At 41.8% G+C, this 71619-nt stretch overlaps 2 protein-coding genes and 1 long non-coding RNA gene across 6 annotated transcripts in view; 2 read left to right on the top strand and 1 right to left on the bottom strand.

The window, feature by feature from the left end:
- Window positions 1-22270: 22270 nt before the first annotated feature.
- On the top strand, window positions 22271-50798 carry ZNF217 (zinc finger protein 217). 2 transcript variants are annotated; one of them, XM_075438602.1, is made up of 6 exons: window positions 22271-22413; window positions 36939-38709; window positions 40944-41069; window positions 41944-43536; window positions 47255-47383; window positions 48674-50798. In XM_075438602.1, exons 2-5 carry the CDS (start codon window positions 37326-37328, stop codon window positions 47362-47364), a joined length of 3213 nt encoding a protein of 1070 aa, XP_075294717.1. In that variant the 5' UTR covers window positions 22271-22413; window positions 36939-37325; the 3' UTR covers window positions 47365-47383; window positions 48674-50798. The 2 variants fall into 2 exon arrangements, with proteins under 2 accessions (XP_075294717.1, XP_075294718.1); XM_075438603.1 differs by lacking the exon at window positions 22271-22413 and adding an exon at window positions 22979-23050.
- A 3133-nt stretch (window positions 50799-53931) lies between these two features.
- LOC142363536 (uncharacterized) lies at window positions 53932-55124 on the top strand. The gene is made up of 3 exons (XR_012765793.1): window positions 53932-54021; window positions 54857-54993; window positions 55083-55124. It is a non-coding gene; the product is annotated as an uncharacterized LOC142363536 (long non-coding RNA).
- Window positions 55125-68544: 13420 nt separating this feature from the next.
- TSHZ2 (teashirt zinc finger homeobox 2) overlaps window positions 68545-71619 on the bottom strand; it is a 223036-nt gene continuing 219961 nt past the window's right edge. For 2 of the 3 annotated variants that reach the window (XM_009933831.2, XM_075438578.1), the window contains exon 3: window positions 68545-69303. Coding sequence is in view for 1 of the 3 variants with exons in the window: in XM_075438578.1 (XP_075294693.1) it covers window positions 69302-69303 (2 nt within the window). In the remaining 2 variants the exon portion in view is untranslated. The remainder of the gene's footprint in view (window positions 69304-71619) is intronic. The other variant, XR_012765788.1, reaches the window with a different exon arrangement.

The raw sequence follows: 71619 nt of genomic DNA, 5'->3' as shown, positions 1-71619 counted from the left end.
TGTATGCAGAGAGGGGTTTTCTCCTACACAGCATAAAACTATTATAGCAGGCTGTCACAGTCTTCCCAGTATTGCTGCCTACATGGCAGGGCTCCTGCTAGTGCAGCGGATCCCCCCTCCATGCTCACTGATGCCACTGCAAACCCGGGCAAACCAGGCCGTTTGTGCTGGTGTCAGTCCCCGCTGTGCCTCTACCTTAGAGGTGTGTGTTTGCAGCAGTGTGCATAAACTTTGATACTAGTACAGATTTAATACAACTATGTTAATAAATTTCACTTCATGTAATAAAATAGGTAAAACCTTACTAGAAGTAAAAGATTGAGCTACAGGGTCATAAAGGAATTTAGTGCACGCATAGTTTCACAGGCAGTGAAGGTTCTCCTGTCCAGTCTGTATCAGGACTTTTGCTCACCCTCTGACCTGATCGACTCTCACCCATTGTTAAAATGTTTTTCATTTTATTTCTTTGTTGTCACTTCTCCACAATAATGTATATACATGTATATACATATACACTATATATGTTTAAATACAGCAGTACTTTTGCACTTCTAGGAGAAGAAAAGAGTGTGGTACTGCCCAGACAAGATCCATCTGTCTCAGGAGAGGTTCACCGCTAGAACTGCCGCAGCATAGTGACATGGCAGACGATTTCTCCGTACTACAGACTTGGTCTGAGGTGTGGCAGGAAGCATAAGTAGTTCAGAGGGTGGCTCCCTCCCCAACTGCATCGAGCCAGCATAAAGCACGCTCTTAGTGACAAAACGTTGTCATTGCCATGAAACATAAAGCTGATCCTACCCCACTCTGCTCATCAGAGTCACAGCAATAGTTTTTGCAACAGCAGAGTGTTCATATCAAAATCAAATTATTTTACTTTGACGACCTTTACCTCCAGTTGGATCTGCCCTGGTATAATCTCACTGGGACGAACATTGGTTAGACCAGAAGAGAAGCTGTCTTTTAATTCCATTTTGCTAAACACTTCAGAATCAGCCAGCATGAATGTTGGTGTATATATAAATGCTGCTATTATCATGTTGTTAAATTATGCCCTTCATCTGATGATCCCAAGCAGTTTATCAACAATGAATGATGCCCTCACAACATCACTGTGAATCTTGTAAATAACTGAGATAAGATAATGCAAAAGAATAGCAGCTTTATACCAGCCCTGTGCTTTTTAACATGCTGTAATAAATTGTACATCACAGGATGTAAAAACACTATATAAATGCCTTTTCTTGGCCAATGCTATATTTTATGCATATTGTTTTGATTTAACCATCTCACCTATTTCTGAAGTCTATTAGATCAATTGTCTTAATCTCACTTATTCTGCAGTGCATTTGCTCTGTGTAGCAACAGTATTAATAAAAATCCTTCTATAAACATACACCAGCTGAAGCAAGCACCACGAGAACTGAGAAGGGCGACCCACACGTGCAGCATTATCCATATTCTTTTTATTGGAGATAAACATTTTATCTGGTCCCTCTCAGGAATGCCTTCTTCTGGATGCTCTGCTCTCTCCTCCTGTCCTACAGAGAGCCAGCAGCTGCAGCAGATCAGGCAGTTTTCATCGTACCCCCCCACCCCATGGGGAAGTGGAAATTTCTCATCCCCTCCCCTTTTCTCTCTGTTCAGCCGGAGGTGATAATCCCCTCGGAATGCAGCATTTAGCACTTGTCAGGTATATGGTAATTGCTACATTCCCAGGGGATTAAATCCGCAGAATCTAATTACAGTGGACTGAAACCTCACTATAAGAGAGAAGTTCTGCTGTATAAGAGGACTGAAAGTCTGTGTCAGCATAACTGGGAACTGAGGGAAGGTGAGGGCTTTGCCTCTTTTGTACCCAATGTAAGCACTATGGTGGTCTTTCTGCCTGCCCTTTTTGGGATGAGTACGGGTGCTGCGATTGTCAGCTGTGCATGCGGACCGGTCCGTGGGAGAGGCTGTGGGTAGTGCAGTTCCTGTAAAGGTCTGGAAGTCCTTGGTCGGGGTAGACTCATATCGGAGTCTGAAAGACCCTATAAATCAGGGCTTCATCTTACAGCTATAGCAATGCTTGAAATACAAAGGAAAAGGGTCTTTTTGCCTTAGATGGGGAGTGCCGGGCCAAGCTGGTGCCAGGCAGCCAGAAGCGGGATGCAGTGGGGAGGCAGAAGCAGTCCTTCAGCAGCAGGACAGGCTTCATGTGAGTTAAACAGCAGCAGAGCCTCACCCCAAGAGCAGTGTGTTCATGTCTGGCACCCATGGGCACCAGGTCCCATGAAGTCACCTCACGTCTTCCTTTGGAAGGTTGCTCCAGGTGGCCCTAAAGGCTACAGACTTCTTTATTTCTCCTTCAGTAGGCCTATCATGATCATTTTTATCTCCACTTGTTCTCGTAACAACTCTAGATTGTGCTTCATTGTACATCCTCTTGCATGTGTTGACCCTTGCATTTAAGGTGAGCAATAGCTCTTAGGTTTGGCCTTGCTAGTGAGGTTTGTCATTCTTTGAATAACATGGATGCAGTCCAAACCCCACTGAAGTCAACTGGAATTTTACAATTGACTCAGAAGGCTTGATCAAGCATGATTTTACTAAATCAGACTGCAGTATACGTCCACAAATATACCCATATACGCTCACCTATGCATGTCCATAAAACTTGTATTATGGATAATCTAAAACAGCTTCAGCTCCTACTAGATTGTCACCTAAAAGCGTTTTAGTTGATTTCAATTTGAAGTCAGAAGAGCATATTGCAGAGGAGGAGAAGAATTCAAAAGTACGTAATACAAATACACTGCTCTATAGATGATACCAGAAAAAAATGAAGGAGACAGGAAGAGCTTTGTTTATAAGAGGAAAGATCTCACTACATATACAAAGCTGAAGTGTGTTATGTCAAGATACCAAGTAAGATTCTTGCTCTATTTAGATCCAAAGAGAACAGATGTGCTGCAAACTCATCTATATAAGCTATTCTTTTGCATTCAGTTTTTCAGTGGATAATTATATTCGGAGAGTGAAAAATATATATATAACACCTCAATATCTCAAATCAAAGCCTTTTAGTAATTGTATGTTCGCCTGCTCTAAGGAAAGGGCTCTTTGCTCAACTTCATATTCTGAAAACCCATGTTTCAAGGAGATAAGTTTCTCCTCTGTTAAAATCTACACCTGCCGACTCTGTAACTGACAAAACATAAGTGGGAAGATTTTAAAATGTTACTGCCTGTCTGCACTATTTGTATAATACCAGCAAGACTGTGTTGCCAAACAACAGTGTTAGAAATAAACCCGTAGAACTGACTTTCCAAAGCCTTAGGTTTTAAAAATATTGGCTCCATCTTATTTGTTTGTGATTTTTTGAGGCTTTATGTATTCTCAGTTCATATTTTCAAGCTTTTGTTTTCATTCAGAAAGACTAAAAGAAATAAAGAAATAACCTCAAGAAAGTACTTACGGTTCTCATGGAAACACATGAGAACATTTCTGCCTCTCAGAACTCAATCTCAAAAAACCCCCAATATTGTAAGTCTTAGTGACATTGCTAGAGTTACCATGCTACGCAAAACATCACTTCTGTTGTCTTTGAATTATTATTTATAAAAGAGAGATGTAAAAACACTTCTGCAATGAAAATATTAAAAAATATCTGTACAAAATATTTAAAACTTTATACAGGAAAACTTGCACTGAGAATTAGGAGACCTGGCTCCTTTACCAGGTCAGCCACGGGATTTCCATATGACTCGATTTCATCAGTTCTCTGAATCTTCAGTTTCTGCATATATGAAGTCGACTTGGAATGCTTAATAAACACATCCTTAAAAATATGCTCTGAAATTCTTGGGTGGAGGTCATATACATGTGTAGACTATTAATGCTATGACTAAGAAGCATGCGTAATTAGAATTTGGAAACATAACTGGACAGTATGTATATAGCCTATGATAGACACCTCCCCAGCAGGGAAATTATTTCTAACTATGCCATTGATTTATTTTCTCATTTGGGGTAAATTATATCTGATGCTTGATAGTTTGCTCAAAAAATAAACAGGGAATATTAATTCCTTCTACCTTTCTGGAAATACTATTCTTCTGATTTGGGAAATGTTGAGTGTCTAAGTCCCAGTAATATTAGCTAAACATTCGTACCCATAAAATATTCATATGAGAAATGAACTGATAAAATAATTACTTATTCACTTACTCATAAATCACAAAAAAACCCTGACTGATCCTGGCCTACCTATCAGCTCAGCAGCACAAACAATTTTATATCTATCTGCTCCATCCTCTTCTTGCAATTTTGTTCTATCTTTCTTCATTTTATCTGTGTATATTTGGAACAACATTTTGATATACAGTAGCGTCGTTTTGTGGTTTCTTTTTTGTATTTTCTCTTCTGTGTTTTCCTGTGGTCACTCCCTGTTACAGTGTACAACAATTTTAGACAAGAGCATGCACACAAAACAAAGATGTTCATTCAAACACAAGTGGAAAAGCTAGAGCACATTACAACCCAATCTCCGTTAGTCCACAAGTGACAAATTACATTGCAGTCACCTAAAATTTCCTCTGCTACTGCACTGAGTTTTTGCGCGTTATTTACAACCTGTTGCATTCAACTCCAGGAGTGGCTGCACTTCCCTCAATGAAAAATTCACCGTGCAGTTTTGAAAAACTCTTTGTTTAATTTAATCTTTGCTCAGAGTTTGACTGGGTGTTAAAAACAAGTGAGGAGTTGAAGAGCTAACCCAATATCTGCAAAGTGTAAAGTGTTGCTTTCTAAAGAAAAATACCTATATAAACAGAGAAAAGGCTCTTTGTGGTGATGCCTGTCAGTTGATACAAAATCATGCGTCCTAGAGAGTCGGCTGAGGGGTGAAAGTATTAAATGTTGCCAAGGCAGGGGGGAAAGGACCACAGGTGAGAAGGATGATCTGATGGGCTGAATAAAAAGAACGATCTGAGGGCTGAACAAAGAGTCCGGAGGTGGCTCTGTCTGATGATGGAGCATCTTGCTCGCAGGAGGCACCTCAGCTGCTGTTGCAAACCTGCAGAAGAAGCTGGGAGGGCAGGAGATGGCCGGTGCTGCAGGGTGGGAGCCGGGCAGTGGCCGGTGGCATCACTGGAGGTTTCTGAGGAAGGTGGCGATAGGAAAACACACGTGCCACTTTCTCTCCATCAGCCTGCTTCTGTTCTGCAGGCCAAATCTGCCCCCTCACCCAGCTCTAAAGTTTTAGTGCGTTATCAATATCCCCCTTGCTTGCTTGTAGACCAACGCAGCTCCAGCCTGGTCCTCTCCGCGGTGTCCAGCGTGATGCTGGGCGTGCTGGTCCCTGCCTTGCCCGTCCATGCTGGTCCCTGCCCGTCCATGCTGGTCCCTGCCTTGCCAGCCCCCAGCCCCGTTCCAGGAGGGTCGCGGCGCTTGCTGCGACTGCTCTGTTCAAGGTACCCTTGAATATTCCCTGATGTGACTCACTCTGCTTCCCAGGTCAGAGATCCGGTGTTCTCAGCTCCACAAACACCCCCCCCCCCCCCAAATTTCATCTTACTCTTGTGTCAGAAGCTACAGACTTTATATATGGATTTTGGGACTTTGAAAATATAGTAAGTCCATTAAAAATTCCCAACAAAACAGGCACTGAAACCCACTCTTGATACTGACACCATGTTTAACCTGAATCCTTATCCCCTGTAATCTCTGTAGAGGTCAAATCTCAGCAGGGAGTAGTTTTTTGTGCCTTTCTATGTACCTGCACTTTTTTTTCAGTACTTAGAAGTTGTTGTATGGAAGGTCAACACTTAGTAACTTTGTGAATATCTTCACTCACTTTTTTCGGTAGCTCCATAGCTATTAAAAACAGGTGGGGTTTTTTTCAGTCAAATAATAAGGGAAAATAACATTCTGAGAAATTATTATATGACCTTTTCCTAAAACTTTTTTCAAGTATCCTGTTTTCTTAGTTTTGTTAACTACTAAGCTATTGAATGTCATGTTTGTTTGATTTTTTTCTTTAAATCTGAGTCATAACATTTATGCAATAATAGCAGCAGAGCCTACTGCTGAAAAACAATTGCACATGAATCCAACCCAGATAAATTTTGATGGAAAATTGTCACCTATTGATGCAATTGGCCTGTTAATTTAGTGGCTGCAGCTGCACGAGACTCTACATCTGAACGCCATCAGTGTGGCTGACAGTGCCTGGTGAGTGAATCTCAGCGAGATGACCTGGGAGGATACGGTGATTTCATCTCTCTTACCTCCAGAGCTGTTGTCTTCAGGTCAGAGCTGAGCTTCTGGCTGTATTTGAGTGGTCAGGACACCTTAGGAGACATTTTCTCCTTGCTCTATTTTTAGAGGAAGAAGAACTTTCTTTCTTGGGGTTGTGACGTTTTAATAAGTACTCAATATTTTTTTTTCCCCCTTTTCTTCCCAGAGGATTAGAGTTAACTCAAGCAGTAATCTAATATCTGATTACAGATAACTGGAAAGCGTGACCCAACATTTTGAGCTGGATTGCCAGAGCAATTTGGAGAAGCCCCATCTCAGGTGTACCCTTGGTCTTTCTTGAGGAATCACTGTGAACAGGAAGTACATTTCTGATTCATATTGGGAACACGTATAGATGAAATTACCAACTGTCTACACACAGAAAATGAATTCGCTAAGTATGAAATTAGCAGTTTGCTACTGAGCGCAGGGTTGCTGCAAATTTAGAAGGCAAAATACACAGCAAACCTTGGTTTAGTCCTCAAACTCTCATTTACATTGAAAGTATGCATATGCATGCATATCGGGAAGCATCTTCAGAAGTCGGCAGTTTAGGGCAAATTTGCAATGCAATACGTAATTTCTCTTCAGGAGGCTTCGAGATGACTGGTCATCAGATGTTTAAATCTTGCAGCTGTGCATTGACTCATTCCGCACTCTTCCTGCCTGCCATTCTTCCTTACTTTTTAATGTGGAGACAAGAAAGGCGAGTGGAAAACTGAAGCCAAGGCCCTGCAGTTCTGTGAATGCTGCACCGACGATGGGCTCTACAGACACGATCGCTTCATAGGGCAGGTTAAAAACGAATTTTATCTATCTCTTCTCTCAGAGACATACTAACACAAGTGATCGGAGCTCTCTGTATACACAGAAATAGCAGGCTTTGAAAGGGAAAATAACATTTGATGAGCAAGAAATGTACCTGTTATTATCGGCGCTTATCGACCTTTGCTTATGGTGGGACCTGTAAATATAGCGGAGATTTGTGCATAGTTATTTTTAGAAGCATCAAACTGATGTCACCGTGACACTGCATTTACAGGTTTTTATGTTACATTCCTGAAGAGCTCACCAATTTCTTAATCGCATCAAGAAAAACTATCAGAATCATTTAGAAAACGAGAACAAGGGATAAATCATTATCTGCTATTGCCAAACCATTCTACACTTGTGCCAAACTGCAGGATTTCTTTATTTTCTTTATTGCTTGAAAGAGTATTCAAAAATATTTTTTAATTTACATTGAGTGGGGAAGACAGGAGAAGCAGGGAAAGGGAAGAAATAGTTTATTTGTCAAAACAACTGACATTATCCATGTAGAACAACACATTCCTGGACACCGGTTATAAAACCTACATTTTAGTAGATTAATTTAGAGACATATAACTATTGTCAGGCTAAAAAAATTATTTAATAGAATTTGTCTTTTTTCTTCCCTTAACACTCCCCAGCCAGCTATTCTTCCATTATTTCTAATCACTATGTGTAAGTGCTTTGCTAAGAATACATTATCTCCATTTGCAGACTGCAAACTTGTATTTCTGATGATAAATCTGCTGAGACATTGGCTTAGTTATGAGCACAATGCATGGGTAGCTGGATGATATTTCATGTACTGTTTTATATCCAAATTCAGACAATATGAACCTTATGTTCCTAATGTTGCCAATTCTGAAAATGTTTCACAAATGTTAATCTTATACCTGAAACAAAGTTCAGGGGAAAAGCAGGAAAACCCTGAAGCTGAAAACAATCTTCTCGTGAGACAAAAAAAATACATGTATACTTGTCTTTAGGTATATATCAAGGTCCTGCTACACTTATTTTTTTTAAACAATGTCTTAACAGAATGATATTTTAGTGCCTTCTTATTAAAAACATTATATTTTTAACTTCTGCATGCACTTCTGAATGCAGTGTACCTTCCCACCAATAACAATCCATCAGAGCAGTGGGTATTCACAGCTGGCATTATACTAGATGAGGTGACCTGTGTGCTACAGCGATCTCTGAGCAGGTACCGCAGTTAATTAGTCCCCCAGTGTGAAGTTTGCAATCAGGTGTTGAAGCAGTTTCAGTTACAGTGTTGTGGTGAATCATTTCCTTCTGATGCTTGTGGTGATCAATCATGTGGGGCCCTCCTCTAGATTTTCACACTAGCTTTAAGACAAAAGACATTCACAAAGAAAAACAAAATATTATCCATCTGGGTACCCAGCACATATCTCACATCACTTTGATTATTTTCAAATTAAAAGGTTATACAAACATTTTATTTTTAAAATTTGCATATTAGTCTGAAACAGGCTTCATAAGGAAATGTTCTAGAAAAAGTATCAGAATCTAAAATACAAAATCTATATATGTTTTTGAAATGCTCTTTGTTTTTTCTTTTTAATTGCTGACCTTTCTGAGCATTAAATACCTAATCAATATAACACTCAGGAAAATGTCCTGCATTTAAACGGCACAGCACATAAAGCTAAATACTAAATTTCTTTTTTTCTGAAATAAATGGCAATACAGGTCTGTACTTGTATGACCATACATATTTCACTGTGTACACAGAAAGCACATATGAAGAATTTTGACCTGCAGCTATTTTGATAGATTGATTTGGATTCAGGAATGCATCCCTATTCGAGCCACACTTACGCATGCGGTTAACAACACGCACAAGGTAATACTTAAAGTTGGTCACGCACTTCAGTGCGGCCTTGAGGAGGGCAGGAATTGAGCATGTGCGAAAGTGATTTCTTGACTTGTGGCCTTTGTCATTGCAACACAAAAATATGCACGGGGAACGCCAGCTGCACACGGCAATTATGACAGCCTAACCTCCTGTCCTCACTCATGTTTTAATATATAAAATAATTGTGTGATGATGAAGACCTTCAGCTCTCAGAGGTTTCAGTGGGAATTAAGGATCATTGGAGGTGCCGAAACTAACAATATTTGCATAAAAATGCATATGGGAAAAAGAGAACATCAACTCAATAATAATAATATTCAGGCCTATTTTCAAGCCTTTTGTATGTTTTTAGCTGACTGCTATGTTCAGGATGGATTTTGCTAGAAATGTAAATGAACATGCATTTCCAGAGATAAATTTTTTTCTTTACCTGGCAGTAATAAATTGTGGAAAACAATTTTTAACTTTTCCCCATTGTTTCCTCCATTTTCCAGATCTGTACCCTGGGGTCTGGGAATACTATTAACTGTGAAGATTGCTTGCTTTCCATTGCTGCTTATAATTATAAAATGGTTAAATGAATAAAGAATAAGGAACGTGACCTTGTCACCCTAACTCATGAGTGACTGTCAAGTGAGGTATCCCAATAGGTCAAATACTGAAGTCTTCATTTATTTTTTCATTTTATCATGAACTAAAAATGGAAATCCTGATCTCCCAAAGACTTCTGTGCCTTTGTACTTTTAAGCACCAGAAAGAAAAACCTGCACCTTAAGTACATATGTTGTAGAAGTGAGACCTAAGGAAATCAGAAGTCAACCCCATTGACTTCAATAGAGGTTTTCCCATGAAGGATTGCAGGATCGGATTCCTGGGTGATACAAAGGAGGTTTACAGAAAGTGCTGGGGGTGGGCGAGCTGTTACTTAAGATATAATTAAAGTTGCAACAGCAGTTACTAATGATCACTTCCGATGAAAGAAGCAAACTATACGCCAGGTAAATTTTAAGGTCCCCGCCCTCTTTGCAGTTTAATTTCTAACAATAAGGGTCCTTCCGGAGAGCAAGAGGAGGGCAGGTCTGGGGGATGGGTGCATTTGCATTTTCATAAGAGATGGGGGATATCACCCGGGTAGGGAGAGTACAGAATAGTGATCATATGGAGACATTGGCACTTGAATGTTATTGCCCCTGCTACGGTATTTTGGCTAGCTGGATCAATATAACATTGGCTGTGCTTGCAAAACACAACAGGTCAATAAATAAAATTGTCAGCATTTTTCTAGCTTGCCACACTGGGAAATAATACAGGTTACTAAAGAATTGTCACCTTTGATTTATAAAGCTAATTAAATGTAGGTGGTTTGGTTTCTCTCAAATCATTTAGCAAATTAAAAGATACAGGGGAAGAAAATTCTACAAGTGAACCAGAGAAATACAGTACATCTGAATACTTCTCAGCTTATGGAGACATCTGACCTCGATTACTACGACGGCTTTTAACACAGCACTTCAGTGTTGCTTACCTTTTGTCTATCGACAAGATACGATATTCAAAATAAATCTGCAATGAAGCAGTTTTAAATTAGTGTTTAAGATTCTAAGAATTCATTCCAACTTAAGTCTTGGGGCAACAAATTATTTTCTCTAGGGATTTACTGCTTTTGCAGCACTTACTATTTTTTATTGCTTTGCATATTATATTAATAATACTTGAGTTTATTCAATTTATTGGGATTCTTTCCACGTGCAAACTGACTTTACTCCTGTGTTAACAAATACTTCAGTTCAAGACACCATCCTTACAGCAGACTTTGGAAATATGACACACTATTTTGTCCTGTTGTTTTATAAATCAGTGGCTCCTGCAAACTAAAGGAGCAGTTTCAGGGATTCTTTTTTTAAATCATGGACTTTTCCTAATCGCCTTTGGCTTGCAAACAATGAGAGTCCCAGATGAGAGTCCCTAATATTCCATCTAATTAGGATTCCTTTGTTTCCTTTTTTTAAAAACCTTGGATTAAGATCCTCTGCATCTGACTGCAGTGGCCCAAACTGTGCTCTCAGTGACACTGTGCAGCCTTTCTCAAGGAAAACAGAGCCTGGCTGGTACTTCCTGAATATTCCAGGATGACAGGGGGTTTGGATAGATTCAGTCCTAAGAAACCCACAGCAATGAATGAGGGGAAATGAAGCTGACTTGTTAATGGAAATTTCCCATATTTCCTCTTGGGATTGTGCATTGGGGATGATAGGTATCGTCTCCAAAGCCATGAGTCAATATATTCCTCACAGCCAGCGGCTCCTTAATCCACTCAGCCCTTCCTTGGCTATGAAGAGCTAATCTGGGGCTGCTACATTTCTGTCCGGGATTTCCTGGATAGAAATACATGCACATGTGCTGTGTAATGGCACGTAGAATAAACCTGATGTATCTAGGACGCATCAAACTTATTGCACATGTGTGAATCAACCATACATTGTGTGCTAAATAAATCCAACATTTCCGAGAAAAGCGGTACAAGAGCTACACATCCACTACACAGATGCAAGGAATTTGGGATGTATGAAAATTCATCTGATGCTACCACACGAATTCTAATTGTGCTGCTCTTTTAGGCAGAAAATCCAGGTGAAGGGCAAATCCAGCCCTTGTATTTTCTTGAACAAAGAAGAAAAGGACAAAAAAAAATCTTTTCTCTATCATCTTGCTGGTGGTGAAAAACCTATGTGCTGGCAAATATCTAAGCACAGAGAAGCCCTAGCTAATCCCACTGTATTGCATCTTCCCGTTCTGTTCCTCCTTTGGCTATTTACTGACAGATTCATGGTCTTGGTTCATCAGAAGATGTCCTACGGCTGTTGTACAGCATTCTTTAAAGGTTTTATACACTTGGTTCAGCAGCTGTGTTTCACACTTGTAGTATCTTGAGGAAAATACTGTGCCTCTCCCAGCCTCAGTTTCTCCACCTCTAAAATGGGTATGGTGGTGCCTTCTGCTATTTGTAAAGTATTGTACCAGTACGCAGCAGTGGTTCTCTTGTTCGTACAGCCATCTATAACTTTTAATTAAACTATGGATCGTTTTAAGTAAGACTTGTGCTACCTATGCAGATTGTGCCTCTGTAAGTCACTCACTCCTACACAATGCATTTTTTAAAAGCCCCACAGAACTCATGTTACCTTTGACCTATTCCTGTTTCTAAGACACAAGACATGAAAGTCTAGGACATTAACATAGTGCACGACCCTCACTGAGCTAGCTTCAAAAATTTTATATAGTCACAGCTATCTTCAAAAAGTCTTTTTCCTCCCTTGAAAAATGACGAAGTAGAAACAAAGGCTGTTCAGATGACAAATACTTCTTACTAAGAACAATTTAAATCAATGAAAATATTTATAAAATTAAGCAGTAGGTAAGTATAGTGAGTCTGTTGACTTTATGTAACTGGTTATTAAATACAAGGCATACTGTTACTACAAATCCATTATCATTCAGTACATAGCTTCTCGTTCAAAGCAGTTAATGCAGTTACGAACCTTTAAAAAGGATTAGTGACTTTCCTGACTTGGAAAAGAATTCTTCTCCCTTTATTTTACAAATTGTGATTTTATTTTCAAAGCAGAAACAAAGGAAAGGCTGTGCTCTGGCAAGGAGACACACTGCTTAAGGCTGACAGCTGGAGTACTGTATATAGGATGGCAGTTCTTGATTTGTCAGCATGTTGCTAGGGGTAGGGAAACTGAGATTATAGTAAAATGCCTATCGAGATATTCCTGTATCTCATGGTACATATGCACACTCGTTCTTTCTCTCGCCTATCTATATTCACTGCAACTTCTAAAAAAAAAAAAAAAAAAAAATCCTCTTGACAAACCCAGAAAGACACATCCTGTGTTTCCTTTCTTCTCTCTGCCTTTGTGCACAGGTCTACAAAGTACCAGAACGAGGGGCAGCGCAGAAACCGAGCCGACAAAAAAAGTCAGAACGGAGTCGTGGGATGGAGGAAGAGTGCAGCAAAGCTGCACTCCCAGGGGCGGCGTGAAGGGCGGGGGGGGTCAGCAAGCTGGCATGGCCGGCAGCGCTGAAAACCATGCGCACTCCTTGCTCCGCAGACAGCTCTGCGCGGGGATCTGTGGCGGGATACGGACTTTAGGTCTGTGTGCCGGTGGTGCTGGCAGAAAATGCCGAGGGCACGTATTCACAGCAAGTTCTTCCAATTTCTCCAGAGTGTCTGTACAGGTAAAAGGAAATGAAAATTTGCCCAATTAGCTTCTTCCATGTACAATTATCTGGTTTACACACCTGAATTAATATAATTACATGCCTAAAGCAGCCATCCAGCTTCACGCACATTTGCAATACTCCGTCAAGTTCCTATTTTCTCTTGAAAATGCACCTTTGATGACGAATGTCTAAAACAATTTCGGTCACTAACTCAGCAGAATAGATTGTGGAGCTTTTCTTATACTATATAAAATGATCACATTTACTATTACCTTTCAACATTTGCTAAAGGTGTTTATCTAAAACTACATATACAGATATGTGTAAATATACATACACACCAGAGGACATGGCATGACCAGTTTACACATTTTTCTAAACTTCTGCGTGCTGCATTCAAGGCTTTAATTCACCAGGCAGCCTGATAAAGACACGATGTCTGCAGCCAACTGGCCTGGGCTGTTCCTGCAGCAGCAGCAGGCAGCCTGCAGCAGGAAGCATTTTTTCACTCTCATGTTTTATAGTGTCACCAGAAGTCCTTGATAAAGCTATGGTTGCATCTGTTGGGCAAGGATTTTGTCAGCACCAAAAGCTGCTATTAGGAGACCTGGGAGAGAAGTCTGCTTTACAACATTAATAGCTAGCCTCTGCAGTATACTTCAGACAAGCATGCTTAGTTTTTTCCTCTAACTATGCATGTACATGTATTTTCCAATTATCACATATAGTCTATACTGAATGTCCTGCTTTCTTAATCACAGAAATACGCTGTCTTCTCCCAAATTGTGTTAATATAACTTTATTAGTGTCTATAAAATGTGTTAATAGAACATTATTCAAAAACTATGAAATCCTATAACTTTCTCAGAACACTCTCACATTTAAATGTCCCAAATAGAAATTTTATCCTGTTTAATCTGCGGTAATACCATCTCAGACTAATAAACTGAAAGGGGTTTACGTTTCAATTCTACTCGTCATTTCATTTCTGATGGTTTAGTTCTTGCATTTGCTTTTACAGAACACGTCACCTTCCTCTTTGTCTAACGTCAGTAGTTTAAGCTTAAAATGTCCTCACTTGCATGTGTTACTCTGAGGCTTCACAGTGTCTTATTTGAAAGCAGGGGTTTTAAATGTAGAAAAATTTCCAACTAAGTTAAACTCTTTTTAAAAAGTCCTCTCTAATGCTTCAATATGAAGTAATAGCTAATTTCTTTTGAGGGGGAAAAAAAAAAGTCATACAGGAAATAACGTAACAATGGCAAAAATTAAGCAAAATCTGACTGTTTACTTTGAATAATATCCTGACACAATCAGACTGCAGGGAACTCTATTACTCTGTTACTCTGTCCCATACACAATACTTCCATTGCAGCTGAACACCAGTGTCAAATTCCGAATTTCCACAGGTGAGTGGCAATCCTGCTTGCTGACGGGCAGACTGCAGCGGGCTGCCGTGTCCATACAACAGCCTGCCCTCACCGCAGGGTTAGGCCTCACAGAATAGTAGGTTTTAAAGTCAAAACTCCTCTCAAGCATGCTAAAATGCTGTGGTGAAGTCACAGCTGCTGTAAATTAATGTAGCTCCGTTAAAGGCAATGGTGTGATAGTGAGGTGCACCAGCTGAAGTCCTGCTTCAAGCAGCCCCTTGCTAGCACCACGGGCAGGCAGAGCCTCAGCCCTCTTGCCCAGCTGCATCCCAGTAGGGAATGGGGACCAATAGGAAGAGATGGTAGGTAAGCAGGAAGTCAGCATTTTCTTACACATATTTTAATTTGGCGTGTTTTCTCACCCTGGCTGGCTCTCAAGAGCTGTCTGTATCTGAGCTGAAGTATTGGCAATGTATTGACAAAGCTTCCCTTGAGGGCTTGTTTGGGAAGTTTTGGCGCGAGTCAGCACGGCAGGAGTTGTGGGAGCTGTGCAAAGAGGCTGCACTTTGGGCTTGGTTTTGAAAGTTACTTGAAAGCGTCTTAGATCTGGGAGGTGTGGGTTTTTCTGTTCCCTTCCCCCTCTAACCCAGAACATAGGCAGCAAATGTTCATCACCTGTTTATCAGAGCACTGACTGCATCGTCTCGCACAGTTGCAAGAACGTTATTTCTTCAAGAAGAAGGAAGCAGAAAAATGTAAATCAAACAAACATAACAAATGTAAGGACGGGGATCAGGTTACTAGTCAGTTGTGAAGGGGGGGAAGCTAATCTGTTTTGAAGTCAAATGATATCTTCTTATGGTGTCGGAAGTATAATTCTCAAAATGGGGAAGCACATTCACTGCGTGTGCAGGAACATGCGAGGCAGCTCTCTCGCGCTCAGATCAAGGACTACTTGTTCTCATTAACTAGCACTAGAAACCAGGGAGATCTGGCAGCATACCATGCCTTTGTCAACTGTCATGCTAATACCTCAAACAATTGCTTGTCTTTGTTTTTTATAACCTTTCAAATGCACATTGTTGTCATACCAGTTCTATAGCATTTGCAACATTAAGAAGCCTCAGACTTTTTTTCCTGTATTTCTGGTACAAGGAGGAAGTGTCAATGAAGGTACAACAGCAATTGTAGGAAGAAACAAATAATGCTAACAAAGAGCCAAGCTCAGGGAATTCTTTCTGTTATCAGATTAGGAAGAAGAAAAACCGTTGCAACCCTCCAAGAATGGTAATACCACTGCAGGATTGATCAATATTAGCTTCCTATTCATAGAGCACCTTTCATTCTGAGGCTATGCAGTGTTTATAAATTAATAAACACATGTGCAAGATTCCCATCATCCATTTTTAATGTATCAGCACTTTCAGTTTATGAGAGATAATTATTATTTTTAACATCGTGAAAGTTTTGGAAAGAATCACAAAATTACTTTTTGTATCCCATTTTCTCTGCCCTACAACTCGGGCATTCAAGTGCTGCAGTAGCACTATAGCTGAGTGCGAGGACATAATTTCTAAGCTAAATACTTTTGCAAAACCATGTCTCAAAAAATTAACTAATCTTACCACATCTTCCCTAGGCATTACATCTGACAGAGTCTGGGGTAATCTTACATAAAAACCTTCATAAAATTAATACTTCCTTAACTCTGAATAGCTGAATAAGCACAGATATCTTCAGTCTCTCTGCTATCTTATGGCAGACAATTTTGTTTTCTCGCTCATGGTTCAGTTCTTGGGCATCTGCCTCCACATCACAATTACAAGCAGCAGTAACTGCCACCCTCTGAGGCAGTTTTGGTCTTTGAATGCACTTTAAACATGCCACAGAATGTAAGGGAATTACTCTAGAAATGCCTTTTTCGGTTTGGGAACATCCTGTGAAACTCTGACAGGCTACTTCCATTTTGATGATACACCCTGTTGTAAATACTATTGGTGTGCCTGAAATTTTGATTCAACTTGTTTGCGACCAAAACAAAGAGAAGGCAAACTTCTTTAATGGAAGGCAAAATGGAAAATGACCACCAAAAGGAGAAGTGAAGAAAAAGGTGACATTTGAGTTACACCTACTGCATAGCCCAAGTGTCACAACTGAAATGTGGCTGTAAAACTCCTTTCACAGACTTGTGAGCTCTGTAGGATCTTGGATTTTTGGAGTAGATCGACTTATCTTGTAACAAGTGTGAACAAAGCTCACTAACGGAGTGAGGAAACTTGTATTAACAAATACAGGATTTAAGCATGTCATCATATCAAAGCAATACATTCCGGCTTCAGTGTACACCTACCTCTCTGTGTGCAAGTAGTCAGCTCAGGGTTGGGCTTTTAATATTAGATTTTTTTTTTTCTAATTGAAGAATGGTGTCGGGTGCTAATTAGCATGGGCGAATATGCTTTTATTTTGCCATGTCGAAGCAGTTCGTAAACTGACAGTGAGAAGACTGGAAGCTTAGACTAATCAAGGAAGAGAGAGAATTAATAGCCAGTCTCTAGATTCAACTCTTGCTATTCAGAGTAAAGGCCGTGTGATACTGTGAAGGACGACTTGGAAAGTTACAACAAAAGTTTAGGGCCTCTGGTGCTGATAACTGAGCCATTCTGGGCAGAAGGTATGGCTTCATTATCTTCACTTTGTTTATCTTCTCCAGCAGCCTTTTTTACATAATTTATATTTCACTGATGTATTTGCCTTCATTTACTGCACAGCACAAACGTATGCATGCTTCAAGTTTGTTTCTGTTGTCAGTCCTGAGGAAGGGCTTGTGTGCCTGAAAGCTCTTCTTTCCCTTCCAACTACATCTAATAGAATATATTACTTCTCCATGCAAATCTTTATTCTCTTTCTTCCACCACAGTAGCAGCAATGCTGCTGTTATTACTCTTGTGATATACCCTATCAAACAACTAACGTGTGCTTGAATAACTAACAGTAAGAGCCCACAGAGTTTTACAAGAAAAGAGAACATACACATCATGGTGTGCTGTCGTTTCGAAAAGGATCCATTTGCAGAACAAAGTACAGGAACAAAACTGTAGGCTGAGCAAAACGAGCTTGGAGAAAGGGGTATATTTTCTTTGAGAAATCTACATGCTATTGAACAAGCTTCTGTTTACGTGTCTTTCCCTACCCTATGTGTATTGTGAGAAGTAAAAACAAAAGACATGTCATGCTTCAAGTCTGTTAAAGTTCATACGCAGCAAAAACAAAACAAAAAAATCAAGGTCAAATAGAAAATCTTTAATAGCTGTACTGTCAACATGCCTTGCAGGATTTGAAATCTATGAGTTTATACAGACAGGGTGTATAAAACTGGAACAAAACCCCTGCAATTTCCTTCTCATTATAAAAATAAACTGTCTTGTGTTAAATGTGTTGCTTAGAAAGTAACTAAACCTTCAAATTCTAGCTCAGCATAAAAATACCTACTAATGCATTTTTAAAGAATGCAGCACTTTGGTCTAGAGTGCAAAAAGGGAGGGTAGGAAAAAAAAGAGCTGCTGTTGATGCGAGGGAGCCTGGTAACTGAATATGGGTTGAGGAGATAGTTACTAATGCAACAGCCCGGCACATTCTTGGGGGGGAGGGCGCGGGGAGCCTTCTGCATGGTTACTGCACAAAGTCGCTTCATGGATTATCTGATGTTGCAAGAACCTGATTGCTTGCAGCTTTCTCATCACCGTCTCATCTGTGTCTCCATTTAGTAAATCTAATCATGTGAGCGCGTTAGTCAAATCTGAGACCGTGTCTAACTAGCAGAGTGCCTCTGCAGCCGGCGTTTCCTGTAAACACGCGCTGCCTGTGCTTCTGCCTGGGCACAAACAGGAGAAGCATCTGACACGACGGGATTTTCTTTTACTCCTTGCTGAAATAATGCTGAAGGAAGTAACTTGTGCAAAGGGGAAATTCAAAAAAGAAGCCGCAAAACACTGATAAAGCCTTCTCATAAGAGACTCTGTTTTATAGTCTCAGTCTCATCTGACCATCGCACACTTTATGAACAAAGCTGTAAGCCAAGAAGCCAAATGATCCTGACTTTACAAACAGAAATTTTTTTGCAGAAATGAAGACTGTAGACTTTTATATTCCAACTCATGGCCCAGATACCCATTTTAAAATGACTTCACTTCTAAAATTTTTTGTCTAACTTTGAGCCATTAAATTACACTCTGATCGTGGTTTCAAGCTTATCTCCTTAAAAGCGAAAATGCTGTGTATTTACTTTATCTATTCATGCCAGAGAACAGAGAATTTCATGTAATGACTTGACTGTTAGAGCAGGGGCTTTAAAAAAAAAAAAAACCTGCCAAATTTTTGTGAACCCTGTGAGAAGACTTGCCCAAGATCACGCAGGAAGTCTGTGGCAAAGCTGGGACTGAGCCCAGATCCCCTAAATCCCATTTGTGCCTTAACCACACAACAGGCCAGATTTAATAACTGTCTCAATATGAATCTAAAATGAGAGAGTCCCTGTGCAAAAGAATGAAACTGGGCTGATCTCCTGCTGCCAGGTATACACTGGATATTTTGCTACTCTGGTCAGTTGTTTGAGACAAACCTCCACACTAACCCTTGAATGGGTTTAAATTTAGGTAAAGGCTTCCCGTTGCCTGACCAGCTCTGTCTTCGTTCTCTCTGACAGAGAGGGTTTTCTCATGAGCACTATGCAGAAGAGCAGGACTTGAACCAGTTCACAAGACTTTCTGTGTGGATTTTTACATCATGTAAATGTACACAGCGTAATTCAAAGGAACTTATAAATTTAAGTACATTAGGAGTTTGGGGACTGAAACTAAACTTTTCAGCTTTTGGCAATGTTATCTTATTTTTCTTCTGTTGTTATGGAGGAGATTATCACAATTTGGGCATGCTGCCTGGTTCCAAAGTCTAGTTTGGGGCTAGGTTTAATATTGCAAGACTGTGTAGTAACATATAGTGCAGAACAGTAAACACAGGTCTGTCAGTCTTTCCTGTGCATTTGCTGTAGAAGTTTCTACTTCATACATAATACATGGATTGCTGAAGCTTTTCCAGAAAGGCAGCAAATGTCCTCAACACAAGGCAAAACAGGGTGAGGCGAAAATATAAGATTCATTTTTACAAGGTGGCCCTTGCCTCATATCAAACATTTCCAGTGCCATGAGTATAAATCACAGAGGTCATTGTGACTAATCTGTAAAAACAAATTGGATGTTTTCATTTTGTTCATGTAATACGATATTATATGATGCATTTTGAGAAAAAAGAAAAAAGAAAAGTTTTAAGATATTCTGAGCTTCTCATGTTTTCCTGAAAACAGCCTCTTTATTTTCTTATGTTTTCCACAGGGGTAGCGTGTCTCAGTGGATAAAAGCCATACGGCTTCTATGTTCTCCGTTAAATCATGTTTACAGTCACCCAGAGTCCTGGCTCCAGTGAAACCCCCCTTGTGATCAAGAAGGTCAGTATATTTCACCTGAAAAAGTACAATCTTTAAAAAGGGGTAAAAAATGAAGGGGGGGGGGGAGGAAGTAATGGGTTTTGGTCTGTCATGAGAACAAGAAATATTGCAAAACCTGACTCTGTGAGTCTTTCAGGAGACATAGTTAAGAGATAAAGCACAAGTTTAATATTTTTAAAAGTTTGTGAGCCCTGAAGTTGTTTGTAACTCTTCAACATAGGGACTTTCAAAATACTAAAATCGGCAGACAATAAGCCTTTTTTTAACCGTCATGATTTTTAAGAGAGTCATGTGACTCGGGACATTGGGTGTAGCAAAACTGGTAACTCCACACCCATTTCCAGGGAAATTCTCCTCTGTTCTTTGTGCCATGCTGCCATTTGTAGATAATCGATACTTAAACTTACACAGCAAGCCCCACTGAAGTGTGCTGGCTTACTCCTGTGCTTCAACTGGGGAGCATTTGTGGGATCAGGTTTGCTCACACGGTACAAGTTAGTGTGCAGCAAGTTGGAGAAACGTGAAGCTCGTGCAATACAGTGGAATATTTTGCATGCATGTGTAAACATCTCGCTCAGCTACATCATCCTGAAAAAATATCACACTTAAAAACAACTGAAGTTGCTCATTGCGCAACAAGCCCTACATCAGTTCCCTCCCGCATCAGGTCAAAACTCCTGGACCATTCAGAGCTGCTGGAGGCCCAAGACCTCGCGTCTGAAAACCTGCAAAGAAGCAGACAAAGGCAAATCCCCGCAGTTTTGGTTCTCACAGCTGATTCACACAGAGATTTTTTAACTTTCAGGGAACTTGTGAGGGTGCCCAGTCTACTTGTATGACTAGTTGAATGGTCAGGTCTTAAACACTTCTTTTAAAAGTTTGACCTTATCAGTTTTGACCTTCTTTTCACAAAAAGAATTCTAGTTTCAAGTTAGTGTAAGGCAAGTTTCAAACCGGCCCACAGACACCTCATCTTCCAGAATTACCTGGTAAGTATTTCCAGGTATTTTTATCAAAAAATTTTGATCACATTGTATGATGTTTTTGATAAATCTTTATTTGCCATATAAGTGACCTAAATTTCAACATGAGTAGTGTTGCTCATTTTAGATGGGGAGAGTATTTTAAGCAGACTTTAAAAAACCCACAACCCTCCCCCCCATAATTTTAGTGGCAATTATTTTGCAAGTGTCCTCCATTTGGGCAGGATGATTTTTATATTGAAGCAAATAAGCCCCTGGGTGCGCTCTAAACCTCCTGATCTAAACTAAACTGACTGTAACAGGTCTCCATGTGTCTTTGGGGGGAAAAGCAAGAGGAGAGACCACATGGAAACTCACCTCTTTCTCATCCCATTTACTTGAAAAAGGTGCTAACCTCAGAGTCTAGCAGAGATTAAGCACTTTGCTAACGGTATTATAACAGTATTGCAGATGGTGCTTATAACTCCTAAAAAGCTCCTCAGTTCCAAAGGGAGTACTTGAAAAAATATTTTACGTCTTTGCCTAATTCCACTCTGGCGTCCATATGCCTAGAGAAGCAGTAGTGCTACGCCAGGCAGAATGGCTGAGGGCCGTGACCGTCGGAAGAAGTGCGACACTTACAAAATCCTTGGCCCTTTTTGGGCGATGCCTGCAGCAAATGGCGGCGGTCCGGCGCGGAGAGAGGCCCTGGGCCTCTGGGCCCCTCGACTGATGGAACCGACGGGCTCCGCCGCCATTTACATCTGCAAAGAGCGGGCCGCGAGAGCAGCTCGGAGCGATGCGGCCCGCGATGGCCCCCGCCGGGTGCGCACCTCAGGCCGGGGCGAGGTGAGGCGTTCCGCCGTTCTGTTATTCAGGGAGATAACCATCGCCCGGCACTGCGGGACACAAAGGCCCCCGAGGCCCCGACCCCGCCGCCGTTGCGGGGCCTCGAACACGGTCGCGTTCCCCTCGCGCCGTGACTGCACAAAGGGAACCATCGCCGCGGCGCTCGACCTCACCACCCAGCAGAACCCGAGGCAGCACCAGGCCGACCGGCCGGTCCCCGGCCGCGCTCCCCGGAGCCTTATTTCAGGCCGGTGCCCGGCCGCGCCGCCCCTCCGACCCGGCGGGCCGCCCGCCCCGCTGGGAGGAGGTGTGGCCTGCGCCAGCCGAAGGGCGGGATCTGCGCGCGAGGGGGCGTGACCGAAGGTAGAGGCTGCCCGGGCAACAGCTGCGGCGGGAGCGGTTTACAAACAGTGCCCTGAGCGCCAGCGCCGCCGAGTCCGGGCTCCGGCGGCACCGCGGGCGGCCGCCCCCGCTCCCTCCTCCCTCTGCCCCCACCTCAGGATGCCGGCCGGGGAGGCGGCTCAGGCACAGGTGAGGGAGGGCTGGGGGTCAACTTCCAGGGGCTGCGGGCCCCTCCCCTCCTCCCCCCCCCCCTCCCCCCGGGGGACAGCCCCCGTCCCCTCGGGGCGTACTCTGTCGTGAGGGGCTGGTTGTGTGACTGACCGCGGGGGGGGGGGGGCGGCTTTCCGGGCCCTTCTGAGGGGATCGGGGGGCCGGGGGGGGGGGTACAGCCCCATTGTGAGGAGCGGGGAGCCGGGGGGGGGCACCCCCCTCAGAGCAGGGCCGTCCGTCCCCGCGCTGTCCCGGCGCCTAGGAGGCTGGCGAGGAGCACTGACCGCCCCCGGGGGGAGAGGAGGAGGCAGGGCAGGTGTGTGGGGGGCCGCGGCTCCCGGTCAGGGAGGAAGGGCCGGGGAGGGGGCCAGGTGCATGGCAGCCGGCCCGCCTCTGGCCGCGTTAGCCTCGCCCCCTCCCGCGGCCGAGCCGCCGCAGGTAGCGAGCCCCTCCCCGGGGGCCGGGCGGCCGCAGCGCCCGCGGGCGGGCAGGGGAGCCAGCGGCTGCGGAACCCTGCCCTCCCTCCCTCCTGCCCTCCCTCCCGCAAACTTCTGGCTGTCCCCGATTTCCTCCTCCTGCCCGGGATCGCCTCCCTGCTCCCCCGCCCCCCCCGCAAGTAGGTGTTTCGAACTTCCATTGTGGAGCCGGGTGTTCGCTTTGGAACGCTCGAGGCGCCGAGTCTGGGGGTGCTTTTCTGCCGGGGGGGGGGGAGCGGGCAGAGAACATTTCTTTGTGAGTCAAAGATGTTCCTGGAAGAAGGGCTTGTAGTAAGTGGCTCATGGGGCGGAGGGGGGAGGTTGCTGATGAAAAGTTTATTGATCCGTTTTGCCAGTTTTTGTTTCGTTTACCTTTGTCTTAAGGACTCAACCTTGCCTGATAATTTCTTTGGCATCGTCGTTTCCTTTTTTGTTTTTTTTTTATTTAGTTTAAGGGGAATAGGAAGTTTAGAAAATAAATAAATAAGCCTCAACTGACTTCTTAGGCAACAAAAGACGTTGCCAGGCGAGGACAATACAATTCTAGAATATCTAGAGATTCGATTTCATTCCTGTTCCGTGATACCCACTGGACTTTCTGGGTGTGGGGTTTTTTGCTTGTTTGTTGGTTTCCCACACAGAAAACCTGCAGCCAAAGTAAGGTCTGTATGTACTCTAATGAGCCATCCCATAAAATGTGCTGTGTGACTCCCAGTAAGTATTTGAATTGAAGTGTAATAGTTTTGAAGTGGTGGGGAACAAAAATCTTTATGTTGGGTTATTGATCTGCTGATGAAAGGCGTTTGAATTTGAAAAGGGTTTAGTTTAGGGGTTTTGTGTTTTTTAAGGTTTTTTAAGGCAACATTTTTTTTTCTCGTTTCTGAAATGACCTTGAGAGCTTTAAAACTACATCAGTTTCTGCCAGTGGGTTTGAGGGGGAGGCAGTAGCAGAAGGATCTAGTGAAAATCGAAAATAGAAATAGGAACTGAAGTAGATGCAGTGAAATGTTTTCTTATAGAAGTATGTGAAAAGGGAAGTTTTTGTAATAATGTGTGAAAAAGAAGAGAGGGAAATAATGCAGTTTCAGATGCAGGAGGAGAGAGAGGGAGCATATCATTCTTCACATTTTATTAGGCCCTGAAATGCAGGAGTGATACGATCTGGAAGACACAGAAATAAAACGCCTAACTACAAGTTGAATAGCAGGCATTGACTTGCTGACCAATGCTTACATGCTTGGTTGGTGGGGGCTGGTTTTGTGTCTGCAAAGGTATCAGAGCACAGTGCTATGACAATGGTTTGCAAATGCTTTAACGCCATGTTTTATTGCTCTTAGGAGCTCTTATTAACTGTAGGTTTGGGAATACGACTAATACTTTAATTTGTGATGTCCACACTAAGGTTTAAGAGTTTTCTTGTGTGATATAAAAGGACAGTTTCAAATAAGTAGGATAAACTGCATTCTTTGGCAGAGGGGGAGGGAAGAGGGAAAGGGTGGAGGAGGCATTTTTTTTCTTCCCCTTTACTAGTTCTGTGAGTCAGTATTTTAAGATCTTTAGCAGGAATGTGGCATTGTGATCACTAATCTTTCTGTAACATGTTTTTAAATGAGCAATATTGTAATTCTGTGCAAAATATTTGGATTTTATATCTTGCAGCTCGTTCTTGAAAGCAGTATGAGTTCTGAAGTTTTGTCTTTTAAGTTTTTAGGATGATGAATACGAAAAACAAATAACTTTAGAAACATGGTTATTACAGTGATTATTGATTGGCTTGGCCTACAGCCAAGCAACTCTTCTGCATGCACCCAGAACTGCTGATTTAAATTCTATAAATTCTTTTTCATATGTTAGCCTCTTTGAATCGTTAAACACTATATATAGCTATTTAAGAACAGTAGATCAGTTTTTAGTTAAGGTTGTTCAATTATGTCTTCATCGCTTTGGAGCTGGTTGAATGACTTGACATGAGATTAAGCACAACAAAAGAAAAGGCAGGGGAACAACAGCTGCCTTCCAGTACCAGAGCACTAGTATTCTTAGCAGTTAAGCATTTTACCTTTTAGTATTACGTGGTGTCAGGTTTAAACGTTAATATTTATATTCGTGTTTACAAGAACCTTAGGCATTCTGATAAAACGTCAGACACTCAAATCCTGGATATTCGTGTTTTGGGATTGCTTGTCTCTTGCATTTTTAAAAAAATGATCTTAAGATCTGATACTGAGGAGTGAATTGATCTCATTAACTTTTAAGACAAAAGTAGCAAACAGTCACCACTAGTTTGTACTTGTTTAGTTACTGTGTGGTAAGAACTTTAAGGTGTGTCCTTAATGGCAACTGACGATTCTTGCTGCGAAGCCTTGTTTATTTTAGGTAGACGTTTTATGCAGAATTTCCAGTGGGACAAATTACTACACTGACTGCACTTACTCTTTCTGAAGACTGGCTGTAAGCATAAGAGAATGATTTTGCCACGCTGTAGTCAGTATATATTTTAAAATTGAAGCCATTCAGTTTTGCTGTGTATTTTGAGGCTTTTCCTACTTCCTTTGTTTAAACATTCTTAAACAGTGCATATCATATATGAGTTTAAGACATACTTATGGCACTTTTGGGGCCGAATTTAAATTTAAAATGAATATCTATGTCCTTGGTGATCAAAATAGAAAAAAACATTTATTTAAATAAGTGGATGTTTTCTGGTTTTGAATGTGGTAGGAAGACTATATTTGTATCTTGTAAACAAAGTTTCATATGAAGTAGTCTTTAGAGAATGGCTTCTAGGCTTTGGGTTAGAGGATTTTTTTTTTTTTTCCCTTCATTTTAAGTGAATAATGTTTTTTGGTTTTGCTTTGTTTGGTAGGGGTGGGGAGAGCAAGATTTAGGGTAGGGGCTGGAAAGAGGAAGATGATAAACTTTAGCACCTTTTATCAGACTGTCTTACACAAAAGGTTACTTCATTTTGGTTTCCCCTTTCATTAGACCACACTCAAAATCCCTTTTTTAACACTTATTTCTAATCTTCAGAATCTATCATCTTCTCCTTACTACTATATTTTTGTTTAGAACTATGTTGGTAGATTAATAGCATATTTTAGATGAGCAAAGTGCAAAGTTATTACTGTGATTAGGGGGAAATAATTTTAAAAGGGAACTGTGGGTTTCACTTAGACTTTCAAAATGGTGATTACAATAAACTTTTAGTCACAAAAATCTGAGAGCTTGTATTTAAGAAGCTCTGGGGAAATGTTAATTACATTTTGACTTCCCTTTGTTCTTTGGGACTTTTTGTTGTCCCAGCTCTTTCTAACCTGAATCTTGATTTGGAATTCATTGTCCTAGTAAAAGATTCCATACACTGTGTATGTAAACACACTCCCTCTTTCCTGTGTTATGAAATGCTGTAACAACCGCTGGCATATGGAAAGACCAGGCCCCCCCTTCCCTAAGGTAAAATGGGCTAAGCTTTCTTTTCTTTGGGAGAAGCTGAAAGAAGAGTTTGACCTTTGAACTCACCCTCACACTTCCACACTGCTTTCAGGATGATTAAGTAACGAAGGATATTTGCCTGTGTCTTATGCTTATTTATCTCACATAAAGTGTTCTAATACTTAACTGTTGAGGTATTGTCTTTAAATATAGCAAGACAGTACATTTCAGTTACAGCAGGGCTGCCATTTGCCAGCTCAGCCCTCTTATTTTTGAGACTCTTGATTTAGAACATCAGCGTTCCGATCAGATACTCTTTCCACATCTCATAACTGCATTAATTTCAAACTGCTATTTACTTCTAATGGACTTCAGGTAATTTTTGATAACCCTTGACCCCTTTTTTTTAAGGTGACTTTAGTAACAAAAAAGTTTTTCTTTCTGGTGCATTAATACGATCAAGGGATTCTGCTGACTACTGTATGCATGCTTTTAGAGAGATGTGACTCATACCACAAGAGACTTACAACTGAATACAAAAGTAAGGAAAAGGATATGACCAGGCTGTGTAAGATTCTCAATATGTGTTGTATTTTAGGATTAAAAGAACCAAACACACTTTTCCAGCCTAAATTTACCTAGGTTTTTGTGCACCTCCAAAGAGAAAGCTACTCACAAAACGATTTGCTTTTTGAAATCAACTTTCTTTCAGTGAAATTCCCAAATAACCTTTTTTTTTTTGTAGCTGATGAAAAACTTTTTCATGCCGAACCTGGGTGTATGTCAGTGGGGAAAAAATATTAAAACTTCTACTGTTATAATCGTATAACTTTGGTCTGAGGGTAGTTTATAGCTTATCATAAATCTAGCTCTTGATTCTTCCTCCTGAATTTTTTTTTTTTTTAAGGAGGGCAGCAAGTTGAGTAGTATAACAAGAACGGACTTTGAATTTTGAAGTAAAACAACATATGTGGTGGGAAAAAGTGAGAGTTACAAATCAAAAATGTAGGTGACATACTTGTTTAGAAATACAGTCTCTTTGAGTTCATTGCAGAATGTGGAATTGGTTATCAGACAGGTCTGAGAATTTCAAAAGAAAGTACAAGAGGAAACGTGGTTACAATATGCAGGAAAATCCATGTAGATCAGTGTGACTTAAAGATTTGAGCAGAAACCCATCCAAGTACCAGTGAATAATTGACTGGATAGTGATTTTCTGTGTGCTAAAGATTTTATGTAACTAAAAGTATCAAAGTCTGAGTTTGTTTATGTGCAATGGGTACACTTGCATTTTTCAGTGTAATAAAGTGAGTGCAGTTTACCTCTGACATACAGTACAGAAGGGGAATTAAAGGCCCTCATATTGTGCTTGCGCTTTATCATGATAGTTGAGAGCTAGTTGAGTGTAATCCTTGGGGTTATGTCAGCCTCCCTTTCTTTTGGTAGACAGGTAGGAAGAAGCAAACGTACTCCAAAGACTATAATACGTTGTAAGGAAAATGGATGTAAAGGTGGTCCAGAGAAGCCACGTTTTCTGTTTATCTTTAATGTTTGTTTCCACTCTTTTTTTTCTTATGCTAGTAAAATTTGTATATGAAGTTGTGGATGCTGACTCTCCTTTCTCAGACAGTTTGGCATTGTCAAGCCCAGTATGTTGGACTACATCGTCACATACATCCCTTCAGTCCTAGTGTGAGATAACAATGCTAGGCAATTAAAAAGGTTTAGTATCCATCAGTCTTATGTGGGTCTCTGGAAGATCTCCCACCTGCGTGGAAGAAAGGAGGCAGCTATTTGAAGTGTCTATTTATAGCATTTTTCTATTTTAGTATCTTCAGGTGCTAGTCCAAGGAATGACTCAAGTAGAAGCAAATGTCTTTCCCTTGAACTGTTTACCTTTCTCCATCTTTCAAGACTAATTTTTGCAAATACATAATTTTAGCTGTGTTTGAAAGTGACAACTTCAAAGTCTATGCTCTGCAGAGGGCAGGGATAAGGAGTTGCTGCTTTTTCTTCCAAGGTACATGGGTTTGAGCTGTGTAGGGTAAAAGTTAGATTCAGAGTTGAAATCAGGTGAAAGCACTAGGGAAAATTAATGACCCTAACAAAGTGAACTCTTTGGAAGTGACTACTTCTCTCAAATTCAGCAATATTAAAGAATCTCTTTTCCTGTTATTTCACTTACGCTGCCCACAGGGATGCAACTTGTCTGTAATTGCTACAGAGGAACTCCTGGCTCTTGACTAATAAGGAATTAAGTCTAATTTGGTAAACTCTTAATTTCCCACTTCTTTGTAGTTGTGGCCACTGGAGAGACCTAACATCCTTCTACCAAGAAGTGAAAAAGTCAAATTTAAGGTCTCTGAAAATATCTTCTTTCAAATGAACACCAAGACTAAACATATAAGACGGTCTATGTAAGGTGAGACTGTCTCAACAATAAAAATGTATCTCTCACTCCACTAAGAGAGTCTTTACCTGCTGTGGAGAGAACAATAAACTGTTTTGTAAGGTAAGGGGTCATTGCCAGTTTAAGTGCGTGTAACTTCTTGATTTAATGAAGTTGCATCATCTTATAGCAGTGGTGCAATATGTGTCCCAGACTTGATTGCTCTTGTGTCTTTCAGCCTTTCTGCAACAGGTATTGGTCACTTCATATTGTCTCAAGTATGCTTTGGTTTTGTGGTTCTGAGAAATTCTCTCCTAATCAGAGGGGGGGAAAAGGCAAAAAATCTGGCTGTTAGAGCAGTCCTGAACTTTAAAAGTCAATACTTATTTGCAGCACTTCCTCCTTTAATGCCAAGAATTAGTCTCTTTTATATTTGGTCTTGCTCAGTGGAGGAAAAACATGTGCAAAATGATGCAAGCTTGTATGTTCTCTGCTTTAAAAGAAATAATTACATCTTTTGATAGAAGAGGCATTCAGTTCACAGAGGAGACACATTCAGCTCATCCATCCTCTGCCAAAACACTGTTAGATGTATAGCCTTAAAGAAAAAGGGACTCCACAGGAAAAGGTTTTTTAGAGAAAGGATATCCTTTGTTTCTATTAGTATAGATGTCTGAAATGGAGGGGAGGGAGTTTTCCTAATATTGTTCATTATTAACTACTAGTTATTTTCCACTGGTGATTAAAATCCTGTTTGCTAGACTTCAGGAGGAAGAAGACTTGCATGTGTGTCTGTCTTATCTGACTACAAAAGAGCTTTCAATACAAAAATCTTTCTAAAGTCTTTGTGGAGAAATGCCTGGATAATAACTTTTTGCATTCTGGTGTGTATGTCTCTACTTTTTCAGTTCTGTTTTTATGAATTGTCTTAGTATCATTGCATTGGAAAGCTCTCCAGTGTTGTTAAAAGGGACTGTAACTGGAAAACAGAGTAGTGTCTCTCTGGATAAAATGATATGCCATGAAAACCCCTCAAAGAGTTGAAGTTTAGCATAACTTTGAAAACTTCAAGCCTGAAGGATGAAGACTAACAAGGGGACTTAAGTTTACAGATTTAGGGAGTGGAAATTCCAGTTTGGGGTCATCTTTTATGTTCTCTTTTCAACCTGAACGTCTTTGTTTTGATCTTTCCTGCAACTGAAACAAACAACTCTCCTCCCCTTCCTCCCCCTAAATCTCCATTTCCTTTAAAAGTACTCATGTTAGTTCTTTATCAGACTGAACTGTTAACAAACGTTATTTAAAAACATTTTTGTACTTGAACACTTGGTAGAAAAACATGTGTGGATGAGAAACAATGTTAGGTGTACTCATGTGCTTGCTCAGTTAACAAAGAAATACACTGGGAAATTGTGTTAAAATGATTTACTGTTAAAAGATAGGAGGGAATAGCTGTTCCCTTCTCTAGAAAGCAATAGAAAGCACAGTTACGAAGAGTAAGTTATTGGCTTCATGTAGTGTTATGAAGAAAAGCTGATTCTTCTGCTATTCTGCAAAATAATGTTTTATCTGTGCTGACTTTTATAGCTTTCCAGTGTTTTAACTTAAGTCATAGGCAGATGGGCAGTTGTACTCTTTCAGAAACAAGGTCACACTCTATGCAGCAAATAGTGTGTTGTCTTCCCTAGATTTAGAGGCTACCCTTCCCTCAAACTAGGGTAGGAAAGACATTTCTGTCTAATACAGGAAAATACCTTATTGCGTGAGGTGTGACATGTATGCGTTTCTTCTTAAATGGAGAAAGGAAGTTGTGTGGTTGCCATAAAAACCCTAATACCTGTAGAGACAAACTTGAAATTTCATGCTGTGGATGTTTGGAAGTCTGACTGTTTTGGAGCAATTGGTAAATGAGAACCTCTCAGTGACACTTTGCTTCACCTTGTGACTGAACACAGGAGCCTGTGAAGGCCGCAGCACACTGGTGCTGCTCCTACAGCAGGGCACTGCTGGGTTCTGCAGACACCACCCACACAACCTAGGACACCATAGGTACTATCTCAAGAGTTTGGAGCTCTTGAATATTGTTAGCAACTACTTGGGGATGGTATTTCTGCTTAATATCCTGTGTGTGCTAGATGTGGTGCAACTGGCTTAACTATACAATGATACATATTTATAAAAAAAAGAAAGATGCTCTAAATAAGCAAAGTTCAGCCTCAGCTCTGGCTTTTATTTGAGAATTTGAAGTTGTATTTATTTATGCCAAGAGCTACTCTGCCTATGATCAATATTATACTTGAATATAGAAGTGCCCAGACGAAATAGGTACTATGCATAAGGTAGTTTGTGGTCTCAATGAGGAAAAAGTGATGTTAACTGGTTGATTTTATTTATGTTCATTAGATAGAACTGGAACAACTATTCTGAAAAAGACAAACTTTTAGATTGAAATAAAAAAAAGTGTTTAAATAACTAGTGGTTTCCAATAAGCAATCAGCAGTATAAAATCTACTTCATCAGCAATGCTAAAGAGCAGCAACCTGTTCTGAGGTATAAACATACCCAGAGAAAAGAATGTTTCATGAAAAATGACTCTTAATGTCCTGAAACTTCTTGAAACATGAGGAAAACTGAAGGTGTTGTGTGTGGGGGTTTTTTTTTGTTTTTTTTAAATAAGCAGGATTGAGAGCTACATGAAAGTTCCTCTAGTCAAACAGTCACAGTAAAAATTAAGGTAGTTACTATGCAGCAGCTGGCGCTCTGGTGGGTTTTTGAGTGTGGGGTTCTTGTTCTTTGCTGGCCTTGGGTTATGTAGGACTTGAAACCTTCTGAAAGCTTAGCAGGATAGTGAAAGAAACTCTGGACATCTGTTAAACAGTGGTAGCTTTGCTTTGCTAGCCTTGAATGTAAGGACCTGCTAACAGTTTGTTGAGGTAGTTACCTATGAGTGCCTATCTTCTAGCATACAGAAAAGTAACTAAGTATCGTATACTTAGTTTTGACTCTTCTAGTTTTCTCACTTCTGTTTTTAAGAAACTCTTGCAGCTGCTAAGTGAACTTTTGTAATTGTTCCAGCTTGCTTTTTACAATTCAACAATGGTTTTGCTAGCACAGAATTAGCAAAGTATAGTGCTTTTCCTGACACTAACTATGCAAGTCTTACTCCTAGTGCTTTGTAGTGTTTAAAATGCGAAATTCAATGGTTAGATGTGGTATTCTCTGAAAGGTGTCTAGAGTTTTTATTACATGTTCAAGGAAATTTTGAAATGCAGGAAGTAGAAATGCAATAAAATTACTACTGATAGGTCACTTCCCAAAGAAATCTTTGAGACTGCAATACGTAGTCTTTGGTTGTGTAAATTAATAAAAATAAATTAAACTTCTCTACAGGCACTTAAAATTTTCTTGGTTTTAATAATCCATTTATATGCAGCAGCTTTTTGGTGTGGTTCTTAGGTTGTGTGGCAAGTGCAATGAAAACAACATGTTCTCACCTCTCCGGTTCAATCTTTATATCTGTTTTGTGGTGTCTGTAAATATAAATGTTTGCTAAATGTTCAGGTTCTGAGCTGTTGGAAGAATAAAGTACAGTAGATGGCAGCCTGCAGTTGAGAAGAATTTGTCACTTCTGGACGGTACCACTCTAGGAAGTGTCCAGGTGTGCTGAGCAAGGCAGGTTCCTCTGTCCCTGCTCCTTCACCTCAAGGGAGCTGCAGCAACCATGGAACATGTGGGCCTTGGTCTCTGGTGCGAGATGTGTGTTGACCTTTACAGATGGATAGGAGAGTCAGAAGTCAAGACTTTTTGACTCATTTTATTGTGAGGAGGGATAGCCATTCTTTTTCAACCTTGAGTTAATCTGTAGCAAATTTATTGCTTTTCAGCTATTGGAAGGAAGGATTTCCTGTTTTGTTCTGTTCCTTTACTCAATATCTCTGACTGATACTGGTGTGTCGTATCTGTTCTTTTGTCTTCTGAAAGTGAAAGCCAACAGAAGAATCCCCAGATACTGTATTTTTTTTTGTTGAGCTAATATACAGACCTTCAGCCACAAATAGTTACAGTGCTCATCAAAACTGCAGGTTGTCCACTTTCCCAAGGAAGCAATCATACAGAATTAAGGCAACTCTTGATGGTTTTGCTGCTGCCTACAGGGTTTTGGATATCAGGAATGTTATTAATCAGCATTTTTGGTCCTCAAATCCAAAGCATATTATTATCTTCACTAGGAAGAAAGGTTTTGTTAATAATAGATAAAATCCTAGTGCAGATATTTGGTTTGTAGTTTTAATGTGTGCTAGCTTGTCTAAACAGTGAGAGTGTAAAACCATGCCTACTGGTAAAAGACATATCTAATCAGTGAGGTGTGTAATCGCCAGATACAAAAATAAGACTAGAGCTTTGTAGCTCACCTGCTGACTCTAATAGCATTATCTCTTTTCTTCTAGTTGCCTTTGCAGCTTTTTTTCAGAAATGCTACCAGCAATTTTTTTTTCAGTCTATAGGTACTATCTCCTGCATATGATGGTATATCCAAGAACAATAGTTGCCTGAACTGCAAATAATCATTTCAGATTTCTTAAGCAGGAATATCTCGCTCTGCTTTGCAATGCTGCCTAAAGGATGAGCTATGGTCAGCTCTTCAAAAGTGTTCAGAGCCTCCTATTAAAAACAGTGAAAGTCTGAAAAGCATTCAGCAGCTGACATGGGTCAGGTTGGTGGAGATACGTAAAGTGCTTTGAAGAGCCATGGAAAAAGTCTCCAATGGGCTTGTTCAAACCTATTGATACCCAATAAAATTTGGATCCAAACTCCTCTCGTGATCCATGCATTCAGGTTTGTCCTCTGTATTTATATGTGCAGTTGTGAGGATAGGTTTTGTTTTTTAGACAGCTGAGTAATGTCTGTTTTGATACATTTAAATAAGATGAGATTGAAACACCTGTTTTCAAAGGGCTTACCAGAGAAAATGTTATTGATTGAGGTGGATTTTTCACACGTTAGTAACCAGCCTAGGCCTTCCATAGATTTGATCTATGCCTACCGCTTAAATTCTAATAAGTCTGGAAGCATGTGGCTTCTACAGAATGTTTGTATTATCCTAGGTTAGGTTTGAGTAGAACCACGTGTGGTGGTCCCTGTTACCAGGGTGTCTTTGCTACCCTCATCCCAGAATGCAATTCTTGTTGCTGTATGGTGTATATGTTGTAAGGCCACAAAGTGGAAGCATAATAAAGAGTAATTGTCTTTTTCTGTATTTGTAGGCACTAGTGAGGAAATAGTTGATGATGAATCTCAGCAATTCAGTATGTGGGACTTTCGGCACTGGTGTTTGGCTCTGACTTCATACCCCAGAAATGCCTGTGGCCTTTTTGTAGGATGATTCTTATTGTTGCAGAGCGCTTACCTGTGGCTCTGAAAGTAAATGCAGTAAACTCTTAAGTTTGTTCAATTTTTTTCTTGCCTGGATATTCATTATAGGTGTTCAGGAGTCTTTCAAAGTTGCTGTTTGGTTTGCAAACGAATTATTTTCAGGCAGATAGTCACCATTTATGCACATGAGCTTTGCCGCAGCATGTTACCCTGTTGTGTAAAAAAACCCTCTGAAAACTACAGTAGAAATAGAACAAAATGGCAAGTTGAAACATGAAGTTAAACATGCGAACCAGCATCCTTTGATATGTTTTTCCTTATGCTTTACAAAAGGGGAGGCTTATTGAGTACTTCAGATTCAAACTTTTGTTATAGCTTCCTCACCTGCCTGTAGGGGGGGAGTGAAAGCCAGAAAGTCAAAACTGAATGGGGAAGGTAGAAAGGCAAAAGCAAAGGCTGCAGTAGAAGCAGTTCAGAAGTGTGGCACCATAGACTGAACCTACCTGTTACAAAAGATTTTTGAGTCATTATGCAGAGAGGAAGTGTTAATCACGGCAGTGATAAAACTGAAAATGGGGATAAAGGGCATAGTTAGAAAAGAGACTTTGGCTGCAGAAAATTCAGGTTCTGTTGCCATCAAGCTGTCAGGCAGTGGCTTGTTTCTTCTTACACTCTGTACCCTACTCCCCAAGATCCCTCCATTCATGTTTAACTTAGCATGTGATGAGTCTTTGGCCCAGTCCTGAAACAACTTGTGTTTAGAAAAAGCTGGAAGCTTCTTGGTATTAGATTTGATCATTGTCTAGACCTGGATTAGATGACTGGACAATGAAGACACTAAGCTCTGGAGATAGGGGAAAAAAATGGAAGACAAGAAACTGGCAACAAGAATTTTACTCTGTATTGTCTTTTTTTTTTTTTTTTTAACCCATCTTCACTAGACTTGAGGATCTTGTTGTCTGCATGATGGTGGAAAAGGAGCTACTAACCTTTCAAATTAAAACCAAAGAGTATTTTCGGGGCCAGGCTGTAGTGCAGTGAGTGGATAAAGTGTTTGAGATGTTGGATCTATTACTCCTAGCAATGTGTTGCCATGTTTCCTCTCCCAGGTGGTTATCTTGTCTGGGCTTGGCTGTTCTGGTAGCTAAAGGTGTCCAGTATAGCCGAAGGCATCATATCAACCCTTGGGTCTGTAGATAAGTTGCCTTTCCACTTCAGCTGGTTACAGATCCTGTCCCATTAATGTCCCACAGCTGGTAGACACAGTGGTTCTGCCAGGAGTTGGCCTTGCAGGACAGGAGTGTTGTCTGCTCCTTGGCAAACATGTTGGGGTCATTGAAATCACTGAAGATTTCATGGCTTAAGACCACCGTTTTCTGTCTGACTAACACTGCTGATCAGAGAGGGTAGCCTCAGCTGCATAACCACACCTTTACCTGCTACAACTACTTGTCATGGAAATCTCTGTAGCCTGAAATATTATAGGGTTGTGTTTGAATTGTTACCCTTTCTTTGGCTGAAATGAAGCAAAATATTTCCATTTTTTCCAAATAAAAGCAAGGCAAAGGTTGAAGTTGAGGTGAATTTTAAAACCTTATTTTGCCAATACTGTCTTGTGCTGTAAGAGCTATAGAGCATGTTGTGTTTTGGTGTATATGAATTCAAGTAGTGTGAATCACTGGCCAGCTGTCTTTTATGAAATAATTTGTGAAAGTTTGAAGTTTGAGTCAAATTTTGAATGCATTCTTTTCATTAGATATTCATGTATTGGGAAACATGCCTCATCTCAGAATGACTCCTCTTCAATTTATATGGTCTTCTGTTAGTTTGGTAGACTTTTCCTTTATCCAAAAATTTGATCAAGCAGAGTCCTGAGCTCCACAGTACTATAATTTGACAGCACAAAGAGTAGTGGCCATTAATTGCTGCTAGCAGATGTTATAATTCTTACAGACTTAGAGATGTAAACTGGAGTTGTGATTAACTGTATTATAACCCTTTTTAATCTTGTGGAATCTTAAACCTTCCCTTTTGAGTATAATCAATAAAGTACACTTTTTTTTTGGTCCATGCAATTTGAAATTCGAAGCATTTCCTTTTTCAGTGTAATAGTTGGCCTCTTAGATGATTTAAATACTAAGCTACTGTTCACGAAACAGTATCATTAGTTTATTTCAAACTTTGAGATGATCTAGGTGTACCAGCCTAAATTGCCACAGAGGCTGTAAATCTGGGGATGATAGTAAAAGCTTTGAGTGGTGGAATCAGTGAATAGTGATTCCACCACAGATAGAATACAAAGATTTGTTTGGACACTCACTGTGTACCAGAACTATGAAAGCTAATTCCAAGCTGTCTAGTGGGGGGGTGTGTGTGTCTTTTGCTCAACAGCCTTTGGAGAACAAACAAAGTTCTATTATTGTGCCTCTAAACACTGGTTTCACAGGTTCGAGGAAAGGTTACTTTGGCTTGCTGCATTTACTTGTTCTGAATTCAGCAATGGATGTATTGAAATATGGTTTCGACAGCTTTATGTAACTGGATAAGAATAGGTTTAAATAGATAGTAGACAAAACTGCTTTTATATAGCAATCTTAATACAGAAGCCCAGCTAATGGAATGCAGAGATGTTCAAAACCATACTATTTCAACTGCAGTGGGCAGAAAAGTGACCAGAGTGCCTTCTAACTGTCCCTCATTGACTGTTTATTAGAAGTATGTCTTCTGTGTTCAAGAGCATTCGATAGTTCTCCAGCCCTATTGTTTTCATTATTTGGGAGACAATAGCTTTCTTTTTTCTTTTGAAAAGTCTGACTCTTTTCTCTCTTGCCCAGGTGCTGGAGTTCTTTGTGGCACTGAACTTGTCCTTGAGTGTATTTCGCCCAATGCAACTATTTGAAATGTTTATACATAAAAACTAAGTGCAACTGACTGTTTCTACTGACTTGAAAAATCACAAGAAATAGTTCAAAAAGCCCTCATCCCGTCACTGAGAACCGATGGATACACTTTCAGTGATGTGTGAACACATATAAAAATGCAGAAGAAATAATTTTTTGCTTGTGGAAAAAATTTTTTTCCTGGCAAAGGTCTTTTATCTCAGCAGACTTGTAAGCACACGTTGGAGAACTTTACAAGTGTCCTTATTGTGATCAGTGAGCATCCCCAAAGAACTGAAACCTTACATTAAAACACATAATAGGGAACAGAACATAGGAAACATGCCAACTCAGCCTCTCTTGGCATATATGGATGGACCGGATGGAATAGCCAGTACCGTTGGTGCACAGATGGAGAATAATGATGCCTCAATGACAATAAAAGGAACAAACACAATTTCTTACAAAAGCTTGCAAGAAAAGTTTCTCATGCAAGCTGAGGGATGCATGCCTCTGGACTGCATGTTTTGTGACGAGACTTTTAAACATCCTGAAGAACTTGGAAAGCATGTTTTAACTCAGCATAGGCCCACTCTTTGTGAACCAGCTGTCCTGCGTGTTGAAGCAGAATATCTTAGTCCTCTAGATAAATGTCAAGTAAGAAAAAACTTGTCTTCGCCAAACAATGAAAAGGACAGTGAAGAACTTAGTTGTGAAGTTTGTGGACAGACATTTAATGAGGCTTTTGATGTTGAGGCACACATGAAAAAGCATAAAGATTCCTTCACGTATTGGTGTAATGTATGTGGTAGAAGATTTAAAGAGCCATGGTTCCTCAAAAATCACATGAGAACGCATACTGGGAAGCCTGGTTCTAGAAACAAGCACCAACAAAGTTCCGAAAGCCCCATGACAATAAATGAAGTGGTGCAGGACCATGTAACTGAAAATGTAACATCACCTTACAAAATCTGTATGGTTTGTGGTTTTCTGTTTCTCAATAAAGAGACTCTAATTGAGCACAGTAAAGTGCACACCAAAGAATCAGTACCCAGTGGTGAAAGCCCCCAAGTGACTGGTGAACCTAATGCAGAAGAAACATCTCAAAGAGAGGAATTTTTCCGATTCTTGAACTTAAGACCAAACGTGGCTCCAGAAAATGACAAAAAACCTGTGAAATGGATAGCTCAACTAGATCCTTTCAACACATATCAAGCATGGCAGCTGGCTACCAAAGGTAAAGTTGCAGTTGGCCATGGCCAAACTAAAGAACTAGGGCACGAAGGAAGTACAGACAATGATGATTCATGTTCTGATAAAGAAGAACTTGGTGAAATTTGGAATGCAAATAAAAGGAGCCAGACTGAAACTACAGGGAAGTCAAAAGTAAATAAAAACAGCAGTTATACAGGGAATGGTAACTTATCCAAACTGAAACATCATGGTGGTGAAGTGCCTTCTATGGAGATGGATTCTAAGTTATCCCAGAACAAAGAGAAACCAACGCACTGTTCAGAGTGTGGTAAAGCCTTCAGAACATACCACCAGCTAGTCCTGCATTCCAGAGTACATAAGAGAGACAGGCGGACTGATGGAGAGCCTTCAGCTGCTTCAAGGACGTGCTGTGATATAATTGCGAGTCTGGATGAAAGTGGAGCAGGAGAACGAATAGAAGGAGGCTCTGAAGATGGATCTGAAGATGGGCTTCCAGAAACACTTAATTTAGGTGAGTAGCATTTTGAGCACATAAGTTTGAAATAGCTGTTACTGCATTGTTTAAGAACTCTTCAGAGCCAAAGAACGCACCTTGTCTTTCTCAGTTATCTTTTCAAAACCTGGCCAGAGGTACGAAATACTGTGTTGGGGGAAGAGGAAGAGAGATAAATGAGAGGGAAAGAAAGGTTCTGACACCACTGTTTTGAGATCTTTGAAGTTGTGTTGGGCCTTCTTGCAGTTACGATTCGGGTTACTGGAATTACTGAAATACTTTTAATAACAATTAGTCTAGGAAAAGGTCAGTGTTTACTTAGCCCTTCTTTCTCTCTCTCACCTGCAAGAACAAGATTCTTAGTTTTACTGGATGCTTTTGAGTATTGCATATCCCTTCTTGTCCAGCAGCACGTGTTTTTACAAATAGTATTTCTGAAGAAATAATTGCAGTTTCACTTTTTTCCCTGCATCTTTCTTAAAAGTGCAGAAAATGTCCGGTGCTCAATACCAGCAGTTGTTAAGGTCCTGAGAAGTAATGAATAATTCCGGACTTTTTCTGTGAACCTGCGGGTTGTATGTTCCTTTTGAACTGTATGTCACTTGAAAGCCTGAATGTCAGAACCAACAATTTTAAATTAGTTGTGCAAGGACATGCGTGCAGGCTATTAATATGTGGATATCATGTATGTAAGAGAGGTAGACATTTAACTGCTCTTGCTTGAAGGGCTGCTGACAGTTTGCTTGGACAGAGTAGATGAGCTCAGTCTGTATGTTACCCAGGATTAATTCTGCATATCACCATGTCTTAGAAAAACAAGTGATACTGAACGATTCCTTAACTGAAAAAGATTGCATGTCTGGGGACAAGAAGGAATAGCAAAAAGTCTTCTAGGTAATCTAGCACTCTTGTGTATGGCATGCTTGGAGTCTACATTGAAAGAACAGACACTTGCATAATCTCAAGAAAAGACACAACGTACAGAATGTCCTGGCACACACAACTGACTTTTCCATTTCTGGTAATGTGCAGCCCTTTATTTTGCCTCTGGTAACAAAGGAATGGAATTATTACTTAATGCTAACTTGCTTGTTTTGTTTCTCAGTGTCTTATCCTAGACTACAACAGCTTTTGTTGTGAGATGCTGAGTCATGCTTATTGAGACATTATCTGTTTGTTTAAAACCGCTATGGCTTGTCTCAGCCATAGTTTAGCCATACTTAGCATTTCCAATATAGAAGCTTTCCAACATGTAGGAACTTCAGAGAACCGTTTTAAGCTATCTGTTGTCTATCTTAACATCTTAGTTGAGCAAATCATCTCCTTTCTTATTCCTGCTGTAGCTTTCTAGGCAGCTTTGACTTGGATGTTTTACTGCAGTTGTCGTGTTGTTTTTTTCAATTCAGCCTGCCAAAGAAATCACGTTAATTGGAATGGTGTATTGTGTGTAAGCGTTCTCCCCTTTCTTGTTCGCCATTATGCCGTACTTGCCGCCCTCCAGTGGTAACTCCGGCTGCTTACACTTGAGCGGAACCCATTTTTAACCTGTGAATTTGTTCCTAGAATACAGGTTTCACAGAACAGCAAACCCTGTCACTTTCCTACTCCCATATTTGTCAAAGCTTAAGGGTCAATGCTTCTAGTGAAAGAAGATTACTTGTTAAGTCTAAGGATGTTGTTATACAGGCATGACACTCCATTGATTAACATAGAAATAATAATAATAGTGTTAAAATTAATAGGAAAATCCATCTTCCTCTCTGTCTTCCTTCCAAAACACCTTCCTGTGTCTTGCCATGGTGTACAGAGCAAGTTTATAGTCTGAATCATCACACTCACACTTAGTAGTTGAAGCACTCGCTTTAATAAAAGAATACAGTTTGTAACCGGTATGATTTTTGAGATGGGCCATTCCCCATCAAATTCCTATAGGTCAGTAAAGATGATTTTTTTTTTTTTCTTCTTTGAGACCTAGTTTTGCATCTTGTTTGTTCTCTGGGGCTTCTTTGTTACAGTCACTAACCACAGTGTTCCTTGACACAGACAGAAACCTTTTTAACTCTTTTACTCTTTGATTGCTAAGGGTGCAGCAGCACAGAACAAAAGATACTCGTAGACTGTAGGAGTTGACAACAGTTCATCATTCTGTGTTTTTCCTTAAAAAATACAGTTAGGATAATTACTTAATGGTTCTAAATGAGACTCCAAATTTACATTTGCTCTTCATAATATAGCTATATTTTCTTCCAAAGATAAAAATGAAGATGGTTTGGAAAGAGCAAAAGTTAAAAACCTTGGAGCCTCCAGAGAATGCAGCTATTGTGGAAAGTATTTTCGCTCAAATTATTACCTCAATATTCATCTCCGAACTCATACAGGTAAATGGGCTTCACCTTTGTGGGAGGGGAAGGAAGTCTGCTGAATTCAGTTGGATGGAATGTTTGGTTTTGCTTAAGAAAAACCGAAGTTGCCTTCAAAATTATTGATATTAAGAACAAAGTTTTCTCTAATGTTAAAAAAAAAAAAAGTCGAATTGACATTGGAATTAATTATTTACATAAGTGCAAATTTTTTTGAGTAGGGCCAATTACATTAATTACTGTTAAGAATACAATATTTTAAAAGAACTTTTAATTCTTTCTACTTTTTAGCAGTCTAGCAAAAAGTTGGTGGTGTGTTTGTTTTTTGGTGGTGGTGGTTTTTTTTGGGTTGGTTGTTTTTTTGAAAGCCTATTTCCCAAGTATTAAGTTGGTTGTCTGTCAGTTGTTGCTACCTGGGAAAAAGCTGTGCATTTTTCAGTTCGACTTTCTGTTTTTCATAGCCAGGGAAACTCCTTCTGCTTCTGTTAATGTACGTCCCTGTTTCTTTTGAAACGGCTCTATTTATAGATGAACTGTAACATTTGTGTTGTTGAATAGCATACTTGTGGTATGATCAGGGGCCTCAAATTGTTGGAGTTGACCCACAGCTATACTTCTTGCTTATCTCTGCCAAACATATTGTCAGCTACCATCTCCATACATAGCCAACGTGTGGAAAAGATCTTCATCGTAGCCAGAAGATGTCACTGTAGTTAGCAAAAGTATTAAGATGTAGTTGTTTAGATGAGCTTGGGAATTATGAGTATGTGGAAGGGGAGAGAAAAATCTATTTTACTGTTTTGTGGTCCACATTATTCCTTTGTCTTTAACTGTATTCGAGACTTCAAATCAAACTGTATCAAACTTATTTACTGATAAAACTGTGTTTCAGGTGAAAAACCGTACAAATGTGAATTCTGTGAGTACGCAGCAGCACAGAAAACTTCACTGAGGTATCATTTAGAGAGGCATCACAAGGACAAGCAAGCTGATAGTGCAGCAGACATGAAAAGTGACAGCAAAGTTTCATTACAGAGTCAGGAGACAGCGCTCTTGCTGGCTGCTGATGGTGCTCAAGAAACCAAAAATTTGAAGAGGCTTTTTGAATGTGCCAAAGATATTGGAGGCTGCCCACCTACCAAGCAGCAAAAGGAAGTTCTGTCCTTGAACAATGCAATAGGCAGCACAGTCCTTTTAAAAACGAAAAATAATTCTAGGGAGTTGAACAAAGGTTTCGTTTGTAACAATTCAAATCAAATACACGAGAATGTGTCCACTCCTTACCTGGAAAAACTAAAGGCTGAGAAGGAAACAAAGGAAGCTCAGCCCAATGTTCCTCATAAAAGAGAGAGAGGGGCTTCTGTGGGATCAGAGGGAGATGATGTCCAGTATGTTTGTGCTATAAAGGATGGAAAAAACGTGAATGGTGTGCGAGAGTGCACTGAAAACTACGAACGCAAGCGTATGGTGAACTCTCAAGAAAAGCCTTTGGACTTATCTGTTGGGACTTCACGAGAATGTTCAGTGGCTTCAACTAGAGACCTGCTAGCACCCAGAACCTGCCCGTTTTGTACTTACAGAACATTTTACCCAGAAGTCCTAATGATGCACCAGAGGCTGATACACAAATACAATCCTGACACCGTTAACAAAAATGGCTGTAGAAGCAAGGCTCTAGCTAAAGCCAGACGCACTGGATGCCCTCCAGCTCTGCTTGGTAAAGATGTGCTTCCTCTGTCTTTTAATTCTAATAAAAGTAAGACTTCCCCATCTACACAGCAAAAACTGTCGCAAACAGGAAAAGCTAAACAATCTCACACTCCACAGAACAAAGTCCCTCTCTTTTCAGTGGCTGACTCAAGCAGCACAGCCCCAAGTAACCTCAAGTTTCATAAACAGCAAAGTAATATTGGAGCTCAGGCAAATAACTATAGACAACCTCAGCAAGAAATGCACTCCAGTTCCAGTATCTCTCCAGTAGTGGACAGAGTAAAAAGATCTGAATCTAAAGTAAAAGCTCTAAGTGCCCCAGTGTCTCAGTCCGGTTTAGTGAGCAGCAGTACAAGTGGGGCTCTCGACTCTCAACTAAATGAATCTGCCTGGTCTTCTCATCGAGGAAGAGACTATCATTGTGGTAAACCTGTGAGCAGTGTAAATCTAGATTATGGTGAAACATCTGGTAAACGAATGAAACCTAATGTGTTAGCTGTGGAACATACTGACTCTCCAATGGCTAATTACAGAAGATACGAAATGAGCAGATTTCGTGTTGCAAACAGATATGCAAATCTGCTACCTCAGGAATGTTCTCGCACCAAACCTGCATCCTCTGTTTTGCCAACCAAACAAGGGCTTCTGAATTCAGATGATGTTGATCCGCCTAATGCATTGACTGTTCTCAAACCCTATGAACCATATAGCTCTGGATCACTTTACAGTTCTTGTGGATCTAGCAATGGCCAAGTAACCAGCTCTGCAGTAGAAGGTACTGTATCCCTTCCTAGTTAAATGTCTTACAGCGTTACAAAGGAAGGCAAATGAAATATAAATAAGTGTGCACCCACCTTGAAACAGAGCAAATGAAGCTGTACTTAGCATTTCACCAAGTCTAGTCAATGCTTGGATTTTAAATTTAAAATCCAAGTTCATCAGACTCCTGGCTTGGGGAATTGGGCATGGAAGGTCTGAATTTTAAAAAGGGATTTAAAGTTCCTCAAATCCCCTCCTCCCCCCTGCCATGGGTCTCTGATAGCAAGCATGTATTGTTTGCTCATCAGAGCACTACAGACATGCTACCTAATCCAGGATATAGAATGAGCCTTTTTGCTTAATATCCAAGAAGTCTTGGACCATCTGGAATATTAATAAAACCTCTTACAAAAAAAAATTGTCATGTACAATTGTACTCTTCAATTACAGAAAAGGATAATACAAATCCTAAAACTATGATTTAAATCTTATACCTCTGTTCTTCAGTGGGTTTTTATAATGTGTAGTTTTTAGTAGGAACAGAATAATTTGTTAAATGAAGACATCGTATTTCTTCTTTTCTAATTATGTTGTCTCATTGCACTAAGTAGTAATGCTTTGTGGAAAATTCTGGGCCTAAGCAGAGATAAATGTTTGTGATGTATTTGGAAAACTTTGGTACTTTTATGACATACATGCGTTTTGTGTTTTGTTCTTAGTCAACATTTTCAAAACTTGGCAGGAGGCCAAGATTAAAAGGTGCTAAATGATATTTAAGCAGTTGTCTGACTATTTGTAGAAGATGGTATTTATGACTTTAAGCTGAGGTCAATATGGACTTAGCTATAAATATAAGACTCTGAATTTTGAATTATAAAAATGAATAGTGTCTGTGCTGTGTGGTCTGAAAGTCTCTGCTGAGTTCTTAAACTCTGTGAATACTCCCATTCTCTGGTAGCAGCAAGATTATTCTGAAGTAGTCTGGATTCACAACAAGCAGGGGTGTGCTACCTTAGGTCAGAGCGAACTGCAAAATACTAAATCTGCATTTAGTTATGTGGCAAAAAATGTATTTGGTAAATTTGTTCTGGTTGTTTTTTCCACTTGTTTTAAGGTTGTGGGCTTCATAAATATTCAGGCTTGCTAGTGAGTTATGGAGGGATGAAGGAAAGTGTTAGTTCTGTTTCCAGGCTGGGTAGGTAGTGGATAAAGGAAAAGCCAGCATCGCAGTTGACTCACTGAAGTGACTGCGAAATGGAGTTAATTCCGGGTTTCGTGAAGAGCGTTGTCTGTGTACCATGAACTGTACCATGAATTGCTATGAGGAATGTAAAATGGGCACCAGGTTATGCATAGAATGCAGAGCGACAGGCAGAAGGACAAATGTTATTGCTGTCTTTTATTGCTGTCTTTTGATTCCTAGTGATCTGAGAGAACAAAATACATACAGGGTTTTTTCTGAGCACAGAAGTAATTTGTGCAGTTGTGGAATTTACAGCGCTTTGCAAGATTTTTTTTTTTTAAATTAATGGTTGATAGCAGCTAAGAACTTGACATGTGATCTCAACAATTGGTGGAGGACATGACTGTCCTTAAGGACTAAACTATGTTAATTTGCACTGACTGAGGACTTGTGCTCCATGACATCGCTATTTGTTGAGCAGATAGAACATTCAGGAGTTTGAAGGAATGCTCCTGATGTAGAAAACGCTATTAATTTTCATGAATACAGGAAGGAGAAAGTTAAAAAGTCTTACAGCTTCAACCAGCTAGACAAGAATATCTGTACCCTGAGGACTAGATGGTGGGCAGTGTCTTGCCCCTTTCCAGCATTACTGTACATCTCGGATAGGGAAATTCTCTTATTTTGCCAGTAGTCTTGGGGAGTTTAACCTATTGAAGTAGCAGTTGATGCAATACTATTTTTAAACAGTGACTTCGTTGGAATCCACATTGTTCTTCTTTTGAAAGCTCCACCTGTCTGCCAGAAAAATCTGTGGTAGCCTTTTCTTCCTCTTCTTTGGTACGAGCCTGGAGGCAGTAGCCTGTAGTCAAGAACTTTCTACTGTTTCTTGTTAGAGCTCCCAAACTATGGCTGCAACTAATTTGACGGTATTGTTGTCATGGAAATAAAGATTTCATTGTTTGTTACACAGTGCTGTCTCAGAGCAAGAAAAGCAACTTTTTATGGCTGTTACCTACATTGGAAAGACGTGTGAAACAAGACCCCCTCTGTGGGTTTTCTTAGCAACTTCAATAAAGCTCCGTGCAATAAAATGTAGGCCTTTAAGGCTAATTTCCTAGTTTTCCAACCATTCTGCTCAGAAGTACCAAGCCCAAACCTTGATAGTTGTGTGAGAGGGTGGAGGATAGCAGACAGGTAAAATTCTCAGTATTTAGAGCTTTAATGTGGGTGGAGACAGTGAAGATGAAAGTTTCTGCAAATTCTTTTTTTGTTAAAAAGCTGAAGTACAACTGTTTGTTGAAGAATTGCAACGTCTCAGAAATGTATTTTGTAAGATATCATATGCAAGTACTGCAGGTATAGACCTGCAGGTTTCTGTAGTCTTTTTATTGAACTCTGGTGATATTATAAAACATGATGTCAAAACCTTTTCTAAGGGCCTGTGTGCCTTGTGGCAACGTTATTTAGGTCCTATGAACATGTTATGTCGCATGTTAAATGCTGGATCAAGTTGTCATGAGAATATGTTCCACTTGGCAAACTTGATTAAAGCATGATGCCTTCTGTTATTGCTTGTAAGCTCTGCCATTTGATGTTGCCCTTAAGAGACAGAAACATTCTGAAACCACTCAGTTTGTGTTATTTTCAAATTAGTTGCCTTTGCAATGGCAACGTGCTATCGAGGATAACCTGTTGGCTGATTGATCTGGCAGAGGCTGCAAATTAAAGACAATTGCTCATGACACACTCCAATGGCTTTGTAGATTCTGTTGAAATATTAATTTAGCTTTACCATTTTAATTTAATTAAAGCTTGCTAGGTTTTTTCAGTGCTGCATTTAAAGCTTTCATGGTGTATAGATGGCGGTTTGGCTTTTTGTATCCTGTGGGAGTAATGATTCTTGACTTTTTTCCGTAATTTTATGAACTGTTTTTGACTGTTTAAGCTAATAAGATTTGATATGGAACAGGCATTGATTTCACATGTATAAATCTGAATTAGTGGTCTTGGGTAAACATGAAATTACCTGTATACTAGACAGAAAATTGCTTAACAAAGGTCTTCAAGTAAATGTATATTAACACTCTTTAAAGTGTCACAAATGCCATATAATCTATGATGGCAATATGCAGTATACCTGGTTTTCCTCTCCAATGCTCATATTCAAAAATTCATTTTTCAAACACAGAAACTGTAATGCAGCACTTATACATTAAAAAGGAGCCTGCTGTGTGATGAGTTAAGATATTTACTTCTTGCAAATAACATGAGCAAAATCTGGAGAGATGGACATCATGTGTATACAGCTTAAAACAAAGTTACTAATATTTGTCATTCCTCTTGTATTTGTTCTGGATACTGAATTTCATACAATCTTTTAATAGGACTAGGGATATCTTGTCTTGGGCCTTGCTTGTGAGATGATTTGTGGTAGCATCTGTGGTACTCTGGGATTCTGGATGCTAACGTAGACCTGCTCACAATTGAATGTCTGACCAATTAGATCAGCAGGAAATAATTCTAACTCCTCTAAATTTGTTTTTGTCAGGAAAGAGATCGGTGTCATACCAACACTTATCTAGCAGTGTGCTACAAAAGCGAAGTTACGAAAGTTTCATTGGTAACGCACACTTTCAACCAAATGACAAGAAGACTTAATCATTTACTTCAACAAATGGTAACCAAGCTTTTTGAACTGTTATTTAAATGTTGCATTATGTACTCAGAACATCAAAGGCTGCTGCATAGCATGATGAGAGATTATGAAAGTCTGAACCAGAACAGCTGAAAATACAAATTCCCCCTCTCTTACGAAGTCAACCAAGTACTGGTGTAGCAGCATTGGTTATTTTGAATAGTGGTAACGGCCTGCATAAAAAGTACTTAGATGCTCCTTTTCTAAAAGAAATGGAAGGGCTAACAATAAATAAATGTATTAATTAGTTACAATACCGGTGGGAAGTGTTCAATGAAAGGGCTTTCCCCTGAGGTCAGTACATGGGGGTGAGAGAACATCGTGTGGAGAACTAGAAATGAGCGGAAGTGCCTGTTACCATAGTTCAGGAATCCTCTGCGAGGTTGTGTTGGTTAGTCCTTCTTGAAAAGGCAGACTACTCATTGTACAACTTCTGAAGATTGCGAGCATTGCCTCAAAGAGCAAGACTCTTTTTGGTGGATTATTTCATAAAGAAGTAAGGGTTTCCTGATAGCTCCTTGACAGTTTATCTTGGTATACTGGAGAGGTTGTTACAAATAATTTTTCCTTTGTCTGACTGAGGGGTGGGTGTAGCCTCTTAGGGAAGCAGGTCAAGTGAAAAGAATTAGCCTGGTGTTCGGAATTCTCATGCTTCATCTCTTCATTTCTGTAGCTGCACCGCAGAACTTAACCACCCCATTGTGTTTGCAACACTCTTAGCTGCTAAGGAGATAAGTACTCTATAAGACTACAAATAAATATATCTGTATGCTTTTTTCAAACCCAGAGCTACAGATAATTTTTCTCATCCAAATTTAAGAAGGTACTTCTTGAATGCTATAGCACCTGGACCAGCATGCACTGTTTTATGGAAAGGTTTTACGTATCTGGGGAGCAGAGCTATCTGACATCTAGTTGACAGCTTTTAAAATAGTTGGTTTTATTGCTTGATATTCTTCTAATCTTGCTGCTTTTATTGTCACCCTACTAAGTATATTTTTGTCCAGTTCTGCTTTTTAAAGCTAACTCAGTTTCCTGCCTGTATTTCTACTTGGGGCTTGAGTATCTTCAAAAGTAGGCTTTACTGTCAGCTATTATTAGGCAGATAGAAGACACAGACCTTATATGGCAATATCAATTTCTAAACACGCTTATGCAAGGGTGTGGAAGAAATTCCCTTTGTCTTTTAAAGATACTCCTCACAACAAAAAATATCTTGTACTATTTTATAGTTGTGTACCACAAAACATTTTTTTTTCTTTTTTCCCCTAGGTCTAAGGACACAAGTGCATGTTTTATGGAGTTATACCTGCAGTTCATCTTTGAGGAAGAATGGATGGTGAAAGCTACTGAACTAAGCTGTGATTGTACTGTGTATAAAAACACTACAGTTCTATAATACTGTCTCTGTTAACATTTTGTACCAAATAGCCATAAAAATTTAGTCTAGACAATTGGATTATGAAGGTGTGTGGAGAATGTATATCTTGGCATTGACTTTTAAGTATTTTTCATTAGACTTAATTGACCAAATATTAGGTAGGAATTATATTTTTACATACTTGAGCGCTGCTGAAGAGTTTCTCTTTAAAAGAATATATATATCATTGCACCTCAGGTAAACTGTAGATACTGAAGTTGAAATCCTGTTGGCTTAATGCTCCTTTTTCATAAAGGTGAAAGTTTCTCATCTGTGTTTTTTCTGTTGAAAGATGTCAGTTTTGTCCAACAACTTCCAAATTAACTGTCTGAAACTGTCCGGTTTATAAATGTTGTGAACATCAAAGCAATGGTGCTGACATTATGCTGATCTGCCTTGTATATGTTAGGACCATAATGTGCTGGAGGGATCTGTTTCCTCGGGTTGTTTCCAGCGTATTTTTAAATGCAAGAATGAGGCAATACTTGACATTTGGATTTCAGTATGGCGTTCCTGAAATACGGTTGGATTCTTCTCTTGGCATTGGCTGCTGTTCTTCAGAGAAGCCTCTTAAACATCTCTACGAACATCTATACAAACTTTTACAGCAGAAAATACCTAGGACTTCCGTGAGAAACGATACTAATCTAAATGTTTCAAATGTTTAGTTTTGTACTAAACTCAGTACAGTTACATTTAGAGGAAAACTGCTTTGCACCTTTTTCCAAACTGTAAAGTCACAAACAAACAGACTTGCAATATGAGTATGGGATCTACAGACTTCAAAAGGGATGTGGCTATGGTGTAGCCTGCTTGGAAGTTTCTTGATGTCGAGTTTTAGCATTTACTGGGTGTTTAAAGTAAGTGAGAAATAACCTGTTGATGAGAGAATATCTCCTTTTATTTTTTTGTGAAGACAACAAGAGTTTTTTCTAATGCACATGCAGTTTAATTTTTGTAAAGGGAAGATGGCCAGTTACCAGCCAGTAAAGCAGAATTATTGCATATTTTTGACTTGCATTCCTCGTTGCTTCTCATAAAGCCTGTAGTTAAGAGTTAATTTCTTCTGTACCTGGCTTTGACTTCCATATATTTTAGTAAAACAAAAAATGAAAATTTTTGCACTGTTCATTTTGCTCTCTTCCCTCATACAGCAAATGTAAAATAGCAAAACCTAGAAACTCTTGTTTTTTCATTATGCAACTTGAGATGTTCCAGTTTTATGTCTTAGTTCCTGTATATGGGACCTATTTTTAATGTCTCTGTAAACTGGCGATGTAATGAAGTGCTGTGTATCAGGAAATTGTACACTATTTACCTTTTTTCCTGTTCATAAGCTGAGCCATATGTACATAATCTAGATTTTTGTTTTCCTAGTTTTGCACTTTTATAGCCTATTTTTTGAAGATGAATTCACTTGGAAATGGTTAATCTATTTTTTTGCGTGATCTTTCAATGAGTCTTATAGAATGCATGCAGTAACTATCGTCTGTGTACCTTACGGGGTTCTGTGATTAAAATGTACGGGGCTGGTTTTTAAGATGTTTCAGCAAACAGACCTAAGACTTGTTTGTTTGTTTTTAATCTCCCTTCATGCTGGTACACTTTCCCTCAAGGCTTGCTTTGGTAGTTATCCTGGGATTGGAATGGAAAAATGGACATGAAGACTCTTATTTCATGGCAGCACACCCCTGTACTTCAGAATACACTTTGCCCATCAGTATTAACTATTGGGATACTACTGGTTTTGTATGTTTCTTTGGAAATAACAGTGCATATATAGAGGTACAAATTGTTGATTTTTTTTGTTTGTTTGTTTATGTATTTATTTCATTCCATTTTGGTTTATTTTAATTGTTGAAACCGGAAGTTGTCAAGCAGTAGGCACACATTACTCATTTAATTTATGATGTATTTCACTTTAGTTGAGTATGTTATTACATGTTGATGTAAATATAGACTTGGTGTTTTGCAGAACTGGCTTCTGTGTCTTGCTTTTAAAGCCTAAAATGAGTTGCCTGAAACTTCGTATTCACTTGACCTTTCGTCGTACTCGCACTGCTGTGGGAGGGGAAGAAGGAAAACCTGCCAATAACCAACTAAATTCATGCCCAGTTTAATTGCTTATATGAAAATACCGAGTCACTTCCGAGAAGATCCGTCTGTGAGGCTTAATAGGAAACCTTTTGTTTCTTCTTTCAGTTATTTTCCTTCAAGAAAGGAAATTGAGTTACTGTATGCATTCTTTGTGGTAATAAAATTATGAAGGGAGCATGGATTTTTTTTTTTTTCTTTTTTTGGTGAGGCTTCAGCATTTGCATGGGCTTAAACTGTTTTTGAAACCAAGTATGTTCTGGAAAACATGCCATGTTCCTGGAACTCAGCTGAGGTGTCAGACCTCACCACCACCTCTGACCAGATTTCAGAACTTGAGCTTGGAAGACGGCTGGGAAAGACTTTCCAAAGGCAACTCGTGACAAAGGGAGCCCATCAGATGAGATCCCCCGTGTAAGTCAACCGCATTTATAAGGGCACTTGTAGGAGTGACCACAGCCTCGCTCACATCACAGGTGAAGCTTTTGGTTCCTGTGCTAGGCTGGCACTCGTCGCCATGATGCCGTTTGTAGAGGTAGGTTAGACTAGTTTCTTGCCTTGAGTGAAGCTTTTCTCCTTCCCAACAGCACAGCTTTTGAAGTGGGAGCTTAGGAACAGAACGAGCTGCTGTGTGGGTCTGTCACTGGCTCTGCAAGGGGCGGTGCGCAAACCGGAGCCTTGCTACTGATGACGTTTGGCGGGGCTGAGGGTGGTGTTCTGCGCAGTGCTGAGCGACGGTGTGGCTAGACAGCGTACAAGAAGTAAGTGTGAGCTTTGCAACTCATCTTTACTATTAACCATGGCTTTCCTTTAGTGCTTCTTGGTGCTAAGGGTCCTCCTTTTTGCCTTTAGTAGTTTCCGATAAGCTAGACTGACTTGGAGGCAATAGATGTGTATTCCACTGACTTTAGGTATCAGATGCCTGCGTTGCTGTACTGATACCTGAGCTATGCAAACTGTTAAATTAGAGCAAATCTCAGTAAGTGACTGAGAGGGAGGTGTTAAAAGTGTGGAACCAGTGCAAGGATACTTGACTGAAGATTGAAAGTCTTAGGCTTCAAGTCTCTTGCATCTGCAAGCAGTGGGGGATTTTGAAGGTGTTTTTGTCAGTGTTACCATGTCTGTTTTGTCATAGAATTTGTTTCTCAGTTGTGAGCTGCATTAATACCGCTAAAACTTTTTTCCCCGCCAATCCTTTATTATTTCCAGTCTAAGCAGGGTTAATTGAAAGGTTGAGACTCTCTTTGGGGACAAGGCCAAAACAAAAAAGAAATGGAGCCAGTGAATACATCTAGGGCGTCCTTTTGCTGTTGGTGTGGATGAAGCTGCTGTAGTTGAGGGGTTGGTGAGCTCTGCTCCTGACTCCATGGTCTGCTCCGGTTCCTCACTCCTCGCGCCCACAAGGCTCGATGCTGACCAGTTTGCGTAATAGGCCGCGGGGTGCTGAGTTCTGTTTGTTGCCTCCGAGCAGAGTATCAGAGGACTTCAACTACTGCCTGAGACACTGGAATATGGTGTTTCTCCGCAGATCTCTTCAGATCAGCATTATAAACACTTGTTTGAGGGATCTTCCTCCCATGCTTTTAATGAATTACCAGTTAAGTTACATAGACTACTGTCTTGAAATCATGAAGAAGGAATGCTCATTTCCTCTGACGAGGAAGATCTCATCTTAAATCACACAACAGTTTCTTCTTCCTCTTTGTGAAAGAAGAAAATATGCAAGTGCGTTACTGAGCAGATTTCTCTGTTCATTTGCACACACTTAAGAAAAGTGCATTTAATTAGGATTAGCAAGTCTCTAAATTGCAGATGGTTCTCAGGGGAAAAAATAGTTATGAGTGCATTCATGACATTAAAATCAGTACATTTAATTCAATTCCATCTTAATATTAATTCATAACATCCAAAGTAGTAGTTCCTACAGAAGATATTAATACGATTTGGGATTACTGGGGAAAATGAGATCTAGCATTTCCAAACATGCTGCAGCATGATTACCACATGTAATTATGCAGATTGAGTAACTACATGCTAATGATAAGAGTGCCCATTTTGACGTGTGTTGGTATCTGTAACAAGGGCCTGTTGTATGACGTGCAGTTCTGGTAGCCTGGAGTTTGTTATTGATAAACTGGGTCCAGTGTTGGGTCATACGTGAAATATTGCCGCAGTCGGTGGCTCTGCGCAGCCGTTGTGGCGTGAGGCCGGGCTGCGCAGCCGGCTCGGAACAAGAAATTCTGCCTGTCCAGCGCTTCTCAGGCTGCCGCCTCGGCCTCTGCTCTCCCCGCAGACCCGACAGCGTCTCTTCTTCAGAGAGTTCAATGTCTGCAGGTGTGGCACCTCCCCTGACTGTCCATTCCTGATTCTGTTCTTGGCGTTGGCTGAGCTGAGCCTGGGCTGCTGCGGGCAGGTACAGCAGCTTTGTGCTCCTTCTGCGGGGACCTGTACGAGAGCAACACCCCTGGCTCGGGACCACGCCGGATCTCTCTGCAGATAACGAAGCCTGGAACTGGGCCAACTCTGGGTTTTGGTGACACCGCTCCCTTGCCAGCAGTCTGCTCCCTTTGCTTCCCCTGGGGTTACCCCCGGCTCCCTGCGCACAGGGCACCGTCCCTGTCGGCTTCCAGGGGCCTCCACGAGTTCACCCCCTCACGCGTGTCCCCCAGCCCCTGCGAGCCGTGCCCAGCTCGTTACCGCCGTCCGCGCGTGGAGCGCCCCTCAGCAGCGCCCGGCCTGAGGGGGCGGCTCCCCCGGCGAGGCTCGGCGCGGCCGGTAGGTGGCGCTGTCGGCACGGGAGCAGCTGCGCGAGCTCCGTGAGGCTCCCGGACCCGTTAGTGAGGGCGCAAGAGGAGGCGGGAGCGAACGCAGAGAGCGGCGGCCCCGAGGCGGGCGGGAGGGGGCCGGCCCGCTCCCCTGGCCTGGGCGGGCGGGAGGCTGCCGGCCCCGGGCGGGCTGTGCGGGCAGGAGGGTGCCGGCCCGCTCCCCTCGCCTGTGCAGCGCCAGGCACTGCGTGACGAGGGGGCTGGGCCGGAGGGAGCGGCCGGCGGAGGCCTGATCGCCGAATTTATCTGCCCGCCTGGCAGTGTTGACTGAAAAGCGTTCGGTGCGCAGTTCAGCTGCTGGCTACCGTTATTTTTGACTGCTCAAGATTTTATGATGAATTACGTGATGCATATCACTAGAAGGCAGGCATTGCTTTGCGAGAATCTTAGGGACAAAACCATTTGCGTGAGCAAATCTGGTCTAGTAAATAATTATGGAATACTTTAGCATTTAAAACTCGTTTTGCACACATAAAGTGTCTTCATTAATCATAGAATCATAGCATGGTTTGGGTTGGAAGGGACCTTAAAGATCATCTGGTTCCAACCCCCCTGCCATGAGCAGGGACATCTTCCACTGGACCTCTATGAACGTCCTGACCTAATTAGCGACCTATGGAATCCTCTGTGAAAGTCGTGACCTAATTAGTGACTCTTCATCTTGCTGAGTTGCAAAGCACCTTCCCACGATCTCCTCCCTCCACCGGCGGTGCGGTTTGTGGGGGCAGGAGCAGCCGGCGCTGCTGCATCCGCCAGGGAAGCACCAGGCTGCTTGGCTTTCCTGTGACTCTGGAAAAGTCACAGAATAGTTTTCACTTAAAGCGAAAAAAATGCCCCCTCTTACCAAATTAAAAAAAAGTTCAGTTTTATTTTACCACAGAATATGTTGTTTCAGTTTAGACTACTTCTGATTTTTTTGATATATATAAATATGTTCTTAAAAATCTAATTAAACATTGCTAAAGAAAGTACTTCTGAGCAAACGAAATGGAATTTTAATGTCAAAGTTAAGCATAAATAGTTAAGGAAAAGAGAAGGTCAGAATAGCTGAGTGAAATTAGAATGAATTCAGAAACACATTTTCACCAAATCTGCATTTTTTCCTCCTGTTTCCAGCTGCTTCTCACCAAAGCCTCCGGCAGCTCCCGCGCTGTCCAGCAGCAGGCCAGGGTGCTCCGACGTCTGCTTACAGGTTTCGTCCTCAGGGGAACGAGGAGAAACGGCTCTGCACTGCAGTTACGTTTATTGCCCAGGTGACGTGTTTCCCAGGCTCATTTTTTTGGTCAACTTTGGTGCGAATAACACCTCAACTGAAACACCTTCCCTCTGCTCTGCACGTTAGCGCTGTGCGTTCCGTGGAATCGGGTCGGGAGGAGAGCTGGCCCTTCGTAAGTCCGGTTTCTTTTTGATTTACCTTCAGCGTCGTGTTGAGGTTTGTGTTGCTTGTCTCCCTCCCTCTGCTTGAGGTCAAAACGTAATTGAACTCAACGTTTCTATTCAGGTTGGGTCTTGTAAAAGTCTCTTTTAGCAGAACCTAAATCTGGGCCTTTGACATTTTGACAGAATCTCTTTTCAGGTTGAAAAATTTCTTTCCCGATAAGAATTCTGGTTGTTTTCCTGTTTGACTCCAAAAGCCTGAGCTGATCCATCTTTAAAGCATTAGCACAATTGCTTACAGATGGACTTTTTGAAAAAAATGTGATTTCCTCTCTTCTCTAACTTAGCTTTATTGCTGCTTTCCTAAGCTCAGGGGCTTCCCATTTTGTTAATTTAACCAGAGCTTATTCGGGGATGAGTTTATCCAGAGCTATTGATATCTCATTAGTTACTGCAGAAAAACAAGCAAACAAAATTCTCAAACACTTTTACTGCCATTCAGTTCTTGTCAAGTAAATGGGAATACCTGACTGTCCTAGTACAACTAAACGCTTTGCTTTTGGTTTTTTGCCTTTTTTACTTGTCAGTGACTTTGGGTGCTGGAATTACAGAGCCCAGTCTCGGGACACCTTAATCACACCTGAATTGTGCCACGCCACTGGCCTGCACACTCAGAAAGCCAGATTCGGTGAATTTAGTAGTGAATGTTTTAAAAACAAAAATCAGCCACAGCCTACCGGCCAAAAGGACTGCTTGGTAGAGAGGCAGCTCGGGTAACTGAGGAACTGTAGCTGTGCTTGCATCACTGTAACAGTTGAGTGCTCATGTAAAACTAGCATCATTTTTTTTAAAAAAGAAACTTGATATTTAAGCTATATTTCTCTGGGCAATATGACTTTTATGTAATCTAACATTTCCCTTGCAGTAGCACCTGAAATGTCCAACCTCGGTGTTGCAGCCCTGTTCTGCCTGGTCGCTGCGGAGCAACCATCAGGCCAGCGTCCCCCCAGCACTTTGAAGGTGGCATTCACCGCCACATCTGTGCAAATTCCCTCAATACATTACATCCCTAAAAGCAACATTTCAGCAGTAAAAGTATGTCTTTTCTGTGTTAAAAACATTATAGATGCCTTTAAGTGATAGTACCATTGCAATAAATATACTTTTAGCCTGTAGCCAGTCTTGGTTTCCCAAAGTCTCGTTAGTGTTGAGGTTTTTCTGATGGTCTCTACAAGAAGCTGTCTCCTCCTCCTCCTCCTCCTTCACTAGGGCCCTTTAAACATGTGATGCATTTAGTATTTTAGCGATTTAAGTGTCTTTTGCAGGACAGCCACAGGAGGCGTCAAAGGGCTTAGCACAGATTACTGTTTGGGCTTCAGAAAACTCTGTCACAAAGTCCTAAATTTTATGAAATGGAGTTGTCTGGACCTTGCTCCACAAGACTGCAGCGGTCTGATGTGCTGAGAAAAAATAAAGGCAGTGTTTGAACTGTGTTTCCCCAAAGCACAGCTTGGTTAAGAGCTCCTTTAGGGCATGCAGATGATGTTTAATGTACTGTGCAGTCCCAGGGCAGCAGGGAGCTGGGTGCCAAGAGCTCCCACCCCGTCTTGTGCCTTCTTGACCCTGCGACCGTGTCCTCACATTGACTGAATCCCACACGAGCACGTCCCTTTCCCTGCACGCTCCGTTACGGTGCTAAGTGTGCTGCTGACCATCAGGAACAGGGCACGGGGGCAGACACCCTTGGAGGAGGGCCCTGGCCACTCCTCGCGTGCGCGTAGCCTGAACCGTGCTGTGTGTTTGGGGTGGCTCCTGATTGCCACCTGCGCTGGTAAAAGCCTGGCCCCGTGCACGCCTGCCGACACCAGCACCCTGCCGCTGCCCGTGTGAGCTGGGGGAGGGCAGAGGAGAGGGTCTCCCAGCTCACGGCCCTGGCGGGGGGAAGCGCCGGCAGCCGGGCTGTCTGCGCGTGCTGTGCCCGGGAGGCTCCCCATCATCATCCTCAGGACCTCAACTCCTTCCCGTGAACAAGGAAAGATCTTCCCAGTAGTGGGGAGCGACTTGATACAACCTGAGCTGTTCTACTCTGTTTTGGATTGTTGTTCTCGTGATGCTCGTTACCTCTCTTTCCATGAAGACTGTTTGCTTTGCAGCCTTCCCTGTCCTTAGCCTGAGGTCTGGAGCTCGATTTGGTCCAGAACTGCCTCTGAGCTGGGGCTGAGGAGTCAGTGTGAGCCGGGAACAGATGCTGAGGGTACACGGGGTTGCCTTTTGTTCCTCTAAACTTTTGTTTTCCCAACTATAAATCTTCCTAATAAGCTGTCCTGAGTGACACAAAGGTCCCAAGGCGCTGTGCCGGGTGGGGTGTGCTCCGCAGCCGTGCCCCAGACCAGCTCAGAAACGTGGGGCATCGGCTGCCTGCAAAGCCCCAGGATGGCTCAGGGTGTGCCTGGGCGCAGGCGATGGCCCCACGCGGAGGTGTCCCCATCCCGGGTACCCCTTCACCCGTGGAGGGGATTGAGGTGGTGGACGGGGCTGTCTGTCAGGGCTGGCCAGCTCAGGTGGCACTTCTGTGCTTTTAAATTTCAGAGCAAACCGTGGATCCTTCCCGTTTTGCGGTGCCTCGGGAAGGCGAGTCAGGTAATCCCACTTGCGGTGGTAGCCCCAGCCCCTGGTCCCAGGCTCTCCTCTCCTGCCTCCCACAGACTTGGTGATGTCCCAGCTGGAGTCCTTTGTACCATGACCTTGGTGACCTTCTGGAGCTAATCGATCTCTCCTTAGTACCCGGACTTCACTGTCAGACCAGCTATTTAAATTGTAAAACATTCAGCAAAGACAGACAGAATTAAATTTATTCCTGAATTGTTGAATAATGTAATATTCGTGTTGTACATAAAAGAATCACAAACCACCAAGCCTGATTTTCCTACGAAAACATTTAACTTTTATTAAATCAAGACAGTTTTAAGGAGCAGCAAAAAATGAAAGCAAGAGCAGCAATTGAACCAGCTTTCAAAGTTGCCCTATAGCCAAAACATCCATCTGAGAAGCTGAAGGGTTGATTTTATTTGTTTGTTTGTTCTTCTGTTGGAGTGTATCACCAATAATTAAGAAAAAACCAAAGAGAGATGCAAGTTCAAACCCTTGGAATAAATTAGAGCAGTCTCTCAAGCCCGCTGAGAGCCGCCTGCAGCTGGTTTGGCAGTCCCCGCCAACGCGGGCACGCTGCGGCACGGGCCGGCGCTGGATCCTGCCCAGCCGGCTGGATCCGGGGCTGCGGGATGGGGGGGATGCGGCTCCGCATGGACCCTGGCCCCGCAGCTGCGCGGGACGGCGTGGGCCAGCACGCGGGTGCGCGGGCATGAGGTGAAAATGCGCTCGAGCGACGCGCGTGCTGCTGCTTCGTGGAGCCGTTAAAATATTCGGGGTCAACGCCTGTGCGCCTTGCCGGTGAGGCTCCCTTCAGGCCGGGATTTGGCCCCGTACCTATAAAACATGCCTGAACCATTAACTTCTTCCCAGGAAAGTGGCAGAGGACCCCGCGTGCCGGAGTTAAGTCGGGAAGGCTAGACAAAGCCCTGGGGAGCGGTCTGCGGGGAACAAACCTGTATTGGCAGACAGCAAGATAAATTGGATGATCTAATAGTCCTTTTCCATCTCTAAGTTTTATGATTCATTTGTTATTTTAGCCATCTATATATATTTTTTATTTTACCCTAGAGGGGTTTCTTGAAATGTGTGCAATATATTCCTTTAAAAAAAAAAAATCACTTTAAAAAAAAGGCAGCGTTGCAGGATCCAAGGCACTGTCTCGTAAGCGCGTTTGCTAATGAACTACTCGGCGTGTCGAAGTCGAAGGTCAGCCGTGGGTCCCTGTGGGTGTGGGACGGGTCACGCCACGGAGTGGGTGGCAGGGTGAGGAGGGTGCGGGGCCTTTCGTGGGCTTTGACTCTGCGCGTCGGGGCTGGGCAGCTGCAGAAGGGACCGGTGATGCCCCGGTGGCCCCTGTCCCCCATGCCAGGCCGGGGGTGGGCTTGGGAAGCAGGAGATTTGGAGGAAATCCGAGGAGAAGGGCAACGACGGGGTGGGAGGACTCATCCAGCGCTTTCCTCCCCTCTACTCTCCCTACCACAAGCATGGGGCCAACTGCCCTCTCCTTCTGCGACCAGAGCACGCGTGGACAGGACGGAAAGGCTGGCAGCAGCGCGGGAAGGATGCTCTGCCCTCGGGACCGCGGCTGCGCTGCCGGCCGGGCTGCCGGGAGACGGGATCGTACGTTTCATCACGGCGAGCAGGAGCAGCAGCAATTAAACATGGCTAACAGGTGACACTGCACCCATCAAAATTTAATGAGTACAAGTCTTGGGAACCTCTGCCACGGCGAGCTGCGGCTCGTCGGCAGTAAATGACCCGTCGGGGCGTGCGGCCGCACCCCGCGCGGGGGGACCGTACGGGGACGAGGGAGTGCATGGGGAAACCGCGTGTTAACCAGAGCCGTCCGTGCGAGGTGGGGCACTGGGGAGCGGGGCGCTTGGTATCTCAATCACGCCTGGTTTATGGCCAGCGAGCCTTGAATTTGTGTGACAGCCGCCCAGTGCCTCGCTGTAGATTACACCATAAATAACCCTGGTGTGGAGTGGTCGGAGGAGCCAGATGAGGGAACGAGAAAGATCTGTAGAAGCAAATGCAGGGTGGTGTAGTTGGATTTTTTTTTTCTTATTTTAAGTGATTATTATTTAAGGGAAGGGAGGCTGCTAGAAATTGTTCGTGAGTTTTATTGAAACAGGCACATTCCTGTGGTTTTTTTTACTCCCGCAGCCTCTCCAGGTCAGTCTTTTTCTTTCTCTGCGGAGAACGAAAGGGGGAAAAAAAGAAAGACAGAAAAGAAAAACCCACACAAAAATCAATCCATCAAATGTCATTACAGATTTATTAAGCCTGATGTAGAAAGACTTTTAACAGTAACATCTTCAGAAAGCATAAAAAGAGCACTTCTGTTCAGTCTTGTGCTTTGAAAATCTAAATATATTTTTATCATATAAATAATTCTTTTCATGTTTTAAGTGCATCTGTTTTTTTTTTCCTTTTCAAATTTCCATTTTACAATTGGCCAAAACTGAAGTCTGCATTGACTGAAATGAAGCCATTTGCAAAGCTAATGATGTTGTGAAGCATGTCTATGGTGAGCCGTATCAGCTAGATTTCAGAAAGGTAGTTCAATGAGTGCAGCATTAAAATGAGGGACAGCCTCCAGCAAAATCATAATTGAACACACCCAAGTCCTTAATGTCTGCAGTTGGGTTTCCTGATGCAAATTACGATAACATTTCAGATGTGAGCAGTCGCTTTCCAATAGCTGCAGTGGAAAAGAGACATTTTATGCCACAAAGGAAAGAATTACCATGTTTAAAAATGTAAATAATATATGTATAGAAACCTTTTTTATGGAAATGAGGCATTCAGGATTATGTGAACAGTTTGGGCTATTTTTTTTCCTTTTAAACACAACAGATAAAGATGTGTGATCTATTATTCAGGGCTTTAATTACAGTTCTAAAACTGCAGTGATTTTATTAAAAAAAAAAAAAAAAAATCCCTGGGCATAATGTAGTGTTTTCTGTGGTAAAGCTGAGGGATTTTTTTTTTTTTTTTACAATGTATTTACCGTGGTAAAAATACAGAACAAAAAAAAGAAAAAATCACCATTGATAGATTTCAATGCTGCAAAATCATACACAGAAATGCATCTTAAACGCACTGGAACGGAGTCCTCTTCCTGTAAATCAGAAAAGGACTGAGATAAAGAGGTTTGACCTGGTTTGAATTTAATGAGCTACAGTGTCCTGATGGTGAAGAAGTGGTTTGGGGGAACCCAGAACAATGAAAGCTGTGGTCTCCTCTGGTATAAACGATGGGAATTCGTGAAGCCATCAGCGGGGGGGGGGGGGGGGGAGCCCCGAACATCCCCAGGGAGCGGAGCTGAACTTGTGCCGAGGAGACCCCGGCCGGGGCCGGGCTGCCCGCGCGGCTGCGGTGCGGCGTCCCGGCCGCTGGGGGGCGCGGCCGCCCGCGGAGCGCGGGCCCTGGCGGGGAGCGGGGGCGGCGGGAGCGGGGAGCGGGCGGGAAGGCGGCGCGGGGCTGGTGGCGGGGGTTGTGGCGCTTACGGACTGTTCCTCCAAGAAGACATTAAAAAAAAATATCCAGGCACTATTAGATAAAATACAGAGTCATCGTACGCGTGTGAGTGTTCCCATGGGACTGAGCATGCTTCAAAAGCAAAACGTGAGTTCGCTCCCCTCCCCCCCGCCCCCCTGCAGCCAGCGAGCGGGCAGGTCTCATGCACACCCGGACCTGCTGCTCGCAGTCCCTCGAAACTTAGCTCGAGTTCCTGTGTGAGCCATTCAAAGATGATGACCGAGAAAACAAACAAAAAGTACAAGCGTATTTTCTGTTAAAAAAAAAAAAAAAATCCCCCATTATGGACCAATTTTTGTAGGAAACCGAAACAAGCAAATATAACAAAATCTGTGTTCATACCATGGCAATATAGTTAATATATACAAGTATGTACAGTATAAAAATGCATCAAAGGCGCAACTTTTCATCCAAACAAGCTGCCGTGCACAAGGAAAAGCAGCTTGCCCCCTCCGCTCTCAGTACACAGGCAATAGGTTCTATACAGCATGCACTTGTTACAAAATGAGTGCGTAAGCACTGAAACATTCTACAGAGAAAGTCACCGTGAGTCCTCTCGGAAAGGAGTCCCAATTGCGTCGTTAATATAAAAAAATGTCTTTAATCTTTCCTTTTTGCAATTTGTAGTATATACATTTTTTTTTAAGAGAAATGAGCTTTTGAGACTTTTTTTAATTTATTTTTAAACAAAATTCTAGACCTAACACCACAGGTCACAAATGTAACCTGAAGATGCTGCCAATAACAAACTTACTCCATGCCACAAGCGCTGGGGCAGAGCAAAACTGTCAGATTTACTAGCATGGCCAACTATGCTCTATTATTTAAAATGGGGGTGGATCTCTCATGATTCATGCTGACATATTCAAGATAATAAAATCCAAAACAAATGTACACAAAAAAAACCCCAACAAAGGCTTAATAAGTGGTGCCTGAGCACTAGACAAAAGGGCATGTTGTACCAGAGACATATGACAGTGAAGTACCCTGAGCCAAATAAGAACTGTTTAGCTTGTCAGCTTCTGCAACCTGTATTGCACATTCCAGCATTTGCTGCGTGATAAAGCCAAAATAATTCGCTTGGTGCCGGCAGTGCCCAGCTGTTACTTCAGCCACGGAACCGTTGCCTGTTTATAAATAGAGACACACACACAGACAGACACACAGCGTGCCAGTGGGTGCCCAGACGCACGGATGTATGTGGGGGTAGATATCTGTATACAGCTACATATCTACCTAGATATATACAGATATGCATTTTTTTAATGTTAGACGGACCAGTTAGTAAGTGGAAACATTGCCCATATAAATCTTCCACACCTGGGACAACTGCGTGGATGTCTGTACTGCAAATCCATCCCTTCACCTGGGGCTGGTGCCTGCATGGGGGGTGGGTTGCAAGGGGAAGCATTCCTCGCATTTAATGTAGCTGCATTTTTGCAAGATGTTATTTTCATTTTCTTTTTAAAATATTGATCTTTTTTCCCAGCTATCTCATCTAAGGAGTCTAACGAAAGAATTTGTTGCCTTCACTTGGATCAAAAAAAAAGGGGGGGAGGAGTTTGTTCAGCTATATGGTATGAGCTGAAGTGGAGATGTATGATCTGCCAGGATTAGTATTTAATCTGTTGTCTCTAACAGGGCTTTTTACAAAGGCCCGAAGACATTTCATGAGCTGAGAGTGATGATGAACTGGAAGTTTATTACTCTGCAGTTAAGTCCGGTGGTACAGCTATTTCACTTTTAAAAATACTCTTAAAGAAAATATTGTACAGACACTTTGGTACAAGAAACAACAGTGTCATCTTAAACTTTATCTACTCTTCACGTTTTTGCCAGCATAGTTAAAACAAGAAATGACCACTAGTGTAGACTGAAGTATACCAGGATAAAAGTGCTTGCACTGGTATAAAAGTGGTCCAGCAAAGCAAAATAAGCTGTACCAGTCTAAAGTGCTTCATAGCGATACCACTGTTTTTACATTAGGACTTTTACCAGCATAGTCACATCAATAACAAATTTTGCAATCACTTCCCTGACATAACTATAAAACTTCTGAAGTGCAGCCTGTGCCTTAGATTTAATCTGCACGGAGCTAGAGACTGTTTGCCAAAGTTGTTTGCAAAACCACCTAAACACGTTAGGAATGCAAGGTTAGGGCCGCAAGGACAGTGCTTGGAGCTGTGCAGCCAGAGGGTAAATATAACGAATTCGAAGGATTCGCTCTGGATTTACACCAGAATAAATGAAGCTGGAATCTGGCTTCTGTTTTTTAGAAGTTGGTCTAAATAAAGCTGAAGACTGAAATGCAGTTGGAGGGAGGCGGTTGCAGGGAAGGTCGGGAGCGTGCCGGTGGGATGTGGCACAGCGTGTGTGGGACGCACGCCCTCTCCCTGGGCTTTCGCGCTTGGCACGTGTTCATTTGCAAAGGTGTGCTGGCATCTGTTAGCACTGTCAACCCACTATTTTTATTTTGTGTATTCTTCCACTCTCTTTCAGGACATGGTTGGAGAACAAGATCCTAAAGCCTGCGTGCTTGTGTGAAGTCAACCATTGCAGAAAACAATGAAGAAGAAAAAAGAAAATCCAGGAAGCGTTTCTTTCTGGAATCGCTGTCTAGTGGCTCATCCAGGGCCATCAACAGAGAGACCAGTCTTGACTTCAGGTGCTGATAAATCAGGACCTCATCTTGATGGAATGTGAATTTAAATCTGCCTTTAGATGTGTAGCATTTATTCTTTAGTCACAAGTTTCAAAATGTTACATTTGCTGTGGTCCAATCTGTCACACATAAGAAAGGCTCACTTTGCACCTACCAACATCCAGCTCAAACTCTTCAGCACCATTACTGAAAAGTTCTGAGTTTAAATGAAATTCAGCAACCCCTTGCTGATCATTCTCAACTGAAGACAGCGATGCTTTGGTAAAAAGGAAAGTTGCAACCTGTGGGCTGAATTGTGAGGGGGAGCAGGCGAACCAGGCCAGCAGAACCACAGTGTCACTGACCCTGTTGTGATGTTGAAACCCAAAGAGGAGCTGGTCTGAGGTCTCCTCTTGGGTGGCCATGAACCAGGAGTTACAACTGCGTGTAGCTCCTAAACACAGCTTCCTGGGAGCAAAAATAATATGTCAGGTCGTACTGTAAGAAGATGGGCACATACCAGTAGCACTTTTTCAAAATATATAGCAATGGTTATATCAGTGCTCTTGCTTGGGGACAGATGGCCTTTAAAGCCTGCTGTAATTGCCACATATCGATCTGGAATCTGTGATCAATACTGTCTTTATAGAGAGAATTTTAAATATAAATTGCATCGTATATCTGTTTGCGAAGACAAAAGCCCTGTGTGACGGAGATCCACCCCTTCTCAGCCGAGGCGCTTTCTCCCGCCTGCGGGAGATGATGGCACGCGGAGAGGGAACGGGGACGGTGGCCTCAGCCCAGCCTGGCCTCGGGCACCAAACAGGTTCGTTTCTTCGCTGGGAGGAAATCTCTGCCAAAAATTAGGTTGCCATCTTTCATTGTGTTTTCTCAACAGGTTTGGTTGCAAGATAATATTCACAGCAAGACCAAGCCGAGGGCTGTCCTGCGCAGCTGTGCTCGAGCCAGAGCCACGCGTTGGTGGCAGGATCCGGCCGTTGTCACCAGCACAGAGCAAGGCTATGGGGCTACAGAACGCAAGTCTCCCCTTCGTAGCTCTCACCAGAGGCTGCCCTGGGCCAAAACTCTGTTACTTTTGTACCTTCCCTACCACGCAGCTTGCTTTCCGTGCAAAGCCTGCATGGACGCTTCCCAGTGGGAATATCCCCTTCTTTTTTAGGAACTGAACTGTGGGTATAAATTAGTCACTAAATATGGCACTTTATCGAAACATGATTAAGGAAAGAAATAAGACCAAAAATTGGGTAAAAAATCCTTGCCATTTGAACGTGTGAGAGTTGACTCAATAGCCTGTAAAACTGGCTTGGAAGGCTTCAAGCCCTATCGTGTTAATATATAATTATTGATTTTTTTAAAATGACTTCTTATATCCTGCATGATCTCTAAAAAAGCTGGGGAGGTCAGTCTTGTAAATACTTTTACAAGTAGGTAATAAAACCCATGATGAAGTTGCACTGACAAGTAATTACTGGGCAGGTTTGTTAGCAGATTCTCAGAGACTTTTTTTTAAACCAACAATTATTATTGTGCTAATGACAGCCATTTTTAAACTTAAGTGTTCTCCCTCTCAGCTTAAATAATAAGAACCTGGAAAAAACACCTGAGATCGATCCACTGAAATTCTGATATATTAGGCTCCAAAGCGATGCTAATTACATCTCCCGCTTTTACAACAGAACTTTTTTTTTAAGGTGATATGGCTTATTTTGACATGGATGGTGGTGGGAAAGGAGCTATGGTTTCTGAATAAATCCCTCAAAGCAGTGTGCAAGGGTAACAATTCTTACTGCTTTATTGCAGTGGAAGAGCATAAACAGCTTGGATATGTGGTGTGTCAATATGCCACTTGTTAATAAGCAAGGACGTGAATCATAAATATTCGGCTGTTTGATCACCAGGCTTTTAATTAATGTTTTGATGATCTCCAATAAGAATAAAACTCAGAACGATAGATATTGAGTAGATACGACAGAGAAAAGATGCAATGATTTTCTGTGTTATCTGATTTATATGACAGATAAACTATCAACTCATCCAGTTTCGTACAGAGAGAGGAGAGACGTACATTTTCTTTTTTATATCATATTGTAAAAAAAAAAAAAAATCACTTAATTCAAATGTGTATCTAAAATGTTCCCAGAGGACAGTGATGCAGGCAAAATAATCAAGGTTTAGCACTGTGTAATAAAGGTTTGTGGCCAGATTTTAAATGAAGTAGCTGTTCCTGCACTTGCCTGTGCTGGAGCGAAGCTTCCTGAGCAAAACACGCTGCTGGGCCGGCCAGACCTCCCTCCGGAGGACTGTCCCTCCCGAAAACCTTGCGGGAGGTTTTCAGCTCCGGGTTCCGAGGTGCCACAATGGCTGGGGCTGGGGCAGCCGGTGGTGGGACCGTGTTTCCTACCATCACCATGAGCCCGCTGCTCACCGGCTACAGGGCACCAGGAAAGCCTCTTTTCTGCCAAAAGTGAGCAGCCGGTGCCCCGAGGAGCCCCAGGCCCAGGTGTCGTGGGCTGGCTGGGGCCGTAGGGCCACCCTCTTGTGGGAAAAAGGCTCCTTGCTCCCGGCAGCAGCCCATGTTGGCATCCGTGTGGCTCGGCCATGGCCGCAAGCAGCAAACCGTATGGCATGGAGGGTTCCTACTGAGGCAGAAGGCAAAACGCCCAGCTGCGACAGGGCGCAGGATCGGGGCCATCGGAAGCCGGTGGGAACTTCACCCGCTGGATGCCGCAAGAAGCCAAGTACAGTTCTAGAGCACCCAAAAGCCTGGGGAAAGGAGCGGGGCTGGGGATACGCGCGTGGTTTCTCCCAAGCGGCACTTCACTGCGGCGCTCGCTGCTTTCGGGTCTGCGCCGCAGGACCCGCCTTGTGCAACTTCACTTAATAACTCTGAACTGGGCTGTGCAATTTAACAGCTTCTGAGGAGCTCGATGCTAATGCATTGATTTTGCTTTAATAGAATTTTGTTGTCAATGGCCAGTGCTCAGCACGGTGCAGGCTTCAATCTTAACCCATCTGAAGGCTCTGCTCGTTTCCAGTTGAGCTCCGTTCATTTCCAGTTGAATAGGTTAAGCAAAGACAGACCTCACTGTTCTCAATTCACTTTATGATCCTCCCATCATAAAAAATAATATCAGCACCTTGCTTTTCATGTCAGAACTACATTTGAGCTGCTATTCCCTATGCCCATGAGTAAATCCCATAAAAGCCGCCCCGTTGTACTGTCGCTATTTTTCCTTGTGGATGATTGATTGATGGATGAGTGCTGACACTTCAATGAAGCTATTTCGACTGCCATCTCAATCCGATGATGTGAGGGGTATATTTTCTGTCCATGCCTCATTACTTCAGAATGACATTCCTGGAACTTCATTTACTTTTTCCCTCCTTCCCTCAAGCGCCATATTTTTTCCCATCTAGGTTATGCATGCCATAAAAAAAGCAATTTGCTATTATATGTGGCATAAGGGCAACACTTTCCCTAGGAGGTAAATAAGAAGGGCCTTTTTTTCACCTCCATGTTGAGTTTAGGGATCATGTCAAAATTTCCCAAACAATGCCAAAACAGGCCCTTCTGCACAAGCCCCAGGGAATGCAGTAAACATATTTAGCCTGATTTTGTGAATGCTCCACTGCAATTACATCCTTGAACATCTAGACTAAAACAACAGTAAAAGACACCCCAAATCCCTCTCTTATTTGAGAAAGCTCCTCTTCTCAACTTGTGCCTAGCATACTTTGAATATTTCATTTGCCATGGAGTAGCAATTTACAACTTGATCCAGACTTATTTTTCCTTTGAGAATAATGGAAGTTCATCATTAAATGCAGAGATGGCTTTGTCTACTGGAGGTTGCTTTCGCTGCGAGGAACCGCTCAGCGAGAGTAAACGGGGCTGCGCCTGGTTTTCCAAGCAGTGCACCAGGTAACGTGGGACTTGTGACATTAGCATATCCTGGAAGATTTTGTGAGTTGACTCGAGACCCGATTTTAATCTGTGTAATACAATATTCCCGTTAATAATAATGTATAATTAAGACATCCGTTAAAAATCCATAACGTTAATTTAATGGAGAAAAATCTAATACAGTTCTATTGGAATTTTTACGTTAAATTAACTTTAACGGGCTTTTAATGGATGTCTTAATTAGATCTCATTATTAACGTGAATATTCCACAAATTAAAATTGGGACCTCAAAGTTTTAATGAAAAAAGTTGCAAGCACAAATTTGAAATTGCTGTCTTTGTAGCCCCCTTCTCCCCAGGTCTCGGTTGACTTGAAGACAGCTGAGCGTTCCAGCCTGTCCATGCCGGCAGCGCTGGCCAGGCCGGACAGGGAGCGTGAAGACCAGATTCTGATCTCATTTACGGTGGCATAAATCCAGTGTAACTCCATTGGCTACAACAGAGAGATTTAGATTTACACTCACCTAACTGAGAAAGGAATTCTACTTTCATTCTTTTATATCTATATATAGATATTTATATAGTGATATTTATATATAGATATACCTATATTTATATAATGTTCAATAATCTAACAATAGTACTTTTGTTTAAAAATCACTCCATCGCATATGTCTCGTCATAAACCGTAATGGAGTTTTAAATATATATATATCTGAGGAATAAAACAAACTGAAAATAATCCATTTTAAACAAATCTTTGGCAGCAACATGGTTAAGCATAACTATTTGAACAACTTGCACAGAAGATTAACATTGTTCAGAGGTTTTTTGGCTCAGAATCTGTTTTAACTTAATAATTCTTGTACTTACTGTGATGTATTGATCCCTAGTGCAATGACTGGATTGGGCAACCCAGGTGCAACAGTAATAGCTGCACAGAATAGAAACATTTCCTTTAGACAAACTATCCCAAAGGGGTCATAAATAGGAAATGGACATTACCATGAAAAGTAAAGCTTCCAACGTGACTGCATCTTGTGTAGCACACTTGGACATTAAACTATGAAGAATTTTTTTTTCCTGTCAAGTGTTACAAATTGACGAAATAAGTACATCAATGTTCTCAGTCATTATCTTACTTCAGTGGCACTTTGTTTTAGTGACAGCAAAAAGGGACAGTGGAGACCAGACAGCCCCAGTGCAGTTTATCAATGAAAATCTAATATCGTCCATAAGCAGGGGAGTGGAAATCAATACTTCATTACCAAATTGTTAGTGAGGATGAAGAAGAATAGCGGGAGGGTTTTTGGCAGTCTTCTCGGTCTGGGTTGTTGTGAGTTCAATGTCAGGATCGGAGTGACGTGCAGAGGCGGGCTGGGTGCAGGAAGCCTGGGCTGGAGAGCTGGAGCTAAGGCATTCGTCCTGCAAGCAGAATAATAACAACTATCGTTACCAAGTTTCTAATCATGATTCCAGATTTTATTGAATATGTACTTTTTTTCGATAGAAATTTACTAAATGAGTCGGCTTTGTTTTACTATGTCCACCCACAGGCTCACAGAAAGCAAGGACACAGAAGTGTGAATAAAAACCCTCGGGTCCTGACATCCGTAACCGTGCGGGGTTAGTGGGTGAGCGCTGACTGGTGCTGCGGCTCTGCCTGCTCCACGGAGTCCGTGACTCTGCATCTCTGCTTTTCCCTCGTGTTGGTTAAACCTGGACAATACCACGACCCTCATTCTACAACCAGCCAAGAATATGCCCTGAAACCCTCAGGGTGAGTTGGACTTCTTGGTACCCACGCTGTGTTTAAATTGCTGGACTATTGCTGTGGTATTTCTGGTTGTTAAGGCCCCCACCCCTCCCCTCCCCAGCACTAAAAGCTGCTGTTCTTCCACTGGACCTTTTCCATTCTGCAACTACTGTAAGTGCTAAGTGACTCAAGTTGTGAAGTTATTTCTATAGAGAGACAGAAGGTGTTTTACTTAATTTCAAGATGTGGGTTTAAAAGTTCAGCCTAAAATTGAGTTCTGTTTTGCTTATAACCTGGGAGAAAGATATCAAGAAAAGCAGTAGAAGAAACAACTGGAAAAATAGGGTGAGAAATGAGGCAGGCAATAAGTAGAGTGAAAGTCAATCTGGAGAGAGCACAGAGAAAAAAAGACCAGCAGCGGGCAAAAAGAAATATGTTACTAACAAATATATTATCTGTTCAAGGCCGTGGACATTTGAGCAAACACAACTCAAATCCTGCGGTGTGTTCCCTGAGTTATGGCTAAATCAACTGGAAATTCAGTAGTAGCTTTATTTAAAGTAAAATAAACTCAGTTTTTAAAAAAATTCCATATGAAAACAAGGAAGTCCATTGACTTCATGCTATTTAGTTTATGATTTGGTTTGTTTTACAACATCTTCACCTTTTCAGTTTTCACAGTGATGCTGAGTTTCGCATTGGCAGCCCAAACTTGCTATGAAGAAATTGTTGGAAGGGAAGAAGAGGTTTTGGCAGCTGAATGTAGAGACTTTTGGCAAACGAGGATGCATGGAAGTCGGTTTGAAATTGTGGTGAATACCTTAGATCATTAGTCCCACTTAAAAGATATTAAAAGCAATCCATGTTAACACTTTAAAATGTTGTCTTTAGGTTTCAGAGGTAACGCTCCAGAGCAATTCACACCTTGCAAAACCTATTATTTTTCACTGGGAAAGGACAAAGCTGTGTCAGTTTACACCTTGTTCAAATTTTAAAGCAATCCAGAAGCCTTACTATTGTAACGCCTAGAGCTGAAACACAGCAATGCCGTGAGCTGCGGCCAAGTTCTCAGCTGCAGAATCACCCTCTGCAAATGGTCCAAGCGCAGACTGCGGAGATGGCATGGGCGTCTGACCCTACCTTTCCGGGTAGATTTTTGTGGCCCTCACCAGGACGGAAAGCTACCTGTGGTGTGCCATGTAAGTCCTGCCTTGGATCCTGTCGAGCTCTGTAGCAGCTCTGACACGCAGAGCATCTGCCTGACTCATGGGTGCAGGACACAGACGCTATGGGCTGGTCCCGCATAGGCCAACATGAGGGGCAGTGGTGGAAGAGCTGAGTGCAGGAGCCATAACTCTTGATTAATTCAACTCTGCCTCCAGAATGTCATTAGGACAATTAAGCAGTGTGTAGTATTACTGAAAGTGCTAAATCTGGGTAGCAGTCTGGGTTTGAAGCAAAGCGACTGCAGAGTACTGGTTCCCTGCCAGCGGGAAATATTTATCAGGGGCTTGGACTGGAAAACTAAAAAGCCAAACTCCTGCCTCTTTTTCTTCTTGACTCACTGTGAGGAAGGTCCTTAGACTTTTGTATTAGACCAGTCATAAAATCACCTAACAATATTCCTGGTTGCTCCCACATCACTAGGGAAACGTGCACAGAGCAATATTAAGGGCACTGTTAACCCTTGGCAGAGCTCTTCAGACGCACATCAGTCAGGGTGCAGGTCCATGAGAAATTCTGCTGGCAACAAACCCATTTCAGAAGCTCTCATCCCTTCCTATCATTTCCACCCCGCAGTACCATACAATCCTCAGCTGTGTCCCTGCTTCTGTCTGGGGGTCTGCACCACCCCACCGAAAACTGGATCCCTCCCTGGTGTGGGTCACAAGGGGCCACACAGAGTCCTGACTGGAGTCCCCAGTGCAGGGCTGGGACTGCACAGCTGGTGGGGAAGGGTGGAAACCTCTTCAGCTGGTTTTGCT

Source organism: Opisthocomus hoazin, chromosome 18 (assembly GCF_030867145.1).
Source record: "Opisthocomus hoazin isolate bOpiHoa1 chromosome 18, bOpiHoa1.hap1, whole genome shotgun sequence".
Classification (NCBI taxonomy): domain Eukaryota; kingdom Metazoa; phylum Chordata; class Aves; order Opisthocomiformes; family Opisthocomidae; genus Opisthocomus; species Opisthocomus hoazin.
The sequence above is the reverse complement of the archived record's forward strand: the minus strand, read 5'-3'. Positions and strand labels throughout refer to the sequence as shown.

Bases quoted from the DNA above. Each gene is read 5' to 3' on its own strand.
- ZNF217 (XM_075438602.1), top strand. From the start codon at position 37,326: ATGCCAACTCAGCCTCTCTTGGCATATATGGATGGACCGGATGGAATA. The intron at 38,710-40,943 runs GTGAGTAGCATT...TTTCTTCCAAAG, and splicing joins TCCAGAAACACTTAATTTAG to ATAAAAATGAAGATGGTTTG. The intron at 43,537-47,254 runs GTACTGTATCCC...TGTTTTTGTCAG, and splicing joins AACCAGCTCTGCAGTAGAAG to GAAAGAGATCGGTGTCATAC.